The following is a 53,655-nucleotide window of genomic DNA, read 5'->3' as shown; positions in this document are numbered from 1 at the left end:
AATCTTTCAAACGTTTCTGAATTCGAATTCCTTTCTTGTATGGCAATCCCGGCGACAGTAAGTTAGAGGCATCTAACTCACTTCTTGGTCCAGCCTCTGTGATGCAAAATGCAGAATTCATTTGAAGATATGCTCCATCACGCCTTCCACGAAACCTGAGCTTCCACAGGTTTCGATAAATCACCAAACTAGTTCCTTTTCTTATTGCATGGAAAACGTTTCTGAACATTAACAGCTCCCTGGTATTAAGCTGCTGAATTACAAGTGTTGGTTTTACCTCCCTGGTATTTAGATGCTTTACTTTAATCTGGCTGAATCCATTACCACTATTAACAATTCTAAGCGACTCAGAAATTAGTTCTTCACATTTCAAGATGGACACCCACAACTTGAAGTTGTTAATTTCCGTACGAATGTCAAGCTTCAACAATGCTAATTCCAACACAATTGTTAATCTTACCAAGATGGCACTTTCAGCAATATCTATCTCGGGTCTGGCCCGTTTCCTAGCTATGATGGCTTGCTTAAACATCCCAGTAATGTTCCTCACAAAGCCAGTGACTCCTTGACTGACTTTAGCAACTTGTTGGACTGAGATACAACTCGTCTTTAATATCATTCCAGTGACTTCTTTAGCTCCTCTATGCCGAGACAAAGCTATAACATAAATCTCCAATCGGTTGTAGGTACATGAAAACGCAGCTTTTGAAACCATCAACACATTTATATGTATCTCTACAAAAGATTCCTTAATAACCTCATTACTAGTTGCAGCAACAGCAATCACATAAAATCCGCAGTTCAAGATTGTCACATTTTCATGACCATTATTTAAGATATCAACCAACCTTTATGGCCAGCCATGCTGCCTAAAAATTTCTGAACTTTGAAGATCATGAAAAAATGCAGCCAATTCATTCAAACCTGGAACAGTCTCTTCATCACACCCTTCACTTTCATACGATTATAAGATGACCACTCAACCCCGTTAACACAACTCGGAACAGTATCTCCAACACTACCTCCTCTAGTTAGCCATTTCGCCCATTTCCCTTTGAAGACTTTTGTCCTCAAAAGTCCACATATGAAAAAAGTTCCCATAACTTGAATTATGGCACCTGTATCTGACCCTTGTAACTGACCCTTGTAACAAACTATCTCAATATTACACTTTACTCCCTTGCTTTTTATGAATATTATCTTTATGACTAAACTACTAAACGACATGTAACACATACCAATTAAAGTATATTAAAAAAGTACCTCAAGTTCTGTTGTTGAACAACTAGTGGAAAAAAATTAGAGAAGTTGATGTAAAAACCAATAAAGGTGTTACCGAAATGAAAATTATATATGATACTTAGTCCAGAGTTCAAACACTTAGGCTATTACACGAAAAATTGAGACCTTAGATTTTTGGGGGCCTAAAGCGATTGCTTAGCTCCGAATTATAGTAGAGCCGGCTGTGGATGGGAACCCTCGGTTCTCATGTACAACATTAATACCTACATGGCTACATAACATCTATGCTAAGATAATATCAAGGTTAACTACCATTTGATTACCCTTGCATAAAAAGCTAGCAGTTTTAAACAATATAATAATAAGTGATCTGAAATATATATTCAAACATGTGAAACTCTCATTTGCTTCTAAAAACTGTTGTGGAGAAATGAGAGGTATTATAGTCGTTAAGATTTAGTAATCCCAATCCCATTTATGATTTATCACATTTAAGTGTTTCTAAAATACCTATAATATCGGGGTCAAGTGTCGAGCCAGCCCGACCAGTGAACTAAAATTTACCCATTTTTGACTCGAAAGCTTCTCCGACTTGTGACGTCTTACTTCACCCAATCGACACATTTAATGCCACACCATATTGATAACATTTATTTCTCTTGCTCCATGAGAAAAGGTTTTGCCACTAAAACACAATAGCCATTGAATAAACAATTTGCTAAATTGATGTAACTTGAAACTATCAAACGGAAAGAAAAAACAGTATGCTTTAGCATGTGCGTGCTAGCTTTTAAGGATTGTAGTAGTTCTAGCGGCAATAGTTATCACAATATCAAAACTTTGAGTTATGAGTTGAAATTTACGTCTAGCAATTCTTTGATAAGTGTAACACAAGGTAATAGATTATAAAGTCACAAAAGAGGCATGTTCAAGACGTCAAGTGATGAGCTGATCAACAAACATTTTCTAGTCCAAATTTTTTAAGTTAGTTAACGATTTATACATTTAATAGTTGTATGTGATTACTAAAACTATCATATTCAAATATAATCTAAATATAACAAAGTGGTGAAGGCTATGCTATAAACCCAAGTAAAAGCTTTGTGACTGTGAGTTTAAAGTATCAGCTTAGCTACGTCCCTATGCTTTATCTCGTTGAAGGACAGGTATCACACACATACACTCAGAATTTTCCCAAATCTTCTAACATCAGTCTATAATGGAGACTCACCTGACAGTTACTGAAGAATCCAAGATAACTTTCCTTACTATTAATGAGGATTATTAGTACAAGTCCATTAAATAGTAAGGCAGTGAACTATAAACGTATAGTGCCACAGTATAGAAAAGAGTTATTCCTTCTTTCGGCCAAAGAGCAGGTTTATCGAGTATGTATTTCCTTTTTGAGCAGCTACTTCTACTCGTTTTCCCCCAACCTGAAGTCATTTCACATCCATAACAATTGTGTTAGGGGTTCTATGTTTCTACGATGATATCACTAAAGCAATTTACATAAGTAGTCAGTTTGCTTTTTAAAGGAATTTAAATGATGTATTACATATGCGAACAGCCACAACAAAAGTGATTACATGTTTGTTGTTGCTGGTCATCCAGTTCAATAACTGAGTTGCGGAACATGGGATGACTTACATAGTTATAGTGAATAACAAAATATTTCTATAAATTAATTTTTTTTAATGTGCATTTCATTATTAACTAAAAAATTGATGCTACTTTGGTCTAACTTTACGTATTTGAAACATAACAAGTCCTTAGCAAACAAATAAAAAGGTATGAATAGTACCTTGTCCATTAGCCAGAATCCAACAGATGGCATGTATTGCACCAGGTACATAACAGCGAGCACAGGCTGCAAGAATTACCAAACAATCAATCTATATTATTATAATGATGTAAATCAACAATAAAGCTAACATGAAAGGTTTCAAATATGCAACATTTTTTTGCTAATGTGGTTATTTGCAGCTTATGATTTAAGGGGGGTACCTGATATGATATCCAAGCTTCCTTCAAACCATGGCTTGCTGCAACTAGTGTAAGCTCTGCACACCTTTCTGATGATACTCTATTCTGATGAGAAAAACAAACTCAATGGTGTTATCATCATAGGAATGTGGTGCTCCTAAGTTCCCAATTATGGAACATAGAAGCAGGCACTCCAAAGTTTTCTCCTGTATACGAATGTGTTTATTAAGAGGTGAAACTTGTAAATCAGCCTATGGAGGACATACTTGCATACAAAACTAGACCAAAGTAAATGAACATTTTCATTTTGGGACAATAGAGGAAGAAATTCATCAATTTTTTATTTTGGATACCATTACAGATATGAAACTAACCTCCTTTAATCCCTTTTGCCCCGAGGTGCTTGTATCAGGTACATTTGATGTCTCTATTGGCCCAGGACAAACAACTGTTACCATAATTCCCTTTTGGTAAAACTGTGATTACAAGAACTTAAGTAAGAAAAAAACTGTCACAATTCTGAAATACGCCGTGCAATTGGCGGCTTTATACAAATTTTTAGTTTTGTAATAAAAAAGATTACTACTAAAGAACCCGTTAAACCACTACTAATGATATGCATATAATGAATCAGGTATACCTCAGACCGCAAGGAATGAAAGTAGCCATTCAATGCAAATTTTGATGCAGAATAGACCGCTTGCCCAGGTGCAGGAGTCTTACCTGCAGCACTACTCATCTGTAGAGATAATGAACTTGCACATTATACAGTATGAAAAACTGAAAAACTTCATAGACGTATAACTATGATTGGTACTATGATATATTTGCAAATATCATTCAACATTTAAAGTTCAAAAGGAAGTCAACTATGCATATCTCTACAGGCATGTCTACGCCATTTGAGTCTATATGAACAATATGGTGATATAATCTCTATTCTGAAGTACATGAATTTGAAGACACCTTGGACATTAGAGCTTATTTACAAAAGAAAAAATCGTAAAAGAATTTAACCTACCACAACAAAGTGTCCTCTACCTCTCTTCAACATGTGAGGAAGCAGCAGTCGTGTAAGAGATATCGGCCCCATAACATTTACATCAAGTGTAGCCTGGTTGTAAACAAGCAAAAGTAAAAAATAAAACATCTGATGCCGATGCATCTGCGACTAATTTTTTTAAAACACAAAAAGAATAATAGCATTACTACATCTAATGATCTAACATTATCACTACGTGTTACCTTGAGACTTGCTTCGGGTACATCAAGTGCTGTTGATTTCTGCAACAATAACAAGACAGAAAATGAGCGATGTGTTAGCTGTTGAGGTGCCTCTCCTTATAACGAAAACAAGAGGTTACAACATGGATGTGGTTGGTCACGAGTCATTTTCCAGTAGGATTAAATGCGAGTTACATAGGGTAGGGTTGATCATTAGTACAGAAACAATATTATTAGTTTATTATTATAATAATATTAAACCTTTCTTTCTCTGTCTTATTTATCTTTAATTTCAATTGCGTGATGGTGTAAAAAAGAGAGCAGTGATTATTCCTTGATATAAGCAATACTGCAATAGCTTTTACTGTTAACAGTCTGATATATTGCTTTTTTGCTACGTATTTAAATTTCATCAAATAACGGATAACCCAATGTCCAACTGACCCATTCATAAACGGGTAGAAATTGCCAACTCTAGACCAAAACACTGCATGCCCCATAAGTAAAAAGAGAACTAACTTACAGGTCGCTCAAAAGCTGCATTATGGATCATATAATCCACACCAGATGCACCAAATAATGATTCGGCTTTATCAACAACCTCTCTGATTGCATCTTCACCGGAAGTCAAATCGAGAGGTAATATCTCCACCACTTGAGGTCCATGTTTTCCTAATTTCAAATCTGATTTCTTTTAAGACCATAATGAGAAGGACATCAAAATGTTTAAGGATAAAATCCACCAAGGTTGTGATAAAAAGTACCAGAAATTTCTTTCTTAACTCTTTCTAATTCTGCCACGTTTCTTGCAGAAATAATTATCTTGGCCCCTAAAGTTGCAAGTTGTTTGGCAAGATTTTCACCTTCAAGCAAGAAGTGAAAGTTAATCAAATAAAATGATCAACTAAATTTGTACTGCGACAGTTATATGATGATATAGATACATACTAGAAAATGATGAGTTTCATACAATCATGACGACAAAAATGTGACAAAACCAGAACATGTATCAAAAATACCTATAATATAACAACCGATAATTTATAGAAAGCCTCAGGATACCATCATTTATATGTGCATAATTAAAACAAGAACAAGGGAAGTTGACCGTTAATGCATTAATCCATTCACGTGTTAAAAATGCTTTGCAAAAAAGCTGACGAGGTGGAATTTACTAGCATTGTGTCTAGTGTTCCAGCCACATCAACAACTTACTGGAACATTCTAGCTTATAATTGAGTTTAGGTTTTCTTCCCGTCTTTATTTCCTGTAATCTTCAAACTTAATGCTTACAGGTAGGGTTAGTTTGCTTATCGAAGTCAACTCTAATCTCAAACTTATGCATTGCTACTTCAAAAATGATGCACATATATTTCCATATGCTAGAAGGAGATCAAATTCAGGTTATAACTTATGCAGAGAATGAAAACTAAATGGATTAGGCGAGGTTCTCATGCATTTGTTGGTAAATTTCAAAGGCTATTTTTCATTTATGAAACAGAAGAAATACTTGAATAACACATATTTTATACAAGTTACATAATGAACACTATTCCATAACTGTTGGATCCATTCAGCATTATAGTCATTCTATAGTATCCAGCATATTAGTTAGACTCATACATACAGGAAGCCTAATGTTTTACGGCAGCTAGTAAACTAGAAATGGAATAGCTGTAAAAGATAATAAGAAATAAACAAAAACTAACTATATCACATACCAATTCCCCGACTTGCTCCAGTAATCCAAACAACCTATAATTCATCCAATAAACACAAGACAAAAAAATAAAATAAAACTTTAGATAAAAGTATCAAACATACTAGTCCATCTTCTAGATTCTAAGGAAAATGACATCACAACAAAACGAAAGAGATTAAACACTCTACAAAGTGCAAACACAGGTATCTAAAAAATTGATATTAAATCAATCACAATAATACTAAAAAATTGAGCTATATATAATATATAAAAATGGGAAGACCACCTTATCTTGAAAAGTTTGGGGCTTTACTTTTCCTTTTAACAGCAATGTGAAATCACCTATTAAAAATACACACACACAAATTAAACACTAGTAGCAGTAGTAAATAACAAGAGTAAAAAAGTAATTACCATCAGTTGTGATGAATCTATGTGATAAAGTAACAACTAGAGCAACAATCACGGAAGAAATGATGATTGACATCATCTTATTTTTTGAGGGTTTTTTCAGTGAGTGTGGTGGGGTGTGTATGTACAGTATATATGTATCGAATTCGATTCGATGTCTTCAAAGTCCAGCGCCAAATGAGTGATCGATTTAACCGAATCCTCTAGCCAATGATGGCTAGCCTGCAAGCGTTGAGGTTGAGGTTTTTACTCAGAACGGTCAACGCATCATTATCAGTAAGTTTTTTTTTTTTTACAAGTTTCAGCCGGCAAATTGGTAAGCCTATAGCATTTTAATTGGCAAGTTTGGCAAGTGACATCGGTATATTTTGGTCGATGATAACCAAGGATCGGCAAATTTTGGCTAGTACAAATATACTCCATTTTTTTTTTCTTCTTTGTCTTTTTTTTTTGGCAAGTTTGGCTAATTTTTTGCACTACACCATCTACTTTGGCAAGAATTTGGCAAAACCACGTGCCATCATGTGATTGGTTAAAAATTTGTCAATTTTGTGGCACTACACCCTTGCCCTTAACACTACTGCTGCATTCTTGAGATTTTAATTAAAAAAAAATAGATGATAGGATTGAGTAGGGAAGGGGAATAAAAGAAATTGTATGGATATAATGCATTCTTGAGTTTAAAAAAAATATGAAAGAAAAGAAAAGAATCTAAAAAATTATTTATATTCTTGAGTTTAAATGAAAGGAAAAGAAAAAAAATAGTTTTACAAAGATACCCTTATTAAATAAATTATTAGAAATAGATTGAAGGATAAAGTAATATTTTTACATAATTATTCTTTTCTTTCCTTCCAAATCATGCCAACTTGGCAACAAAGTTTTAAGACTAAAAATCTATAAGTTTTCTTATCCTTCCATTTCCTTTATTTTATAAAAAAAACTCAAGAATAAAGATTTAATACTCTTTCCCTATCTCATCTAAAAAAAACCGAATGTAATGGTACATTGCGTTCATTTTATGTCATTCTTGTTTCTATTTCAATTTCCATTCCTATTTCTTATTTTACTAGCTAATTAACCCGGGTTCAACCCAGGTTGTATAATTAAAAAGTTAAAACCAAAAAATATAAAAAATTATGTATGTAATTTAGGAGAGTTCTATGTATATGTGGTTCAACCCTATTTACTTCTTTGGCTTGCAGGGAGGGGATTTATGGAGTTCTTGCACATACCGCTTGTAATTGTTGGATCCGTGCTTGGTTGTATGCACATGGACGTGTTTATTACATTTTTAGGTTGATGTTTAATAGGTTTAAATGCCCTTTTTACTATGTATTGTTCATTTTACGCTAAAGTGTGTTATGTGGTGTCTGCTATTCTTCTTTAATTATAATGTAGTAAGACTTAGGTTGATGTTTAATAGGTTTAAATGCTCTTTTTACTATGTATTGTTTATTTTACGTTAAAGTGTGTTATGTGGTGTCTGTTATTCTTCTTTAATTATAATGTAGTCAGACAACTCGACCAACATGTATGGTTACTACACTTTTTACACTTTCTATCTTTTGTCTCTTTTTGACCGGAGATCCTTTTAGAAGTAACCTCTTTACCTTCGTGTAGAATATACTTAACATACTTAATTTATTCTTAATATACTAATATACACCTTAAATTCATATAATCTAAAATATTTTCATTATTATCTTAAATCAATTACATTACCATCAACTTATATCACTCGATTCCACCAACACACCAATTCCCGTCACCACGTTCATATCGTGTTAGTTATTTGAAAAATGTTTAGAAGCATACATAAAATATCCGAAGTTGAGGGGGTTAATAGTGAACAAAAACAAAACTCAAGGGCAAGTAATCAAATTTTTCACCCCTAAAACGTAAACCCTTAACCAGCCACACCGAGCTAAGAACGTTCCACACACACACACACTCTTAAAAAAAAACACAATCTATTCATCCATCTGAAACCAATTAGCTCAGCTAGCTAGGTTGTTGATCTTATCAATGGCGGCGGCGGCGGCTAAAAATGCACTATTGAGTTACCTGCGTATTAACGTAACACCGTCATCATCATTTCAAAACCCTAGATTAATCGGCGGCGGATTAACTCAGATTTTCCGCCGTCATTTCTCAGAGGAAGTTAGGGGTACTTTCCTTGATAAATCTGAAGTCACTGATCGAGTTGTCACTTGCGTCAAAAACTTCCAGAAAGTCGATCCTTCCAAGGTTTATATATATATACATACATATACATACACACATATATGTGATATGTGATTTTTGATTAATTATATGTATAAATTTTAATTTAGGGCTTATTTATTGATATTGTGAATGAGAAATGAATTACATAGATGTAGATTTACCTGGAAAAAGTTATAAGGTCTAAGTATTTGAGTAGAGAAAATCAGAAAATGTAGTTATGGAAATTTTTTTAAAAAGTTGTCTGGAAAATGGTACGATACGGGTTTGGTTAATTAGACCGGTTTTTGGGAGTGCGTATGGGTTACCGTGGTTTTTTAAAAGCCAAAATGAAGCTTGAATTGTTTAGCTGTTAGTTGTTTTTCCGTTTATTATATGCTCGAGGCACACGTGGATGTCTAGAACTGAGTGAATCTTAATCGGGGTGTGGATATTTGCTCGCCCCACCCTCTAGGTACACAAATTTCACTTACAAACACTTGAAGTTGGCTGCTTTTTCTATGACTTACGGAGTATTTCAGTATCTTGTGCTTTTTGTGATGTTTTATTAGGTTCAATGTATAATCAGGTGAGTTTTTGCATGTCATAACAAAGCGTATGTTGGATAAATTTTGTGAGTAACAGTATTAATATTAATTGGAGTACCGCATCATGATGTAGACATTGCGTCCACATAGACAGTAGCATGAACCGTAGTTACTTAATGGATGTTAGTTTAGCAGAAGGGAGATAGTTTATACATGTGAGTGACCGAGAGTATAATGATATGACTTGTGTATCTTTTTGCTCGGGTATGTAAATAAAAATGTGGTAAATACTGTATATGCTTACATTCACAATCGTAATCCTGTGAATTGATTTGTAGGCTGTAGTTAAGAAATATACTTGTAATTTGAAATATAACTTGACTGTTAGAGCCTAAGTTACGATCTCATGACATCTTGGTTTAAAATAGCGTGCAACAGGCGTTGCGTTGCGTGTTGCGACCCTAGGGCGCAACGCCAAGGTTGTGGCGACCAGGTTACATGTTGCGAGCGCAACATGCCCGTAGCGAGCCGTTGCGAGCGTTGCGTGTTGCGTCGCAACATGTACAAAGTTATGTTTTCACTTTTTTGGGCCCACTGTTTTGATTTCAACTTTTAATTTCAAGTCTATTAGTCTACTTTTATGGTTTGTTTTCTACTTATTATACATTTGGTGTCGTAAAATCGCAACCTATTGTGATTTGGTGATTTGAAATCACAAACTATTGTCTTTCTTATGATATGGAATGTTATCTTTTGGTATTCAATTGTTACATGTAGAGTATTAGCATATTTGTAGAAACTGTCGCCGCAAATACGTGTTGCGCTCGTCGCGCTCGCAACGCGACGCTTGTTGCCTCAGGGACCTTATCGCCACGGGTCGCCACACGCTATTTCAAACCAAGCATGACATCTTACTCTCTTACTTACATGTCAAATAGTTATATTATATTAAGAAATGGGAATTATGTTGTGCAGAATGCATAATAAGAGGATAATGAATTTTTTTACCCCTTTAAATAAAACTATCAAAATTTACAAAATAAAAGGGCATTAACTTTTGGTTTTAAGGTATTTGTCGGACAAATTCGGACCTCGAATTTTTTCCTGCTTTGGTCAATAGGTGTTACCGAAATGATTGCTTACACGATGATATGAAAGTTGGACAACTGTTAAGTGAATTAATTAACATCCACGTCAAATTTGTGCCTACTTGATCATATGAAAGCTGGTTAGCATTTTATGTGCTTTGTCAGTTGCATTTTATCTAAATTTAAGTCTAAATATATTAACCTCATTTATTTTCACTAATTGTATTTTTGGAGTTCAGCTATTGAGTTGGTCAAATTTTCATTATCTTGTTAACTCAAATCTTCCACAATCTTCTCAAACTGAGAGGTCCCTATTGAGGACAAGACTGTTGAAAATGTGACCAATGAACTCAATTAGCTGAACTCGTAGAAGCAATTAATGAGAAGGATGTTATTGTGGGGAGGACTGTCGAGGTTGTTGAACCAATGGCAACTGAATACAAGTTTTTGAGGATGTCTCCATTTGAATGAGATAATCCTTCATGGCCCATAAGCATCGCCTGCTGCCATCGAGGATGTCTCCATTTGAATACAAGTTTTTGAGAGATAAGGTCATTAGATTAGACGAAAGTATACAAGATCCACCCTTGCAATTCTGAGTTGCCTACTTGGCAATTTGCCTTAGTAGCACTTGAGCCATTGATGCCATCTCTCTTTTCATTGGTTTGTTGCGACTCACATTTACCAATTACCACCTAAGGCCAAATCAACATTCTTTATCCAGTCTTAGTAATATATATCGTTAATTGTGGATGTGGGTCAGTGATTGCTCGGTTAAATGAAATGTCTATTAATTATCTAGCTGATTATGTGTAAATATTTATATCTTGATATTACTTATTTAAACTGATTGATTTATATTTGTAAAATATGAACATTCAGAATAATGTGTTTTACCTATCTAGTATATGAATGATACATAATGCAATATAGAAATTTTGGTTTTGCTGAGTAAGTCATATTTGTTATGCATAGTATTATGTTTGTATCCTGACACCACAGGTTGAAAGTTTTCGATTGCCAGTTACGACTGACAAATATGCTTTTGTTCTGTGAAAGACATTTTGCTTTTAGCCACGGAGTACTTTACATTACATTCATCATTAAATAAATACAACCTGAATTGACATGTTTTCTTATAACTGTATTGAATGTACCTTCCTTGCCATGTTAATTGCTTTAGGAATCACTTGAATATGAAGATATGTTCTTATCTTTGCAGGTTACACCAGCTGCCCATTTCCAAAACGATCTTGGTTTAGACAGTTTAGATACAGTTGAGATTGTGATGGCACTTGAAGAAGAGTTTGGGTTTGAGATTCCTGACAACGAGGCAGACAAAATTAACACCGTTAACCTTGCCGTTGACTTCATTGCATCTCATCCCCAGGCTAAATAAGGAGACGATCTACTATTTTGTTTGTTTGAATTCAAACTGCATAGTATGTGCATCAGGAGACTATTTCCTCTGTGGCTTATTGCTGTTATCTTTCTTTATGTCACTCTGCACTCACCCTTTCATCATGTCATGTGCTGCTTCATAGTTTAGATATTGGATCATTTTGTGGCTTTGAGAACGGTTTTGCATAATTCCAGGTAATGGGATATTACTTTACTGTTACTTGGACATTACTTTGCAGATGCATGTTGGTTAAATAAATGTTGTATCTTCATGCTTGAATACACTACTAAGATATCCTGAAGCAGCTATAATTATCTCTGGTAAAGTAGGTAGTATTAATTGACAGATTTTAATCGTTCAGTAACTCATGTGGTAGTCATTGTTGTCAATGATGGAGGACCATACTATTTTTCAACATTTCTAGCTTCGCGATCTCTTTTAAATAAACACGTATTATTACTTCAATTAAACGGCGACGTATGTTTTTCTTCAATTAAATACGGTTTTCATGCTTTCTTTTACAAAATATCTTCCATGAATTTAAAACTACAATCTACAATGCGTTTGGCGAGAGAAATAGAGCCAATATACGAATGGGATTAGAATAAACGAAAATACTAAGTTAAAAGGCCACACATAGGGTTTACGCGGTTTAGTGTTTACCCCGTAAGCCACATCCAAGAATTATGGGAGAGGTAAGTTCAAGTATCGAGAGGACAATAGGTGATGTGATCTACAGCCAAAATATAGAATCAGACTTTATTATTATACATGTTGGGGCTGTTTGGCAAGGGGTTTTGAGGGGTTTTTAGGTGCTTAAACCTCTAGTTTTTGAAATGCGTTGTTTAGGTATAATTTTGAAAAATAAAGTCCTAAAATGCTCCTAAAAGCCTTTAAAGAATTTTGAAATAAAAAGGTAAGAGTTGACGAAATGTCCTAGTTCATAGTCCCAACTCCAATACCTAGCCATAGTCCAACTTAAAGTTTTTTTTTTTTTTTACTTCTATACTCATTATCAACCGGGGATGACGATCATTGAAGTTATTACGTGGTACATGATGTTGTTAGCGTCATAATATAAGTTTGGACACCCGTACAAAGTTCAATATATTTGAAGCCAACATAATCATTTTAGGGGTACATCAATGATATGTGATACAGTATAAGCGGGTGTGTCCATATCCTTTCTCTCTCTCTCTCTCTCTCTCTCTCTCTCTCTGTATATATATATATATATCCTCTCTCTAACGGTAACAAATTTCCAGATCTAAGATCTGAATCTGTGATCCGGAGAGTGGGATCAAGATCCGGTTAAGGCTTCCACTACAGTGGATCTAACCCTATTTTCACTTTTGGGCCGAATGTCTCTTCCACTCCAGTGGAGCTGGAAGCAGAATCTCTACATTTTAATAGGGGTAAGGTCTGTCAACAACATATCTCTCCCGTACCCCGACAAAATATCGTTGTCGTTGTTGTCATCAATGATATGTAACGATTGTTGTAATATCTTTTAAAAAGTATGATTGAATCTAATGTAAAAGTCAATCCTGATATGAGAACTTATCTTGTGAAGCCCTCTAAAATCAAGCTTGTCAACGACGACACTGATAATGCCTCGAGTTTTATTTTCAGCAATATGTTTCGCCATAATATTTTAGCTAATTTGAAAGCTAATGAAGTCTTGCAAGTTTATTGTCCTATATCTATAGGTCCATACTACTTATTGAAAAAATATTCTTTTTTATTGAAATTTACATGAAGGAACATGTTTAGAATGTTCTCTTCGCACCTATTAAAATATCATATGTAAAAAATGATTCGAGTTTCATCGTGATATATTAATACATCAAATAATCCTAAAACTACCCCAATGTCAAAAATTAAACCTTGGTCTCTACCCCAACTCCCAAATAGGCAAAAGCCTCTATTAAATGGGCTAACCCAACATTGGCGACATTTTTCTTTAAATTAATTACTTTTATTACTGTAATTAGTACGTCGACGTGGTAAGGCACCAATCCCACATCTTCAAACGGATCCAATTAAACACCACGCAAAACATTTCACCTGACCCGATTGTTAACATCTTCCTTCAGCAGCAGCAAGTGAATCAAAGAAAAAACCTTTAGAAATCCCAGAATTAACTTTAAAAAATGCATATCAAACCCACAGTTCTATTAATCCTTTCGTTATTATTATTATTAATATGTCACAGTTGTAACTGTAACATACAGAATACAAACACTATAAAAATAAAAAGTGAAAACGAAGTCGTTTGGATCGTTCAACTATCTGATCTTCATTTTAGTGTTCATCATCCTGAACGTGCTTTTGAATTCCAAAAATATGTTACTTCTGCTCTTTCATTCATCAATCCTTCACTTGTTCTCATTACCGGCGATCTCACCGGTATATATATATATATTTTATATATATATTATATTATATACAAATATACTTTCAATTTTTTTCTAAATTTTATTTAATTTACAGCTTATATTATTTCGAACTACTTATTGAAAAAGGTTAAGTGCAAGGAAATGTAGTCAACTTGTCACATTTTGTTATTGTGTGCATATGACTTTCAAACCGTGTTTTGTATGTATCGAACTTTTAATTTATTGCTGACATGACATGTTTAGCGGTTTACAAGTTATAACAGGCAATTAGATACATACACTAGAAATGAATTGAAAGTTTGTTACGTACATTAGGCGGTTTGAAAGATGGATACACACAACAGCAAAACGTAACGAGTTGAATACCTTTTTGTACATTTAACCATAGTTGCCTTTCATTTAGCTGAAGCGACGACCATATAAGCTGTCATTGTTTGACCTCGTCAAAACCTACTTCACGTAAGAAGTTGGATGAATATGATAGCTATAAAAATTGAAATTTTGATACATGGAATAGATGGTTTGATACACATAACAACAAAAAATTACGTCCTGGAAAAGATTCAGGAGAAAGCATCTTTATGATTTAGCACATTGCTTTCATTTGATGCATACATACTAACGCGATATGCAGACCCGCATCTTTACGGGGCTTAGTAAAAATTACAGTCAATTAGTTAAATTTAGGTATAGGTAGTTATTTCTTAATCTTGCATTATCACTGTAAAACATTTGAAGCTAATCATTTGTATAATTCTCCAGATGGTAAAAGTAAGGATCATTTGATAATGAAGCAGAATGAAGATGAGTGGATTGAATATCAAAAAACGATGGAAAATGTTATAACGATGAGTGGTCTTGATAAGAACATTTTTTATGATCTTAGGGGAAACCATGATAATTTTGGTGTACCCACCGTAAGTGGCCCATACGATTATTTTTCAAATTACAGCATCACGGGACAATTGGGAAGAAGTCAATCTGTTAATAGTGTTACTCTGCAGGTTCGTTATTCTGTCATGATCTGATTATACTATGCACTACTTCTACATTCTCCTTTCATAGGAGATATCAAGAAGATAAAATTTGACTGAAAATAGTCCTAATAAGTAATAATTTACCTGTTATCCAGTCTGAATGGCCCATCCATACTGCCTCCTTGTGTCTCAGCTTTTACGAAGTCTTCAGTTGTGTAAACTTTGGTTTTACTGATTAATGGTTACTTTGATCTTCTCATTAGTCATTACAATTCACAAGTAACTATTTTGAATTATCTATAGTTTTTGTGTTTAGCTAGTACCTAAAAAGTCCAGTAGCATTCATATCTGTTGATCGATTAAGAACTCATCGTGCATATGTGTTCATTACTCAGACTAGCAACCGGAATCTTCTATTCGTTTCCTTCGACAGCACGATGTCTACTGGTTTGCGCGGTCCTACAAATCTTTTTGGGCATCCCACTGATCAATTGTTGACTGAAATAAACTCTCATTTCTCACAATGGGACGCCACCTCTGCAAAACCACTAACCAAGATTGCATTTGGCCATTTTCCACTTTCATTTTCCGCACCTTCAAAATCCAAAAAAACTCTAAAAGAGATTTTTTTGAAAAACTCAGTAACTGCCTACCTTTGTGGACACCTTCATGTAAAGTTCGGTAAGAATTTGAAACGGCACCATGAAATGGGCTCTCACGAGCTTTTCCAACTCAATGTACATCAAAAGGGTTCACCAAGTAGTACAAGTTGTCCAAATGGAGGTCAAATAGTCAATGAATTTTGGGAGTTGGAAATGGGTGATTGGAGGAAAAATCGAGCCATGAGGATTATGGCCATCGATAAAGGTCGAGTCTCATTTGTTGACACCGATTTTAAGATGGGAGCTAAAGAAATCTTGATATTGCCAACATATCCTTTGGATTCCCGTTATATGTCAACAACTGTTTTAAACAAATATAAATGTGAATCAATGGAGGATGTGTCCCATATCCGAGCCCTTGTTTTCTCTTCGACAAAAATTGCATCAGTCAAAGTGAAAGTATATGACTCGAGCCATGGAGATCTTCTTATGGTTCTGGAAGCATCCATGAGTAAAAGTGAAGATCTATATACTGTCCCATGGAACTTTAAATCCTTTATGGATCCATCTCCCAATAGATATTGGCTTAAAATTGAGGCAATTGATATCAATGATGAAATGAGTTCGACTGAATTGATGCCTTTTTCCTTAAACGGTCTACGTACTGATCTTTCATGGACATGGAAAGAATTTTTTATCATGGGATGTCAATGGGCAGAATTATACTACCCGATATTCTGGTCATTCTATTTTGTTATGTTCATTCTTCTTATTCTACCAAAAGCAGTCACTTTGTTGTGGAGGAAGCAGTACACTTACAAGTTTTTTAAGGCGAATAAAGGCATCTTAAATGGTTTGACATGGATATTTGCTGAGGTGGACAGCATCGCCCTTTTGTGGAAGATGATGATAGCGTATTTGCTTTACCTTCTATTGTGTCCATGGCTTCTAGGTCAAGTTTTCACTGAAGGTGGTGATAGAGGATACATGACATATAAAGGGTGGGTGGTGAACTTTAATGATTTAAGAAAATTGGAGTTCATTGGAATCCCAGATGTAATGATTGTTGTTATTCCTCATCTTTATTTTGTGGTATTGCCGGCGGTTTTAATAATTGGAGCAGTGGCGGCTGAGAGAGCAGTGTATCAGGAGCATGTTTGCTCACTCTCCGGAAAGAAAAAAGATGATATTGGTGTATATGATGGAAGATTGAACTCAAGTAATTACATAAGTGACCGCATTTTAAAGCAGTTGGGTAAATGGGCTCGGGCTATACTTGTAGTTTTCTCCCTGGCGGTTTGTTGGAAGCATTTTAAGGTAAGCATCATTTGATGGTTTGTGCACAAATAGCTATTTCCGAAATCAAAATATTACAAAGAAGGGCTAGCTGCAATTTTTTTCATGAAACATGTCGAGTCAGGAAGTATATTTGCCCAGTCATTGGGGCAGCACCTTTCGACCCAATTACCTATGAGCGGTTAAGCTGGGTTATGGTTTATTCTAGACTGATCAAATGGCTCATATATAAAAATAGGTAAAAGGGAAACGTTAAAAGAAGTTGAAACTTGAAACTCACTAAATGTGTTACATCATCCTACATATTTTTTTAAATCAGATTATTGTAATAACATGGTAATTTAATCGTTTTCGTCACATAAGATCTTTATGTGGAAAGTGGAAAAAAAAGTGTCTGGGTACTAAAAACAACTTGTTATCTCCTGTTATCCAGCCCGTCATGGATAGTTTCATAGATCTTATCAAGGTAGCTTTTTACAAGTTTAACTGTATGTCCATGAATAAACTAAAGCTGGAACCCTTATATCCAATTACTTGAGATATATGTACGCTTACCTTTCTACAATGTTCATTTCATCATACAGTTGCACTGTTAGAAACTGGCTAAACTTAAAATCCCATCATGCCCTGATGAACCTGTAACAAACAATTTAGAATCTTTCTAAAACTAACTTCCCATCCCCTAACCGACCTGTAACAGTTTCTGTTTCTCGATATTCAAAGTAAGTTGGGTATTTCCTTTCTTCTAGGGTTTCCATGTTAAACTTACCTATTTGCTTATAATCACTTGGTTCTTGATCTTACTCTATGGTGTACTTATCGACAGATATTTTTAGATATCTGACAAACAGCGGAACAATTTAAGCAAATATCAATAAATTTATCTATGTTGATGTCCCATTCTTGTAGATATTGTTTAGTGGATGACTTTTGCTTTCAGTCAACCATGCTACTCTGATCCATTAGCTGGGTCTCCTTTGACATTGTGTAAATTGAAGTTAACAAAACATCAGTTATTATTTGTTCTTCTATGTTTGTAACATGATTTTAGCAGGTAGAACATACATATAATGTCTGTTAATCTAATATGTTAGAGGTGGCAAGATGGGTGGGTTGAATAATGAGTCATAATGGGTTGGGTTGAGTTGACCCAGTAACACTTTGTCCTTTCTATAAAAATTTCCTATAATGCTGAATGCATTAATTAAATGATTACCAAGAAGAAAAATAGTAATCTGAATCTGAGTAGATGATTTAGGAGATTCTATGCCTTTTTTTGATAAAGAGGAAAACTTACGTTGGCAAATATTATATCATATGATAAGCATTACAATTATAAGGTTGTGAAAAACCACATAAAGACATGGCTAACAAAAGTTAAGTGCATCCACATGACAATATACGACATCCCTTTGCCCCCAAGACCAATACAACGTATATATAGACTTTTAGAGTGTTCCAACCCCTTTGACCTGTTTGGCCCGTTCTCCTTTGACCGGAAGTTTTGCTATCTAACATTTATGAGATGGAACGAATTTACTTTCATTTTATTTATGTTTGGTATAAGAATTTGAACTACTGTACAGTTTTACCAAAAGAACGGTCTTCTTGTTTCCATGAATACTCTGAGCTTCCTTTAAGTTACTTATTTTTTACTTTGATGACCATCTTTATGTTGATGTTAAGCTTATGCGTTCTTGCAATTTTTTGTTTTATTAATGCAGAACTGTTGGGCACTCATGAAAGCTTATGAGATGAACCCGTTGGTGCATTTTCCATTTTATAGTTTCTCGGTCCCATTTTTATTGGCCTATGTCTTCTACAAGACAAAAAGGCTATGATACCCTGTGCTTCTTATCCCTCAACCTCGACGGGAGCGAGGGATATCAAACCTCTCTCCTCTACACACGATCGGCTGGATTCAGGACCGTAAGGTATTAATGAGCCAACCGTATCCAGCTTTTTGAAAGATCAAAAGGTTGTGGCATTTAATCATTTATACAGGATCCGTCAGTGAATAGAATTTGTAGATGAAGGTGCGTCTTTGTTGAAGCAGTAGAGACACATATAGTAAGAATTTTGCATTAACACCTTGATCAATGAGTTTCATGTTAATATATGACAATTCTCATCAGAAGTTGTTGTACTGGTAAAAGTTTGCAGAAAACAATGTTCAAATTAGCTATAATTTCTCCAAAAGAATCCCTTTCGTGAAGAACTTGATTAATTTGTTCTCCCAATGTCTTGTAAAGCACATGTAGTTTTTTTCATATCTATCTTGATCTTAGTGTATCCTTGGATTGAGTAAATCAAATAACAGAGACTCTTATCTAAGTCAGTACTAGGAGCATTCATGTACATGTAGGTCCGTCTTGACTTGTATCACTCATAGATTCGTTAAGTTATGTTGACATGAAACAAGCATTCGAATATGCATGTGTATGTTTCTATGTGCATATAAACACTTGATACATTTGGTCTATATTAAGTATGTTTGAATATATTTTGTGACTTCAAGTGATCATTGAAGCCTATTTAGGTATGTGCAAGTCCGTTTAGGTAGCATGGAAGCATTGAAGAACAATTAGGTTCGTTTTAGGTGCACATATTATATATGTGTGTGTGTATTCATAAATGTTTCAGGCATATTTAGGTACATAAAATACACTATTGCAATATAGTACTGCATAAATGAAAGCAATTAAAAGTAACATTAATAAAACAATAGGTTAAAATGACAGGTGATTGTAATATTACCATCACGGGCTCACGGCACCATCAGTGAAAAAATATAATCATATATAATGGTAAGTGTATTGATGTCATCACTAGATAAATTTTTTAGGTGATCATGTAGAAAGTCTATAAAACAATTACAAGGATGCCCCAGATAAGCTGCCGGCTTCTGCATGCATACATCCGAGTTTCTCACCTTTTCGATAACTTAAACAAGAAACTTTCGTACATGTATCATCTAATAGGAACAATCTGTAAACAGATGCTATAGGAAATCTGGACTATGGAACTTTCAACGAGTTTTTGTGTCATTGTGTTAACATTTGGAGCTGGAATGCCACTTAAGTAAACATAAGGGGGTTTGTTAATTATGGTTTCATAGACTTTTTGAATGCTTTAGGAACATCCAAGTGTCCATGAAGTAAGGTTTTCGGGAGGGCCTGCGTAAAGAAATTTTCAAGGTTATTATATTATTTTTTTTGAAACATTCCATTGGTGACATCACCATATAATGGTGAAGTCTTACCCATACCCTAGACATCAAGATGTTGATCATGGAGAAAAAATCTCAAAGACTTGTCACTTTTAAAGATCGAACTTAAGACCTTAGGTAAAACCTGTGATGCCTCTAACCGGTTGTACTAGTCATCATTGACATTATTATAATGTCCTTCGGATTAAATTGAGGTGCATTATTTATGTTACTGTTTGTGTTTTTTTTATTAAGTAATGATATATATATATATATATATAAACTGGTAATCTAAAAGAAATGATATAGCTACACCAAAAAAGTTAGAATTCTACAATAATACATGAATCATTAAGTTGTATTCTATGTATTAAAATTAAAACTTTTGTTGTAGATAGCTAATTTCTGTTGTATGAATATCACTCCCCAACTTTAAAACATAAATCAAAATTTTAGCACAACAATAACATGACTCAATCCCTACGTGTAAGTATGGAGCTGATATAAAAAAATTTAATGTTGATATATAATATCTACTTACGCTTTTATTATTATTATTAAACTTAAATTCTTGATTCACCGTATTTCAACATCAATTATTTTTATGTATGTTTAGAGTCTATCAAATTAATCATATTTATTAGTTACATGTTTTTAAAGTAATAGTCATGGAACTACATTTCATTAAGCAACATGCATAATTGATTCAACTATTGATATTTGATACATAGATTTCGCTTGTTTTATTTATCCAACTTTAACCTTTGGTCTTATCATGTATCTTAATCTTCTTTGATGCTCGCGCAATACAGCGGCGGTAATGGCAACGGTGATAATATGATTATTGACGTCAAAGTAATTTCATTGCGGTCGTAGATGTGATAAATTATTACGTGGGATATGAAGGGGGGGAGGGAGTCGAATTTTGAGTTAGTGTTTTTGCTATGTGGTTCTGCGTGAGGGAGAGATAAAAGTGAATTTTTTTAAAGGCATTTTAGTCACAGTTCATAAAATAAAAATAAGGATGTATTAAGATGGAGAGTAAATGGTCATTTAAGGTTCTTAAAATTAAAGAGAAGGAATGGGAGTTTGTTTTATAAAGGAATATAGATATTTACGCTTATAATATATATATATATATATATATATATCACTTTTGTATTTTTTATATTAAAGAAACATATAATATTTAGATGTTAGTGAATTTTCACATCATGTGCACCAGAAAACCAAAGCTTCAATTAAGTATGTTTTATTCAATTACAGAAAAAAAAATTGATATTATACCAACAAATAATATTTCATAGCATCGGCAAGAAATGAGCGTTTAGTTGTTAAATTTGCCTTGAGTTCTACCGAGTCATGAGGTAGTGGTTAATTTTGCAGATGATGACGACTATTTATGATGAAGGTATTTTTTCTTCACCATCTTTTTATTAGAAAATATAATTTTAATAAGTCGTTCAAATTTACACATCATTTTATATAACTGGTTCCAACAAAAAATATATCATCTTAAAAAATGGTAAAAATTCCTCTTCTTTTATATATCCAAAATTTTAAAAGTTATAAGTAGTAAAAGTATATAACTAGATATTATATTATATTTATTTGAAATTACTATATCAATTAATATATTGATTTTCATGATTTATACCCATATATAACAATAAATGATCTTTTCTTTCTTTATATTACAATCAACACAATTAAAACAGACTAACATTTAACGTTGATGGTTGACAAAGCTAGACGTCATCGCATTAGGCGTATACTCGGTGGAAACTTTGACTCAGATCTTCGAGATCAAACCAAAAGTTTTGTGTGATTACTTTCAAATTGTACCAACTTATTAATAAATAGAGTGGTATACGTCACCAATACACTTTGGGCTCTCATGTAAAGCTGAGAGACACGAATAGGCACTCACCGTCTATTTTCATTGTTTAACTCTTTAACAACAAGAAAACCATTCTTTAACTCATTGACAACATAAAAAACCAAAAGCTCATATCCAATAAATGGAAAGACAAAGTCTTTTTGGTGACCTCATACAAAATTAAAGGTCTTGCATTCAGTATTTCATTTCGTGTCTTACTTCGTTCGTGATTCGATATTTTAGTGTCTAAGGTGTTAAGGAACACCATCAATCCATTTGAAAGTTGGTGGTTAAACTCTATTGCAGTGACAATAATGTAGGGGAGGTTATGCGGAAATATAGTTTGACGATGCAATGATAAAAACTTCACACCTTCCGTTCTTCATACTTTTTTCAATATGAAAAAAATGCAAAGGAAAAAATAGTTTTACTCAAAACTCCAACTATGACATCTCTTAACAGGGGAGGCCTAGGACAAAAAAAAAAAAGGGAGGGGGGGGGGGAGAACTTTGGACAAGTCACATGTTTGAAGTAGGCACAAATTTGTTAATTTTTTTTCCACATATATTGCATATGTATAAGTATAATGTGTTATATATATATATAAGATAAATTGAATCCAGGTATTAATTTGAGTCCAAATGGTCCATTGATTATCTTCTCTCTCCTCGAATCCAAACCACCTCCTCCCACCACCACCATCATCTCCGACCACTACCATGATCTTCCGACGATGGCGACCACCGCCACCACGACCTTTACACATGTGTAAATTATACAGCCACCGTCATCTCTGACCACCACCATAATCTTACGGCGACCACCGCCACCACGACTTACGCGTGTAAGTTACATGGACTATTTGGACTCAAATTAAGACTTGGACTCAATTTATCACACCATATATATATATATATGGTTCCAGTAACTAGTTAATGACTGAATTATAAATATTTTGATTTTGTTATCGTTATGGAATCTTATTTATTAAAAAAAACTGTTTATATATCTGAATTCATTTGTCTTACACTCTGATTGGACATTTGAATTCTCAGAATCTCATTTATTAAAAAAACTGTTTATATATATGAATTCATTTTTCTTACACTTTGACTGGACATTTGAATTCTCAGACCCTTAACTCTTACTTCACACCTTGAAACACACCAATTCTTATACGATTAAAACTTTTTTCATGTGGGTTAAAAAAACCTAAATCATTTAGGTAAAAAGATATGGTCATTTCTCAATATATCACCTTTTTGTAAAAAGATTATAACATTTTGGTTATCTATATATATATACATATATATGTTCTAGTTAAAATAAAACAACTATTAAAGTAAAACAAATAAAACAATAAGTTTCTCTTTACTGAAAATCACTGTGCATTAATATATATTTGTGCTTTATGAATATTCGTGCATCAAATTTATTATGATCTAAAGGTCAAGATCTTGTCTTATTTGTTTTACCTTAATACTTGTTTTACAATAACCAACCTCTCTATATCTATACTATATTTTTATATTACGAGAGATAGTGCCCGTGCGTTGCGACGGTGAGATGGTGGGGTGATAGGTCATAGAGTGTGATAGCCAAATGCTTTAACGGTACGGGCTCTGCCCTCGGATTTAAAAATTCATCGAAAGTATATCGAATGAGATCTTTAATGAAAGAGCGTGAAGTTTTAAGAACACCTATATATTTTTTATAATTTATCGATATATGGTTTTTGAGATAAGTTTTTTTAAATGAATTAGAGGAATAAAATGATTTATGGAAAAGAGAGGGAAAAAATGAGTGGTTGAGATTTGAGGAGAGAAAAAAATGAGTACTTGAGATTCAAGGTTATTATATGTATATTAGGTAGAGGTGTTTAAATTAGTGAATAAGAAATAAAGGTATTTTGGGTAGTTCAAATCACCTTTTTTTAAAAAAAATGCAAAATGCTTTATAAGATAGTATTAGATAAAACAAATAACATTTTCAACTTTTAACTTTCAACATTCAACCACTATCAAAAATTCAAAACCACATTAAATCAATAATATACACAACTCGCTGTCGTCGGCGCCGCCACCACCAATCGCCGCTTTCGTTACCGCCGCCACCACCGTCACCATCGCGCGCCACCACCATCTATCAACGCCATCAACCATCAGCGTCCCCACCACCGCCGCATTGTACGTTACCGTTCTGTTAATTTAGAAAAGAAAAACTCGAGGGGTATACATGAACTCCGTGAAATGTATATTTATGAAGTGTCCACACAATACATTTCTTCCATCATCCACCGAATATATTAAATTTAAAAAATTAAAAGAAAACTAAAAAAACAATATACTGTGCGAAAAAGCATTATATATATATTCTTTTCCCTTTCCCCTGTCTCTGACAATCATCGGAATCTCCGGCTAATTTAACTTTTAAGTTATCACCGTTTGCCCCAAACACACACATACACACACATATACTGTGTGTAATTAATCCAATTAAGTTATCTCACCTATTTTTATATGATTTGAATAATTCTTTTAATTTAATTAGGTTAATTTGTATAATTATTATTAGGTTTAAAATTAGGGTTTGTAGATTGTGTGTGTTGTAATTATAATAATAATAATAAATAAAAATGGATTCAGAAGATGATATGCATGATGCGGAATCGGTTGATGATGATTTCTATAGCGGTGAGACGGTGATGGATTCCGATGACGGTGATGCACCTGATTACGAGTTTATCGATAACGATTCCGATGATTCCGACGATTTCGCATCGCATCGCCATCAGGTGGTTGTTCATTTTGTGGTTTTTTTATTATGATACATATGTGATATGATGATATAATTTGTGTTATTTGAATGAAATGAATTAGGAAATGGGAAATGGGAAATAGGAGTTTGCTAGATGTTATTACATGTATACGTAGGTTATCGTTTAGCGACTTTTTTAGGCATTTTTAATAAGTTATTAGTGATATGATTCGTATATTAGGGGATGGGGGTTTTGGTGTGTGTGGATGTAGTGATGTTATATTCTAGAATCTAGAGTTTCGTAACGACGGTGTACAGTCGTAAACTACTATAGTAAACATTGTTGAAAGTAACAGTTGGTAATTAGACGAATTTAATGATTATAGTTCATATGATCACGCGAAGTTTAGTCTAGTTATGGAGATTGAGTTGAAGAGGAAGTTGATCTATAGTTAAAATTGTTGGGGGGCTGGATGGCTGGGAACCATCTTAGCGGGTGGCTAAATAGGTTTAGATTAGTTTTCACGTGATGGGCTTGAGGTCAAATGCCGTGGTCTGGCGGGGGTTGCTGGAAAATCAATCTTTCTGTATCTATATCTATATCTATATCTATACTCCTATATCTATACTTCTATACTATATTATAAAAAGAATAACCCCCATGCTGAAAGTTACACGGGGAAAAATGTCCAAAATGCCCTTAATTATTATATTACACTATTATTCCTTTATCTTTTCAAAAATATCTACATTAACTCTTTACATCAATTACTTTTGCATCAATTATCTACACCCGTCGACGCCTCCTCTACCACAAACAGTCACCGTCACGAACACCGCAGCATCGGGCGGGTAACATGCTAGTTTACGGTAAATTGTTTTGGGTGGCCAGATATAGAAGTCTTAAATGTACCCTCAATATATTGAGTGATTTGGAAGAGGTGTAATTGGGAGTTCTAGAGAAAATGATATCTGAGAGAACACTTTGGGGTCAATACTGTATGTTCTTAACTGTAGGGGTGCTATATAAACTTTTATGTTCATGTTAACATGTGTTTAAACATGAATTAAAATTTATGTTTTAACAAAAATACATGCTTTATTGTCAGTATTTTTTCTTCCTAGTTAGAAATCTGATTTTTTGTATTTTTAAATCTATATGCTTATTTTTTGGTTTCAAAATCTTAAAGATGTATTTGCTTATGAATTGTCTATACGGGTGCTTCTTACTGAGTGCTGAAGGTGAAATTTAGCGGTGTTACGCTTTTAGTCGCTTACTATTTGTTTGCCTCACATGATTGTCAAATGAACTTACATAGACTACACCAGCTCTGTCACATATGTATTAGTTGTATTTGTATCAGATTAAGACTTCAATTTTTTGCTCCTTTCTTTTTTCAGCAAAACTATATCATCTTGAATGAAGCCGATATCCGTCTGCGCCAAGAGGATGATATCAATAAGATATCATCTATACTTTCTATTTCAAAGAACGCAGCTGCCATATTGCTCCGCCATTATAACTGGTAATTTATTGTTTCTATGTCTCTATTGTATCCATGCACTTCAGGTAATCTAACACAAAACACAAAAATTGTTGCATGCCCAATATTTGTCAACTACTTAAAATTGTAAAATCAAGATGATGTTTAGCTTCAATATATAGGCTTAAACTTCTATGAGTGTTAACTAAAAGCTCCAGATTTTCACTTAGATTGTAGTGATCTTAAAATATACCACATTATCCTGAAATGTAGAACAATAAAACAATTTCGATGTCTTCTAATGTATTTGCATCTATGTTTATGAAAATTAATTAACATTGAAATTTAAAGCTCTTGCTACCATTTGTGTGCTAATCTATCAAAATATTTGATCGGTAAAAACTATCACAAGCTGTTGAAGTTTAGACCTATTCTTTTTCTTTTCCTCTTCTTCTTCTTCTTCTTTCTTTTTTTTTTTTTTTTATAATTTAAGAGCTTTATTTGTTTTGATGGACATGGAGGTGGAAACTCAATTTTATTAGTTTGATTCACAGAATTCAAGTTTTTTTACGAAAAATAACTTTTCGATAATGAACAAATTTCAATCGACATTATTGACTTATTGTCCTAACAAATAGCTTGAATACTAAGGTGGAACCTGTCACTTTAAAAGTCCACTCTTACATCATGTACTAGAAGCCTTGGGGTTTTGCGTTGTAACTTGTTAATACTTATTTCAATGGGTAAGTTAATTCTTCAATCGTGACTAGTGGGCCAGTACCGTATTCATGCTTGATCATTTTTACATTGTTTAAGCCATATCTGATGTTGCCATCTTTTTATGACATGAAACTTATCCTAGCAACAGTTTTGAATGGTTTATATATATCAGTCTAGCAGTATGTATGGTCCATCAAGAGATTAACTGAACAACTATGAAGTGTTCATGTGTAGAAACCATCTTACTGAAAAGATTCTTAATAAGTGGTGAACCACTGGTGGCTCATCAAGCACAAAAACCATAATAAAGTCAGATAGGACTTAGGTCATACAATACACACCTTACGGTAGTGTATTACTACACCTTTTATTTTTGTGGTAAGTTGCCAGATATGGTTCAAGTTTATAGGCAGGGCCCACCAATTGTAGTTGGCTTCAGTGTGGTAATCATTTGCATTTGCTCTGTAATATTAGGTCTTTTGATTATGTTTATATAAGGCCAAATACAAAGTTTAGGTGATTCTAGAGTCACAGAAATATAGCTTTTCTATGTTCGGTATATCAATTATCTAAATATTGTAAAAAAATGCACACATTTCTTTGTGGATGAACCCAAACCGGTCTGACCTGTTTCAGCGTGCACTAGAATTGTCCGTGCTGACCTGTTGTCCATCCTACCCATATTGCCACATGTACATGGAGGTGTGTGTAGGTGCCACGTATTTTATTGGCTTTTCTTTTCTACTCTTGCCAAACCATGAAGCAGACTGTTACGTAGTCATTTTTTTTGTTGAACTCAATCTTCTAGGTGGTAACAGGATGCCGTCTCAATCTCAATCTGCTGAATGAATTTCAATATTTTGAACCTACAGGAGTGTTAGCAAAGTGAATGATGAGTGGTTTGCGGATGAAGAAAAGGTTCGCAGGCTTGTTGGTTTATTGGAGGAGCCACGTGCACTACCCAATGCTAAAGAGGTAACTGTAGTACCTTACATGATTTGATATGTCGGATTTGGTAACTGAAAATAATGAGTTTGGGTCAAATAAGTAACTTATTTGTATGGGTTGAAAAAAATCGAGCTGGGATGACTGGAAAATTTTTCCAAAATATTTTTGAGTGCTTGCCTCTTAAATATGATTGCAAAACTTTTGCATGTGAAAAATAATCGATATGTTAATAATACGATGAGCAAGGTTGAACTATCACATAGTCGTACTTTGGACAACTTTCACCCCATACCGTCTTAATGGCTTCTAATAACTGACACACTTTTGGCAGTTGACATGTGGGATCTGCTTTGAAGTCTATCGTGGTGACATTATGCGTTCTGCTGCTTGTCGCCATCCTTTTTGTGTGACTTGTTGGCAAGGTTTGTGGTGACAAACTAGTTTCTTAGATTACACTCTGTCACTCTGACAAATGATTGTATATGCTCAGAAGTTAACAACTGCAGTTCTGCTTTTTTAAACACTATCTGTACTTGGTTAAGTAAGAATTATGGATTTATTTTTTAATCAACATGTGCAGGATACATAAGTACTGCCATCAATGATGGTCCAGGGTGCTTAATGCTCCGATGTCCTGATCCATCTTGTGGTGCAGCCGTTGGTCAAGACATGATTATTTCCTTGGCCCCACATGATGATCGAGAGAAGTATCGCCGTTACTTTCTTAGATCCTTTGTAGAAGACAATAGAAAGGTAATTATGTGAATTTCGTTAGTTTTTCTTTCTTTTTTTGCTGTCAAAAACTGGTTCTATTATATTTGATTCGCTGATTCTGATTAATCCAATATCACAGAATCACTCTCCAAATACACATTAAAACACCCACTATACATTGTCTAGTGGTCAATGTCAAGCCTAGCACTGTTGTTATATAAGTTCATCACATGTCATATCATTCACCAAATTATGCTTTTACCAGATATCTTTCTGTTTTTTAGACAAAATGGTGTCCTGCTCCTGGTTGCGACTATGCTGTGGACTTCATTGTTGGTGGTGGAACCTTTGATGTTACCTGCCGCTGCTCATACAGCTTTTGCTGGAATGTGCGTCTGACTTCTTATACACTTTATACTGTTCATTGGAGGGCAAAATGGGTGGCATATCCGGTTGGATGAGGGGTCGATATGGGTATTTTTGGATGGGTCGAAACGTTTTTGGCCTGAAGCATGTTTTGTTGATTTTTTCTATAATTAATGTTATGTTAAATATAATTACAAAACTAAATATGTTCAATGTTACTCTTCGGACCATACATTTGACTGTTTTCTTACCTAATTTTATATTTTATTTTAACGTGTTTGAAATAATTATAACCCAAGTCGACCTTTTTTCATAAATGAGTGTGTCGAAGTTGCTGTCTCTATACCCCATTAATATTTTGTATACTGTGCTTACCAAGTTAGATGTTCATTACTATTGACAGTGTACAGAGGAAGCTCACAGGCCAGTTGATTGTGACACAGTCTCAAAATGGATTATGAAGAACAGTGCAGAGTCTGAAAACATGAATTGGTATCTATATAGTTGATTTTACCCTTTACTTATTGATCCATTTGAAAATTTGTGGAAAGCTAATGCAAATTAGTTTTGTGGACCTCCTCCAGGGCTATTTGTTATAATTATACCCTTCAATTGTAAAAATAAATATAAATCAACTCATTAGAAGTTTAATTTTGGTTAGGTAGGTTTTACTGTGTAAAACAGTTTCGAAGATTATATTTATATATCAAATGGTTAGCTAATCTATAGAATATAAAGATCCTTTGGGTAAAACATAAAGCTATATTTAAAACGTCATGGGAAAACGGTTTGCTAATGCAACTTGCATGCAACCTAATATTATGTAAACATAAAGCTTTATTTAATTATCTGTAACCCATATTCATATATCAAGTATTTTAGAACTGATCATATTATGTTTGAAACAAGAAAATTGGAATCTTGGTCATATCCATTAGTAAGAATCAGCTACCCTGCTAGTCTATAGAATATCCAGATTCTTTCTTTAGCTTACAACATTGATGTGGACAAGAACAAATGAGAAGATTTTTACATGTTTCTATTATATATCAAACTCTGCACATGACTTACCTATCAAAATAAGTCCAAGTGGCCCAAAAAAATTGGCGGTCTCAAAATATTGGGCCTGTGCTGTTGATCTACATACAGGTCCATATCCCGGCATGACTTTCCCCTTGGTAACTCAACTTGTAACATGTTTATGGAAAGCTGTATGTTACTTGTGAAAGTAAGGTGAATGCCAGGATAGGATTTTGGTATGCATGTATCATTGTCTTGTATGTTCCACAAACTGAAAAATTTAGTCAGGAATTCAGCTATCCAAATTTGAGATATGAAATAAGTATATTTCAATTTGTTGACCGTTGATTAAATTTTCAGGATATTGGCTAATTCAAAACCATGTCCCAAGTGCAAACGGCCAATTGAGAAGAACCAAGGATGTATGCATATTACATGTACACCACCTTGCAAGTTTGAGTTTTGCTGGTAAGTTTATTATCACTAAATGCAATGGTGGCAAGTTATTCTTACATGATGCAAATCTTCATTTTTGAATTTTCATTATGAATTAGGTTAATCATTATCTTTTCCACCCATCAACTTGGTTATGGTTTCATTAGGCCGAGCTTATCCTTTCTAATGGATCAAATGGGTAAAGTCAAAAGGTTTAGCTAAAAAGGTAGCAGTTTAGGCCTTTAGGGGGTCCAACAGGTTAAACATGTCGAAAGTTACCTTGCATGAATCTTCAGTTATAGCCTGTAATTTGCTTTAGTAAAAATTCTAGTTTATTAATGTTGTAAGTAATGTTTTTAAACACCTTTAACGCGCAATTTGTTACAATGATTGAACAACCCATACCCGGCCCCAGCACGATTGGGATCTATAGTTAAAAAGATTGAACTAGTTTTCTGAGTCAACCTAAATACGTCTGTTCCTACCCATTGGACACCTATTCTACCACCTATTAGTAATTAAGTATTATCTTCTCACCATGAAAACATATTTATAACTAAAGCCATGTGTCAAATGGATTTGTCAGGCTTTGCCTTGGTGCATGGTCTGATCATGGTGAAAGGACAGGAGGATTTTATGCATGCAATCGTTATGAAGCAGCAAAACAAGAGGGAGTGGTATGCTAATATAAAACTATTGTTGCAAGGTGTAATATATGCATATTGTTTGTAAATGCCTATCTTTTTTTATGCCTGCAGTATGATGACACAGAAAAGCGACGGGAGATGGCAAAAAACTCATTAGAAAGATACACTCATTACTATGAAAGATGGGCTACAAACCAATCGGTGAGCTTTAACCTCTTGGTCAAGATTGTATTTGGAATTCTGGATGTTAGCAGTTCCAATTTCAATTAAGAATCGATTATGTGATGAATAATATTAACACTTCCTGTTCACTAACTTTTTGTAACTGTTTGCTGCTTTGCAGTCTAGACAAAAGGCTTTGGCAGATCTTCAGCAGATGCAAAACGTACAAGTAAGTATATTTTATTTGTAAATTAGTTCTCTTCCGTCTTTTATATGCAGAAGTTGTTTTTTTTTTTTTTTTGAAGAACTTTTAAATTAAAGTAAAAGCTTACATACATAATATGTGGTTTTGATCTCTTAATGACAAATTAAAAGTGAAGAAATGTTATAATTATCTGAACTTGTTGATAGCTAGATTCTAAATGCTATCATGGTGGGTTACATCTAATGCATGGCTGGGCTGGTAATAGGTCAAAATGGGTTGCTTCATGTCTTGTTCCATTTTCTAGTGTATAGATAACTAGTGTATCAAATATGAATACCAGAATTATATTATTCCAGTTATAATCTAATCTATGAAAGAATTTTATTTTGGAGTTAAAGCAAGTTTTTGTTCCAGTTATAATATAATAGATGAAAGAACTTTTGCTTTAAAGCAAGTTTTTGTTTTGCTTTTCTGTTTGATCAGTTAGAGGTGAACGATAGTACGATTGACCCATGTTCACAAGTGGGTCAAAATGGCCATTTCTAGTTTTTTTGGATATCGTAATGTGTATCTGGTTTGTTAAAAAATACAGCTTCTTTTTCTTGTAGCTTGAGAAACTGAGTGACAAGCAGTGCCAGCCTGAATCACAGCTTAAGTTCATAACAGAAGCCTGGTTACAGGTAATTGTGTTTCCTTGTCTTTTTTCCTTCTTCTTTTATCTGTAACAACAAAATCTTCTGTTATTATATATTTCTGATTATGCATATCTTTTTCCTGGTTTTTGCAGATAGTTGAATGTAGACGAGTACTAAAGTGGACTTATGCTTATGGATATTATTTGCCAGAGCATGAGCATGCCAAGAGGCAGTTCTTTGAGTACTTGCAAGGTTTTCTTCACATTCCACAACTTATGAGCACCACTTTATAAAAATAGAATTATATTACTAAGAAAAATATGAGGTCTTTTCAGGTGAGGCAGAATCTGGGTTGGAACGACTTCATCAATGTGCGGAGAAGGAACTACAAATTCACCTGAATGCCGACGGTCCATCAAAGGAGTTCAATGAGTTTCGTATGAAACTGGCTGGGCTGACCAGGTCATTTCCCGCATAAACTATATCAAATTGAATATAGATTTGTCGGACTCCAACTTTTGCCATTCATATAAAATCTTTAAACTTATAAGAAAGGGTAATTGGGTATTAGTTTTGTAATGTTTTAGTCATTGCAGCATTTGGTTTTGACAAGTTTTTCTTTTTTCAACTTGTATGATTCTAGTGTGACCCGCAATTACTTTGAGAATCTAGTAAGGGCTCTAGAGAATGGTCTCTCTGATGTCGATGCCCATGGTGGAACCAGCCGAGCAAGTGGTTCACGAGGCTTAGGAGCTGGTAGTAGCAAGAGTCGAAATAGTAGGAGCAAAGGAACTGCAGCAACATCCAGATCAAGTGGTTCAAGAAACATAGATGATTCTGGACATTGGTCATGCGAATACTGTACATTTGCAAATGCCAAATCAGCCACCGTGTGCCAAATGTGTCAGCAACGCCGATAAGTTATATCCCAATCATCAAGGATTTTATGGCTCGTTAGATCTTGCAAATGGAAGAAGCAAAAAAAAAAAAGAGAGAGAGAAAACCCATAGAGATGAAGAAGAAAGAACTACATATCTTCTACTAGTGTTGTATGTATATATGTTGTATTTGTATTGTATTCTTGTTCATGTTTTTTAAAGGTTTCATGTATCTTAATATTAAAATTAGACAATTATACATTTAGTATGAGTCCGTCTACTTGTGCTTAAAATAGAAATTGTAAAACTGGCTTGTCGTTAAGTTGGGAAAGTTGACGATGGTGTATTGTTGGGAGTGTTTTTTAGTACATGGTTGTTGGCGAACACTTTCTTCTGTCAAATTAACCTGTCTTAATATGGGGTAATCCGTTTAGCCACATGTAATTAAGAATGCAAGTGCAAATTGTACTTTGGCATTTGTTGATCAGGAAATTTGGTAGTGGTGCATTTGATCGTTTCCATAGGCGCATTTCATTACCGGACTTGATGTATGGTTTTTTTTCCCCTTATTAATACAATGGTCAATTGCTTGATACATCTCTACGTTTAAGAAATAAAAAGCCAGGGGGCATGAATCTATACATGATCTCAATTATAAACGTTGTTTTCTGGGCATACAACAATTCCTTGTGATCCATGCCTGTTAAATCATCAGGCAAGGAAAACGGGCCAGAAACCATAATAAATGAGCCAAAAGCATTTTACACCGCTGCAGCTTTAAGAGAAAGAAAATCGGAGATCTTGTTCGTATAGAAATCTGGTTGAATCGAGTTGTTCGGGTTTTGAAGCATTGACAGACTTGTTACACCTACATACAATCCACAACAGATGAATCATATATTTCTTTAAAACTGAAAATATATATATATATATATATATATATCAGTGAAGCATTTGCACTTAGAACCTGAGAGAACAAGGAGAGTTTTGCATCCTCCGTTTTGCCCGAAAAGAATATCAGTATCTAATCTGTCACCGACCATGCATATCTGTGACTTGGTGATGCCGAATCTGGACGCCAAGTATTTTGAATCATAGGGTTAAAGATCGGTGAAGAATAGATTTATCAAAGTTGAGATCAAGTATCTAAATACACAACTCAAAAATTGACTTTTATAGGTCAAATAAAAATTGTTTTAAGCGACCAACGTAGGAAAAAAGTTATTAAGGTCCCATGAAATTTGTAATGTTTGATATTAATTATATAGTTGAAATCGAAACATCTTATTATCTAAAATACAAAAACAATCTTGCAGGCCTAGATCAATACCACAGATTTGTTTGTAATGGTGAATAGTGGGCAAACAGGTGATTTTATCTAGGGATCTTTCTGAAAGTTGGAACTATTCAATTTTCATGAAGCATTCAAACTAAAAGGGTGTGGTGATTTTATCCAAAATACAAAACAATCTTGCAGGCCTAGATCGATATCACAGATTTGTTTGTAATGGTGAATAGTGGGCAAACAGGTAATTTTATCTTGGGATCTCTCTGAAAGTTGGAACTATTCAATTTTCATGAAGCATTCAAACTAAAAAGGTGTGGTGATTTTATCCAAACGTGTTCCTTGTTGAATGTTTAGCTAAATTTTGAGTTCAAAAAGATAGTAATCCGCATCAACATCAACAATATATAATATATGAAAACACTTGTTATAAAAGCAAAACCAAAAGAAGCAAAAAAACATCTTACTTATTTGCCAAGTAGTCCATCATGAATGTTGAAGGTTTCCCCACAACAAGTGGTTCACGTTGAGTGGATCCAACAAGAGCACCAACCATAGAACCACCACCTGAAGCGAGTAAAATACATTAGTATATATGTATGATGTGCCTCGAATTGACGAACATATTGCATATCTGCATGTAATATACTAATATGTGGTTCTAGCAGACATTTAAGAAAGCAGTGTGATCTGCATGTGAAAGTGGCAATTCGATCCATATATTTATAAATGGGTCGATTCAGGTTATTTCTAACGGGCCAGACAGGTCCAGATTTTGGATAATCTTGACCCTTGATTTTCATCCCAGGGTCAAAATTTAAAACTTATATTTAAATCTTGACCTTTGATTTTCATTAAGGGTCAAGATCTTCCCAACTTGACTAGTCAAGTTGGGAAAACTTTAGAATCCTAATAACACCTCCTAAATCGTTTTATTCAATAGTGGAGATAATTTGCAATTATATAATATTTATTGGTCATATTTTGAAATTTGAGATCCTTAAAAATCCTATTCCCTGTCAAATGAACCAATCATCAAACATGTACATCTTGTCTTGAATAAATTAGAAGACATTGAGGGGAATGGAGAGGTTGTTAAACCTGCCCACTCTTGTGCATCTGTAAGATGAGTAACAGCATCACGGTTTGTGGCAAGAAAAAGACAGCCTGGATTTTCACGAACACATAGTGTCCCATACCTGCCAATGAGAAAACAGATGTGTTCACAACTACGGAAAGTTTAAAGCGGAATATTGGTTACTTAGATTGCTCATATTCAAAAGAACTTACTGAACTTTGTAGTAGTTGAAGTAACGGTCAAATCCGACCACAACAGCACCAACCTATATACCAGGCAACAATATAAGTAGTTATTTGGCACATTGTTTGATAGTTGAGTTACACAAGAAAACCTATGGTTAATCTTATCAAACATTTTTTGTTATGGAAAAGAGACTAAAGATGTGATGAAGAATTGAAGTAGGAAAAAAAAGGAGCGTGTATCACAAGAATGAGAAATTAAAAGCATACATCATGATCATGCTCCATCAAAAACCCGGGCTTGAGTTCTATCTTTTTTCCACCGTCTTCCTACAAAATAAAGACATAACTTTACTCAATACTACATAACAAGTGCCCAAAGCCGGGTCTGGTCACAAGTTAACATTAATCATTCATAAAGGTCTGACATGTCAATGACCACTTATTGGCGATAAGATGGTTTCTTGTGCAGCATACATATAAATTCATGGTTTCTTTTTAAAACATCCATAAACGATTGTAACCTGTAAGAAACATAAATATTAGAAATACCCTTAATGTTGGCACCAGTTACCCCAAGACATTGTTCAAATGTTTCATGTGAAATCACAAACCAGAATCATAAATTGACTTCAAGTAGAGATTGTTATATGCGCGTCATAGAACAATTAACACTTAATATCGCTACTGCAGTAAAATCATTATTTTAATGCATACATACCGGACCCCCAAGGTATGAAAATCCTGCTAGCCCAAGCTCTATCAATATGCCCTCTTCACCAATCACATAAATCTGCACAGTTTTGATTGTTATATCAGATACATGTAATGTTAGAATACTGTTGCAGCAAAACTTCAGCTACCACCAAACTTTAAAATTTCCAGAAATAGGGGCTGTTAACTCTATGTGTTAGCATCCAATTTAACAGTGAACACATATTGCTTTTACATCTACACGATGTGAAGTCTCTTTCAAGTAAGATTCTTACCAAATGGCTTTTTTACAAAGCTAAATGAAAATATGAGAGAAACGATTTCATTTCTAATGAAAATGGATTGATACATAACAAAGGTTCATGTTTATGTTTCAAATGCAAAAGTTGTAGTCCAAAACCTCCCTTTGCCCTCCCCTGTTTCCCTCGGGATTGCTTTAGTCAAACTAATGAGAATATAAACCGAGTCATCAACTTTCAGATAGAATAATTAACGATCATGCAAGATACTGATCCATCATGTATACACCCTGACAAATCAACTTAGACTAAGCATTACTACGCTTCTTGAGACCCATGGGAAGATCTTAATATGGGCTAACATATGGCAAACAACTGGAGGCTGCTAAACTTATATCAGATAAAAGGACTAATACCACCTTACATCACCAGCAACTACACATAGCCTTAACAGTTATGGCAATCATCGTAAATAATAAAAGTCATTATTTCATGAGATACTTGTGCCACGTACCTTCTTATCCTTTGGGAAATCAATTGACTGCAGGTATGCAGCTGCGGCAAAAGAAGATGCAAAAATTTCCTCCTGAAACCTTCACCTCTAGTTAGAAAATTTTCCAAGATGAGATACAAAAATCTACATCCCTGTAGTACACCTCACCTCATTGACACTGAGACCAAGTGTCTCAAACTTTTTTCCATACTGTTTCCTCGACTTGGTTGAGTTATTGGTTACAAAAACTAGTCTCTTCCCCTGAAAATAAAAATAAAAAAGTTTAAAAACTATCACAAAACAATCCGACTTAAAAGAAAAATAAAATAAAATAAAAACGCGGTAGATAAGGACCACAAGCACAAAATATTGGTGATTGCAGAATCACAAGTGTCAAACTATATCAGCGACAATAATTACCAAACAAAACATAATTTACACAAACCTTTGACCGGAGCAACTCTAAGGTTTCTGGAACACCCTCAATTAATGAATCACCCTTCCAAATGACTCCTGCATCACACAAGAAAGTAATCACCTAAACGTCATCCTCAAGAAACCATTAGTAAGTGAACACCACCTAAGACACTGATTTACTCCTCTCCTCTCCAATCCTCTTACTTATTTTCTGTTACGATCCTACATCGGCCAAGTATGGATTGATTGGTGGTTTATAAACCTAGGTGTCCCCTCTTACTTTGAGCTAGCTTTTGGGAGTGAGTTCTACACCTGTTTTCAGATCGAGAATTATTTGCTTGCCCACATCCTTGAGAGAACCTTTCATGTGAAAATCGTGTTTCAAGTTCTATTAGACCGTATATGTATTAGTTTAGATTTCGAGGTAGTCGAATGTAATAATTTGATTATATGGATTTGATCGGAATTAGGCAAGGATGAAGATGGTGGCGGCGGTGACACTGTACGCGCCGGAAAAAGGGGTGAAATTGCCGGATTTGTAAAATTTCCGGCGAGTCTGTTGGCGGCGCGTGGAGGCTCCGGCGGGGACAAAATTTGAAAGGGTTTTTCGGTTTTAAATTACGAAGCTAATGGTATATATGGTGTTGTGTGATTCGAAGAATAAAGGGCTGTAGATCGGTCGAACAACGGCTGATCGGAGAAGAGATCGCCGGTTGGAAAAAATAAGAAAGAAATTAGGGTTTTGAGCGGAAAAGAGGGCCGAGCTCTCATACCATGTAAGATAATGAATCCCTTAGGGTTTTCCCTTCACATTCATCTCAATTTATAGATTTACAAATTACAATTAACTACCTTCAAATTATTACATTCGACTACCTCGAAATCTAAACTACCTCGAAGCAAAACTGGTCATTCCAAACCAAAACAACCATTTAGTTTACATACCTCTACCACTTTCACTCCTTTGCCTAAAAACCTAATCGAGGCTCTTAATACACCCGTTTGGAACCATGCTATGACTGATGAGTTTAAAGCTTTTATTGATAATAAGACGTGGGAGTTAGTTCCTTGTTCTACAGGTATGAATATTATTCGTTGCATGTGGATTTACATGCAGAAACTGAAATCTGACGGGACTCTTGAGCGGTACAAAGCTCGTTTAGTGGCAGATGGTCGAACACAACAGGTGGGCATTGACTGTTTAGATACTTTTAGTCCGGTTGTCAAACCGGCTACTATCCAGACAGTTCTTTCTTTGGCGCTTAATCGCGGCCGGGATATTACTCAACTTGATGTTAAGAACGCATTTCTCCATGGGCACTTATCAGAAGCTGTTTTTATGCATCAACCCCCCGGTTTTCGGGATGCTCGCTTTCCGAATCATGTTTGTCGGCTGCGTAAATCGTTGTACAGCCTAAAACAGGCACCACGGGCTTGGTACCAGCAGTTCACCGACTATGTCAAACGGTTGGGTTTTCATCACAGTTACAGGCGTGGTACCGATACTGCTTACATTCTGTTATATGTTGATGACATTATTATGGTTATTTCGTCAGGACAGCTAAAACAACACTCTTTGTCTCATTTATCCGCTGAGTTTGCCATGAAGGATCTGGGTCCTCTCAATTATTTTTTGGTATCTCTGTCACCCGCTCTTCTAATGGGTTATTCTTGTCTCAAAGCCGTTATGCCTCTGACATTCTCCAACGGGCTATGATACAAGATTGTAATCCTGTTTCTACTCCTGTTGACACTGCAGGAAAACTTGGTGCTCAAGCCGGTGTTCCTTTTGATGATCCTACATTGTATCGTAGTTTGGTCGGTGCTCTTTAGTATCTGACATTTACTCGCCCAGATATCCCGTATGCCGTTCAGCAGGTGTGCATGCACATGCATGCTCCTTATACTGATCACTTTCTTGCATTAAAACGCATCTTGTGTTATGTCAAAGGGACTCTTGATATGGGTATATGGATGCGGCCATCTTCTTTGTCTACCCTTGTTGCTTATACTGATGTTGACTGGGCTGGTTGCCTTGACACTAGGCGTTCTACATCCGGGTATTGTGTTTTTCTGGGGGACAACCTTCTTTCTTGGTCCTCTAAACGCCAGTCAGTTGTTTCTCGATCTAGTGCTGAGGCGGAATATAGGGGTATCGCGACTGTTGTTTCTGAGTTATGTTGGATTCGCAATTTATTACTCGAGCTGGGATGTCCTCTTCGTCGAGCCTCCTTGGTGTATACCGATAATGTTAGTGCTATTTATCTTTCTGAGAATTTGATCCAGCATCAACGCACTAAGCATATCGAGATTGATATTCACTTTGTTCGAGAGAAAGTTCAACGTGGTCAGGTTCGTGTTCTCCATGTTCCATCCCGGCATAATTTTTCAGACATTTTTACCAAAGGGCTACTGCGTGTTTTATTCATTGATTTTCGGTCCAGTCTTACCAGAATCCTCCGCCTTAGACTGCGGGGGTACATTAGACCGTACATGTATTAGTTTAGATTTCGAGGTAGTCGAATGTAATAATTTGAAGGTAGTTAATTGTAATTTGTAAATCTATAAATTGAGATGAATGTGAAGGGAAAAGAAAACCCTAAGGGATTCATTATCTTACAAGTTCCATTTTCTAATTAACCGGAGGAATAGCTTATGGTTTGATGCGAGCCTATTATGGGATGGGTTCGCATCGATTGATATCAGAACCAGCCCTACCTTTTGATGTTCCAACACCCGGAGTGATGGCCTATGGAGTGGTGACTTGGACCCGAAAAGAGAGGTACCAACCGTGACCGACATAGCCGAGACCAATGAACTCGCCTGCATGTCCATGGAGTTTTGAAAAATCCAAACATCTCAGAGATAGATGAGTGGTGGCCTATGGAGTAGTGGGTTGGACCCAAAAAGAAGGATCGCAACCGTGACCAATGAGCTCGGAGTGGTGGCTTATGGAGCGGTGGCTTGGAGCCAAAAGAAGAAGGGTGCCAACCGTGACCATAAAGGACGTTGGCTCTTCAAAGGGTGGGGTATTGTTATGATCCCACATTGCCAAGTATGGGATTGGTTGGTTGTTTATAAGTCTAGGTGTCCCCTCCTCCTTTGAGCTAGCTTTTGGGAGTGAGTTCTACACCTAGCTTATGGTTTGATGAGAGCCTATTATGTGATAATAAACCAAATGACAATGGGAGTGATAGTAATGATCTAACATTCAGATATATAATCAATTAAATGCAAGAGAATATGGCTAATTATCACATATATATATATATACGTATCAAAATACTTCATCATGTGATAGGCTGTTAGGGGTGCGTTCATTTGAGACGCGCTGGTCCCTAGATTAACAAATGAATGGTCCAAATTGATTCAAATCACATGTGATAGGAAAGTCACATATTACCATTAAATATGTTTCAAAACATAATCATATATGACTAAAGTGGTCTCAAATGAACCGAAGCCCAGTATGTTAGTAGGCTTCCATTAGTAGTGAAATGCTATCTATATTTCTATAAAATCAAAGCACAATCTACCTCTATGTAACGCACAGAGGAATATTGCAATCTTATTTATCTATAGTTTATAGAAATGAAAGCACGACGCAGGAAGTTGGAAGCATCACGGATCCTTCCAAAATAACCCGAAGTAGGTATCAAATCTATCCTTGTCCGAAATGAATCAACAGCCTTATTGATATCCAATGGAAGATAGTAAGGATATCCTTAGAAATCCTTAGATTTTCTTACCATTGAAGTATACCCTTAGCCAAGGATTTGTAGGTAATTATCTTTGGCCAAAGATATGTTTTTAAGAATATCCATAGTACTTTTTGTTGTTTGTTTGCATATAAAATATGTAAGGATATGTAAGGATGTTTGTATGGTTTGAGGTAAACTTAAGGATTTTAAGGATTTGTAAGAATATGATGTGGTAGCTGACATGGCAGCTAAGGACCTCTAAGGCCGATGCTTATAAGGACGAGCTTCTTGGAACTTCTTGCCTGCCAACTCAACGTCACATCACTCCGGACTCTCTTAAGGACTCCCCCTCCCTATAAGAAAAAGCTTCTTAGAACTTCTTCTCCACATTGTTAATTAATTTATTATTTCTTTATTATTAATAAAAACGCATTCCTTCTAATTGTGCTTCCTCCAGTCCACTTTACACGTCCTCCATCTTCTTCTTGGAGAAGTTCAAGCCAGACACTGACTAACGATGGCGTCTAGCATCTTGGAGCAATAGGACGCTAAGGAAGAAGCTCTATAGTGACCGGCCTAGGAATCCTTTACCATTGGAGATAGTCTTATTAACTAATCGAGGGAGATAAAGCTAAGTCTGTAATAACCTCATGTATACAATCCACAGACACTACATTTGAATCCTAACTCTTGAGGGGAGGACTTTACTACTAGTATCATGTTTCCCATTTCAGGCCAACACTTACCTTAGCAGGCCGTTAAGTCCGACTAAACATTGTCTAAATCATGTTCTCCTAGTGGATGATGTTTGTGGTTGTCAATGTTTCTTCTTAATTTTTGGCGAATTCTGATAAAGAGTTAAAAGTTACAAAACGCAAATGAAGTTTAAATCCTAATATGTAGAAGAAGCTACTTAACTAACTTCTAACTAACTATATTAGCCTAATACAAATAATCTGATCAAGTTAAATGATATTACGTTATATAATATAATAATTATATATAAATATATAGCATAATCTACAGCTACTTAATTAATACATGAATAAAATCATGAACACCAAAAGGTGAAGTGAAGATATACCATCACAATCGAAGATGAAAGTCTCGACGGAATCAATTAGTGCATCAGCATCTTGCAGCGGTTGTGCTGCGGCGGAGGAAACGGTGGCGCGTGTAACAACAACATCATCCTTCTTTTTCATCTGATTTTGTTCCATTCTATTACTATTCCATCCGATTCTAGTAGTTTTATATGATGAAGGAAATGAAATGCGGCTGATGAGAGTGTTGGTGATTTTGGCGGGAGTAAATTTGTTAGGTACGGCCGCGGTTACGGCGGTTGCTCGGCTGCTGGTGCTGCTGTTAACAAACAGCATTTCTATTAATTGTGATTTTCGTGTATTGTGGAGTTTTAATGGATTGAGAAAAAGGGAGTTTGTATTTGAAAGATTTTGGGTGAAGTGACGTGGCGTATTGAGTGGTTGTCAGGTGCGTGTTTGGCTTATTTATCCAGATCATCTTAGGTTAGTTTTGCGCCAATCGTTTCAAGTTTTGTTTGTATATTTCTTTTCCCCCTAAAATACAAATGCTCTAAGTGGTAATTATTTTTAAGAGCAATGATTAACGCTCGAGCAAACAACAACCGACGAGATGGAGCATCGGCTAGCATTACTTTGGCGGATCACAATGGGGTCGACAATACAAAAGACTTCCCCGACAACCGAATCAAGGGTCTTATGTGAATTATGTTCCAGCTAGGCCTGAACCGATCTAAAAAAATATGGTAATTTAAGAAGTTCTCATGCCACTTTGAGTTGTTTAATTTAGTAAGAGAACTTCAAACTTAACTAAGACGATGGACTACGTCAGGCGAAAGCTCAATAAAAAGTTAACTCTCACGGGAAAGAACGGACGACTGCAAACTATTCCAACTGCTCGAGTCGTGCAGAGTCATCCATTGTGAGGCCAGATGTTGCTCACATGAATGAACATGTGGTGGTTCAAGCTCAGAATGTAAATGTCGTTTTAAATGTAAATCAAGCTTTGAATGTTGTTTGTATTACCGAGTTTAAATATGAAAGTTTCACTAAATGTGTGTTGATGACACAGTTGATGTTGTGTGCTGTATAGAGATAGTATTTGCTTTTTGTAATTGTCTTGAATTAAAGATGTTATGTGCAACTAGAATATTGAAAAAAAGTGTACATGATTGATGGAAGGTCATTACCATTTCTTTGGCCCCTAATATAATGATTGTTATGATTGTAAAGAGGAGTTTTTGAAATAATATGTTAGTACTCGAAAAAAGAGATCGCTGGAAAAGGAATTTAGGGCATTCAAAGTGGGTACTAGTGACATGAATAATTACACCCGCTCTGAAAAACTGAAATTTGTGGGTCACTTGGTTCCTAATGGGTGGATAAGATCGAGACATATGTTGACAATTTGCTAGTTACCGTACTATCTGTAGCACACATCACTAACTATTGCAATTACGGAGTTTAAGAGGCTCGATGATGATTTTAAAGCTGATAAGGTTTTTAAGGAGTCTGACATAAAATATGGTTCAAGAAAAAAGAATGATGATCGTACGGGGTCTTCAAAGAAATGGAAGATCAAAAGGAAAACGGTAAGGACTTAATAACGGGAAATGGTGCAACAAATGTCAAGCTAAGCACCATGGCAATTGTTCAACTCCTCATAAAACCATATGGATGTGACAAATGTATTTCACTTAATTTTTTTCTTAATCTTACTTCTAGGTTTTTCACATGTCATCATTATCAAAATCATATTACATCAATATAACTTATGCTACTTACGGCGGCCGCCACCACCACCATGAATCACCGCATGGGCGACTTTGATGGTAGGGCAAAGTAGTCGATCGGCCGAGACCTTTTATTTAGAGGGTCCAATTTTTATTAATGTAATATGTATAAAAGAATTATATATGTAATTAACAAAGTTTATTACAAATTGTAACAATGAACCAAAGTATAATTTAGTTAACATAAAAAAACTCACATACCTTTTGTAGATTAATTATTCATTGTTATGCATGTTATAGTTTGATTTACTAGATTTTAGACCCGTGTCCAATATTGGACATTGGACACGGGATATTGGAGACGGGGTTTACGATATTATCAATATTATCTTTTCATATATTTAATTAATAAAAGCTTATAATTTTGAATATATACGGTTTCAAGTGTTATATTTTGCAAGTTGTAGTACGATATTCACAGGTTCGTCACTGTCATTATTAGCTGAGACATATTGATGGAATTGTTTGTTGTACTCATTTCACAAGGCACATGCTACAATGATTTCTCTATTATAAAATTTTTTGAAACCAGTTGTACTCATAATGTGATACTATTATAAAAGATTATTAATAATTAAAATATAAACATACTTGTGATCTTGTATTTGACATTCATGTATATGTACTTGATCATAATTCGGGTACATAACATGAATAGGTTTATTTTTCAATCACTTGTCCTATGGTAAGTAGATAACAATTAGGATTGTTTTCATATGCTTTGATAACAATTAGGACTCTTGATTTGGGTGATAATTGTAACTTTAAACGATTAAATATAAATACTTTTTGTAATTTCTTTTTTAAAATTGAGAAAAATCCTCTCAAGTTGATGACTAAAAATAAATATAAATTAAGTATTCATAGCTAAAAAGTGTAAATTATTGATGGAAAACAAAAAAGTGTAAATTAATAAGACTTTTTCTACAAATTAATATAAATACTATGAGTAATATAATAATATATCTGGATAATGATTATTAGGATTTTTAATTTATAGTTAATCTAAATGATGACATAAGCGATAGTCAATTTGATAAAAATGAGCAATTTGATTGGTTAATAAGTCGTTAGTTCAACTGTTTTATAGTATATATTAAGATTAAGATAAAATTAAGATATCTATAAATATAATTTTTTTTGGATTTCAAAGTTTCTGTTTTCCACTAATTTAGTTTTATTTGCAATGTTTTGCCATTTATTTTTCGACCAATCAGTTGTGTTATGTTTATTATTAAAACATTTAACATTGTTTTAGAAACGGATGATATAAAATAATATGTTGTGCTTAGCTTAGGAGTCATTATTCTTTTGGCTCGGCCTAGGTCAAAAAATCCTTAAAGACGACACTAAATCACTGTCATCCGTCATTACATCGCCACCACTGCCACTACCGTCACCACCAATGTCACCATTACACCGTCATATTGTGCGGACACCCTTTAATTCTTTCTAATTTATAACTCAAGAACTTCGCCATTAGGGTCTTGGGGTAATGGGTTCAAATCATGCCAAAGACATTTGAAGAAAGAGTTTATAATGTTATCAAAGACCCGAGAGAGCAATCATTTTAAGGAATTAACAGGATTCGAACCTGAGATGAGTATACCGTTTTCAAAAGATGTTGTTGGTTGCCAATGAGTTGTTGACTCATTGTTAAGGTCTTTAACCTTAGGAAATACATTTATAGAAGTAGATTATTATGGAGAGTTTTCGAGAGCCCTGAGTTTCATCTCAGACATATGTTGTTCGAACTTCTTATACTATCCAATTAGATGTTATTATGATACTAGCTAATCAATCCGGTTTCAACCCCGGTTAACTGATAGACGTTTTGCAAATAAACCGAATGATACCCGGTAGCTTTACAATATGTTGTCGAAAAACAAAAATAAATGGAAACAAAAGTTGTATAGTTGTGGACACACGTTAAAACACATTCGGTTCGCAAAAAAAAAAAGTTATCGGGAAAAAAAAATACCATAGTTTCGGCCTATTGTACGGAAAAATAAGGTGATTAAAATCTTAAATAATAATTTAGACATTTAATAAAAATCTATATTAATGATGCATATTTGAAAAAAAAATATGTTAAAAAAATAAATTTTAAATTTTAAATAGAAAAATATGATGATGTCATAATTAAATTAAGAGGATTTGTGATAATACAAATTTTAAAAAATTTTATGTCATCACAATCTTCCTTATTAATATAATAGAATAGATTTCTAATGTTAACTGTTAATTGTTACTGGTAGTTCATCTTTTCGGGAAAAAAAAAATCAAAATTTCCAAAATCTCTTTTCACCTTCAGCGCCGTCGCTTCAAAATTTTCACTTTTCACACATAAAAACATTCAAAATAGAAAAACTCATATATTGCCAAAAAAGCTTTCAAATCTGTCAAAAAGAAAGAAAAAAGAAACACCAAACCCAATATCTCACATGCTCAAACACCTTCAACTATTAAAAGAAAAAAAAAACACCATTAAAAACCATGTCGGAAACACCCACCAGCACCACCGCCACCGCCATGGAAACACCACCGAATGAGTTCATATACCTCGAAGAAGAAGACGAAGACAATATACTTTTATCACAATCTGAACTATTATCACATGAAGAAGTTATAAAAAGAAGAGCAAAAAGATTAAAACAATTAGCAAAAGTTTATAAACATAGTTATTGGTGTATGATGGAAGATTTAAGATTGAAGTATAGAAAGTATTATTGGGAGTTTGGAAAAAGCCCTTATGATGAAACTGATAAAAATTGTACTAAAAATAATAATAATAATAATAATCAAAATAATAATAATAATAATGGTGAGGGTGAGTTAGGGTTTGGGGGTGATTCGGGGCGGTGTGCGGTCCACGGGTGTAAATCGAAGGCCATGGCATTGACAAAGTTTTGCCATGGTCATATTTTGTCTGATTCTAAGCAAAAACTATATATGGGTTGTAATTATGTTATCAAAAGGTATATGCTTTTTTAGATTTTTCGGTTTCTTGATTATTGTTATTTTGATGATTGCGTATTTAGCGTGCTTAGTGAATAGACGAATAACTGTTTTTCGGAAAGTTTGTTATTGTTTTTTGCTGTAAAAAAGTTCAAGTAATGAGGAGTAGGTAGTTAGTTACTTAAATAAGCAATCCTGAATACCCCATTAGTTTTTCGTATTTAGAATGACTCGATATTTGGAATCGTTTTGGCGTTAGGAAGAATATTTTGATGTTGAGTTTGCCCGCCGATTCAACAAAGTTGCGTGACATGGGAAATCCGATGTGCATATATTTGTTGACTTGGGGGGCAAACTAACAACTTTCCGTGATTTGTATATCTAAGATTGGGCGAGTGGCCCTAAGCCCCTAACGGGTTAATTTTGGTGTGATTTGAACTCAGAATCTTCCTGGAGAATCTTAAGTGTTCATCACTCAGCCACCATTATAGGGTTGCAGGGTTAATGATTTGTAAGTCTAAACTGGCTAGATAGACATTAAGATTGTTTTTGACAGTAAGTTATTTAGCATATGCTATAATAACTTTTTAGGGAGCATGTTTGTTGGCAGAAAGGTCTAAACTTGATTGGTACCTATGAGAAACCACCGGAAATGGGTAGTTAAGAAGCGTTAAGTAGTGACCTTAATGGCTTTTTATATTGGAAGGGATTTAGTTATATTTTATCGATCTACCTGTTGCTTTCTTAAGACTTGAGATAGGGATGCTGTCTTGGAGTTATTCGGTTTGACTAATTTTAGCTGTCTTAAAGCACTTGATTGTATTCTGAGTGCTAAGTAGAAATGGATCTAGTCTAGAAAGGACTTAGCTGGAAATGCTTAAACAAGAAGATATTAGATTCATTATTCGTATACACTACTTTTGGAAAACTTTACCTTTTTACTTGGTATGTCTTGGATGCTTGCCATTTGTGGTATTCTTTTAAGCAATTTGGTCCCCAATGATAGCTCGTATATAAGGAAATTGAATTCCACGTTTTCTTTTTCTTCTACTACTTGTGATATTTTGACCTCAAAACAGAGTTCTAGTTTTTGAAAAAATGTGAATAAATTTTTTGATGAAAAAAGAGTGACTACCTTACTATACACAGGAAGGCCCCATGGATGAAACTGATTTAATTTTTTATGTTAAAGAGTATATGATAGCCGAAAACATAACAGAACAACTTTGACAATTGAAGGCGCAGAATGATGACTGTTAATGAATGCCCAAAATAGAGTCATTGATAGATTAGGAATATACATGCATGATATGATTTCGTTTTGCTTTTATGAGTTTATCGGATACTCGTATCATATCGTTGCCCACTGAAGGCTACTTATTGCTGAAATTTGTAACTGTTCACTTATTGATGAAATTTCTAACTGTTTCTGGTAAAACATTTGAATAGCTTATAGCCTTATATTTCGACTTTATAATAATCGAACACTTTTCTGTCCTTGTTTCATCAGCTCACAAGCAGGACCCATACTTTGTGGAAAACCGATTCTAAAATGCACAGTTCCAACTCTCTGTGCACCTCATTTCCAAAAGGCGGAAAAACATGTTGCAAGAGCATTAAAGAAAGCAGGTCTAATTGGATCCTCTACAAATAAGCTTGCTCCAAAATTCCATGTCCTAATTGCAGAATACGTTCGCCAAATTCAAAGTAATAGAAGAGCTATTGACAAGGAAATCAGAGAGAATTCTGAAATTAAAGAGGAAGAAATCAGCATCTAGGATTATCTTTATGTTGAATATTAGTCTATTTTTCCCTTCGTGTTCAACTTCAATTCTTTTTCTCTGTTGTATGTTTATCCTTTCCGCCCAACCAAGTTATGGCTGACAGATATTGGCTGATTTTATGGAGCCCTGATTTGCATCTTTGCCTTGCTAGACCAAAATTTGTGCATTAAAGGTATCTAATTCTTGTCTCATCCTTTCTCTCTCTCTTTCTCACACACACACACACACGGGAACATATTCTTTGTTGTCTTTATATATAGTTTGATGACTTTGATCAATAAGCATTAGGAAGCCAAATAATATATTCTCCTGTGTCTCATTGATGGAGGTGGCAAAACAAGAGGGCTCGGTGGGTTTGTTCACAGGTTTGGGTCAAAATGAGTAATTATTTTAGTACAGATGAAGATATGCCGGGCAGGATTGATCCACAAACTTTTGTTTGTAGTTTTAAAAGTAAATAAGTACTATAAAGCGTTCAAAATGGTTACAAAACTATAATAACTATTGAAATTCCTTACAAAGTGCTTTTTGAATTTTACTGCATCAAATTTACTCTAGAACCCATTCCATTTGACCTGTTTCTGCTGTAGCGAAAAAGTTATTGACCCGTTTGAGATGGAGACAAAAATTTACCCAAATCAACCCTATTCATCAGTTAGTGAGTTAAAAGTGTCACCTCTACTCATCGGAGTGTTGCCTTTTCGAATTGTTATTATATGCATCTGATCTATCATAAGTAATATGTACTTTAGCCTTTAGGTTTCATTATTATACTTGTAAAGCTCCCTCATGTGCCAGAATATATACACTAGTTAGAATTGTCAACCTATTAGTTGCAAGACATAACTGTTAAAGTGTTCATCTTTATGTGGGATTTTAAAACTAATTACTTAGAATTGGCTCACAAATTATGCCTTTCAAACGGTGTCCAATTCTTACATGCATGCCTAGTTTAGTATGAGCGGTGCAAGCCTACTTCATAATGACCCAAAGACCAGAAAGGAGTCGGAAGAACTTTCGAGGGATAAAGAAAAGACACAATAAAACATTCTCACTTTCTTCTCCTCTAGCCCTTGCTACTGATTTACCATATGGCTGCAGTAAGACAAGTTTATGAGGCTAATGGAAGAAGAGCAGGTGGGTGAGTGAGGTACTAATATAATATAACTTCTTTTATAAAATAAACCAAAACATTGTAATGGAAATATGTTTAGTCTCGGCCTCTTTACTGTTTGCAGATTCTTTGTATTCTTTGGTCAAAATTAGAGAAAAATGTTACTGTACAAGTCTAACACTTTTATTTCCATATTCGAACAAAAATATTCATCGATCATATGTCTGTACTTTCGTGATCATATGTTGCACAAGTCATCAATAATTGTTGAGATGTTAACGTTCTATCTGTCCATATTCTATAGCGCCTATATATCTGTGTTATATAAGTGTGAAACTTTATCCAAATTTGAATATTTAACTGCATATTGCATAAGCAGGAGAATAAAATGTCACATCTTTATCTATCTTGAATTGTCTATTTTATGCTTGCTTTCTTTTGTTGCATAGCAATCTAAGCTCACAAGGATGTTGGAAAATGTAGACCCCTCAGTTCAAATGTATTCATTTGTTCTTTTTTTAACATGTAGTTGCAAAATATTGTCATATTCAAAGTTCTACAAGCCTGCCAATTTGAATTATAGGTCATGGTAATGTTTACTTTATTATCCTTTCTTTCTTTTGTTCTTTAAAAGAGAAATAATGTTAGTATGTTACCATTCCAAAAAGAAAGAATAAGAGACTATTTGGTAGTGAACAAAATATATCATTAATCGAATATTTAAAATGTGTTTTACAAGATAAACTGTAGAAACTTGTTTGATCACAAAATCTAAATCTTAAATTTTGTTGATCAACAAGTTTCTTCACTTTTATCTTGTTAAAACACATTATAATATCCGATTAATGATCAATCATGCTCACTTATAACAGAGAAAGTAATGGTGCTCTTGCTAGAGCTCATGGAGTGTTTTGGTTAAAAATTACCTAAGATAATTAATCTTAAAGACTTATATTAATTATGTAACCAAACTTTCATTCGTGAGGTTAGGGCTTGTAAAATATGTTGAGTTTCAAATATTTATGTTGACTAAACAAAGATTTAAAGGACAAATATAATCGTAAATAAAGGATTAAGATGTATCGAAACAATGTAAAGAACAAAAAATAATGTTGATTATAATAAAGATCTAATAATTAACAAGATAAAAGTAAAGATAAGGGAACAAGAACACCGATATTTGTTATCGAGGAAAAACCCTTAATCCTTATGGATCACCGACATAAAAACCTCGGGAGGAAGCAATCGTCCTTGCCTTTGTTCTCTTATTAATGATTGTTAAATGATTACAATGGTCGAATTCGGTTGATCGATTATTGTTAAGTATGAGAATAAAGATTAAAGATTAGAGAGTAGAAAGTAGTGTGTGAACACAAGTGATCAGAGATATTGCTAGTGAAAGTTGTATATCCTATATCGATCAACCTCCTTCGTTTATATAGACCTAGATGTTAACTAACTATGCGAAATAGTAGGGATCTTCCAGGCCTTTGATATTGTAAAGTTGGAGAGTATCTTGACTGATTATGTGAACATTAAAGTCTTTTCCCCTCATGTTGAATTCAACCAAAAGTCCGATTATCTTGCAAGACTTAGTCTTCTTTGCGTGTTAATGATTAATCCCATGTGTGAATTCCTTTTTGTACCGTTAGAGATATTTTCCATAGTCTGATATCGAATATTCTGGAATCCACACACATAGCTCATGTGGAAATAATAATAAGAACTATTTTGTAATCTTAGTAACATATTAATAAGTCATTAGAATATCCATCATTGTCAAGATCTTAACATGTCGATATCTTAGGTTATCAAGATATCGGTACTTGAAATTTCACCCATAACATGGAGTCATGGTCAACCAACCACCCCAGCCACCAATGTGGTCCATTACATGATACCAACGTGGTGGTGTGGATTGTTGTTGCGTCATGGTTATAGCCACATTGGGAGGGAGAGCGCGGTTGATTTTTTTTTTTTCTCCCTGTTGCGATGCTGAGTTTTTGAGATCATTACCTTCGATTTACCATCACTAATGCTCCAAGACTACCTCACGAACTAGTGTGCTTAGATGAGGCCGCCTAATTAGGCCATTAAGGGGATATATAACTATATAAGTCTACAACTTATAGATGTTTTACACTTTTACTTGCAAGTCTGGCCCAATTTTGATTTGGGCTTCCTCCTACCTCTAAAAGTTTGGATCGTTCTACTGAAAAGTGAATACAGTTGGGGGTAATTTTTTTAAGATAATGCTAAATCAATCTAAAAATCATATTCATCGAATGATACATGTGAAAGTATAACGAGATAGAGTAATGGAGGGAACCCTAGTCCCGATATCGCAATTGGATACCCATCAACTCACCTCGTATGAGTCATATGATGTCGGTATAATACCTCCATCCTAATCCCCACATGATTTAAGCACCCCCAAGGATCAAACCCACGTATTTAAACTCCACATGTGGGTCTATGCTTCATTGGTAACGGGTACTGTTTTGGTCAAAAATTACCTAAGATAATCTACGTCAAAGACTCAGATTAAATATGTAACCAAACTTTCGTTCGTGAGGTTGTGTGCTTAAAGATCTTGAAGGGTCAGTATACTGAGGTGTCAAAATAATTGCGAAAATGTAACGTATTTGCTAAATATTGAACAATCACGTAAAATAATGCTTAAAAGAATGTTTTTATCAGATAGAACTGTAAAAGTAAAGATCTACTTGTAAAATCTAATAAATGAACATTTAAAGTGCCAAGATCTTGAATAAAAAACATTAAAATGTGATAATACTTAAGAATTCATTAAGAAATAGTATAAAAACATAAAATATGAGTAATTAATGTACATGAACGTAAATAAAAAGGTTACTTTGTAAAAGTTGATCAAAACTAAGCAATATGCAAGATATGAGCGATAATCGTAAGAAAAACGTTATGTAAAATATAAATAAAGTAAAATGCATAAAAGGAGTAAGAACACTGTGATTTATTGACGAGAAAAAGCCCTTAATCCTTTTGGATTGCCGGCATAAAAACCCCGGGAGGAAGCAATCGTCACTGCCTTTGTTCTTTTATTATTATAAATCGAAGTTAATTACCATTCGAGAGCGCAAGTGATTGATCTAAGTGTTACAATGATGAAAAGTGTTTAGTGTAATGTGTTTACAGAAGAAACTAGAGAGAAATATGTGTTTTTTCTGGTTTAAGACGAAGTGTGTAAGCCTGCAATCACTTGCCCATTTTTATAGAGAAAATAACCAACTAACTATACTAAAAATCTGGGATCTAGGATCTTGAAGCTAGAAATCAGGGATCTTAAGCAGATTTTTCTCTTTGACTTGATACTTGGTAAATGGACGTTGTGGAGCCATTTTCACAAGGTCTCAACTATAGATATATGATTTAAAGTTGATTTATTATCATTAATTTTATTTCCTTGGGCAGGCTTTTGCTCTTTGCTTCTGAGTAACATTCCTCTATTTTTAAGAAAATTTACCAACTTACAGAAAAGCAAACGAGTATGTGTGTTTAATATGTTTGTTTAAACTGAATATTTTTGACACATTAATTAATATTAATATTACTTTTAGTACATTACAAAAAGCATCCATGTGGTCTGTACTTTCCGTATGTTTCATCCTTCCCAATAGTTGATTACACCAGTCATTCTCACGGTGGGTATTTACATGCCCAAATAGTCCCTCCGGGCAA

At 34.5% G+C, this 53,655-nt stretch overlaps 6 protein-coding genes across 7 annotated transcripts; 4 read left to right on the top strand and 2 right to left on the bottom strand.

Annotated features, from left to right (window-relative positions):
* Positions 1–2,300: 2,300 nt before the first annotated feature.
* LOC122587420 (dehydrogenase/reductase SDR family member 7) lies at positions 2,301–6,760 on the bottom strand. 2 transcript variants are annotated; one of them, XM_043759583.1, is made up of 12 exons: positions 6,569–6,760; positions 6,441–6,496; positions 6,174–6,207; positions 5,217–5,315; positions 4,976–5,136; positions 4,474–4,512; positions 4,250–4,342; positions 3,869–3,967; positions 3,603–3,704; positions 3,250–3,333; positions 3,047–3,112; positions 2,301–2,678 (listed from the first exon to the last, which is right to left on the bottom strand). In XM_043759583.1, exons 1-12 carry the CDS (start codon positions 6,642–6,644, stop codon positions 2,595–2,597), a joined length of 993 nt encoding a protein of 330 aa, XP_043615518.1. In that variant the 5' UTR covers positions 6,645–6,760; the 3' UTR covers positions 2,301–2,594. The 2 variants fall into 2 exon arrangements, with proteins under 2 accessions (XP_043615518.1, XP_043615519.1); XM_043759584.1 differs by having other exon boundaries at positions 4,976–5,124.
* A 1,717-nt stretch (positions 6,761–8,477) lies between these two features.
* LOC122587393 (acyl carrier protein 2, mitochondrial) lies at positions 8,478–12,091 on the top strand. Its single transcript, XM_043759548.1, has 2 exons — positions 8,478–8,815; positions 11,629–12,091. Exons 1-2 carry the CDS (start codon positions 8,594–8,596, stop codon positions 11,803–11,805), a joined length of 399 nt encoding a protein of 132 aa, XP_043615483.1. The 5' UTR covers positions 8,478–8,593; the 3' UTR covers positions 11,806–12,091.
* Positions 12,092–13,327: 1,236 nt separating this feature from the next.
* On the top strand, positions 13,328–19,564 carry LOC122588073 (putative metallophosphoesterase At3g03305). The gene is made up of 5 exons (XM_043760216.1): positions 13,328–13,491; positions 14,024–14,217; positions 14,970–15,211; positions 15,580–17,103; positions 18,807–19,564. Exons 1-5 carry the CDS (start codon positions 13,328–13,330, stop codon positions 18,921–18,923), a joined length of 2,241 nt encoding a protein of 746 aa, XP_043616151.1. The 3' UTR covers positions 18,924–19,564.
* A 5,155-nt stretch (positions 19,565–24,719) lies between these two features.
* Positions 24,720–33,541, top strand: LOC122587188 (probable E3 ubiquitin-protein ligase ARI8). Its single transcript, XM_043759289.1, has 15 exons — positions 24,720–24,963; positions 26,328–26,452; positions 28,003–28,105; positions 28,410–28,500; positions 28,659–28,831; positions 29,077–29,181; positions 29,562–29,650; positions 30,539–30,646; positions 31,200–31,290; positions 31,372–31,461; positions 31,604–31,651; positions 32,236–32,307; positions 32,415–32,514; positions 32,598–32,724; positions 32,906–33,541. The coding sequence occupies exons 1-15, from the start codon at positions 24,805–24,807 to the stop codon at positions 33,180–33,182; spliced, it is 1,758 nt and encodes a 585-aa protein (XP_043615224.1). The 5' UTR covers positions 24,720–24,804; the 3' UTR covers positions 33,183–33,541.
* A 204-nt stretch (positions 33,542–33,745) lies between these two features.
* On the bottom strand, positions 33,746–42,673 carry LOC122587189 (phosphoglycolate phosphatase 1A, chloroplastic-like). Its single transcript, XM_043759290.1, has 11 exons — positions 42,334–42,673; positions 37,577–37,644; positions 37,300–37,392; positions 37,153–37,224; positions 36,407–36,478; positions 35,956–36,015; positions 35,716–35,768; positions 35,527–35,624; positions 34,893–34,992; positions 34,108–34,211; positions 33,746–34,008 (listed from the first exon to the last, which is right to left on the bottom strand). The coding sequence occupies exons 1-11, from the start codon at positions 42,626–42,628 to the stop codon at positions 33,902–33,904; spliced, it is 1,122 nt and encodes a 373-aa protein (XP_043615225.1). The 5' UTR covers positions 42,629–42,673; the 3' UTR covers positions 33,746–33,901.
* Positions 42,674–46,484: 3,811 nt separating this feature from the next.
* LOC122589296 (INO80 complex subunit D-like) lies at positions 46,485–49,015 on the top strand. Its single transcript, XM_043761572.1, has 2 exons — positions 46,485–47,060; positions 48,551–49,015. Exons 1-2 carry the CDS (start codon positions 46,579–46,581, stop codon positions 48,816–48,818), a joined length of 750 nt encoding a protein of 249 aa, XP_043617507.1. The 5' UTR covers positions 46,485–46,578; the 3' UTR covers positions 48,819–49,015.
* The last annotated feature ends 4,640 nt before the right edge of the window (positions 49,016–53,655 follow it).

The sequence above is a fragment of the Erigeron canadensis genome, chromosome 2 (genome assembly GCF_010389155.1).
Source record: "Erigeron canadensis isolate Cc75 chromosome 2, C_canadensis_v1, whole genome shotgun sequence".
Taxonomy (NCBI): domain Eukaryota; kingdom Viridiplantae; phylum Streptophyta; class Magnoliopsida; order Asterales; family Asteraceae; genus Erigeron; species Erigeron canadensis.
The sequence above is the reverse complement of the archived record's forward strand: the minus strand, read 5'-3'. Positions and strand labels throughout refer to the sequence as shown.

Excerpts from the sequence above, each read along its gene's own strand:
- LOC122587189 (XM_043759290.1), bottom strand. The coding sequence starts at position 42,628 with ATGCTGTTTGTTAACAGCAGCACCAGCAGCCGAGCAACCGCCGTAACC. Across the intron at positions 35,625-35,715 it reads TTCAACTACTACAAAGTTCA|GTATGGGACACTATGTGTTC; the intron begins GTAAGTTCTTTT and ends TCTCATTGGCAG. Across the intron at positions 34,212-34,892 it reads ATGGACTACTTGGCAAATAA|ATTCGGCATCACCAAGTCAC; the intron begins GTAAGATGTTTT and ends CTTGGCGTCCAG.
- LOC122587420 (XM_043759583.1), bottom strand. The coding sequence starts at position 6,644 with ATGATGTCAATCATCATTTCTTCCGTGATTGTTGCTCTAGTTGTTACT. Across the intron at positions 5,137-5,216 it reads AGTTAAGAAAGAAATTTCTG|ATTTGAAATTAGGAAAACAT; the intron begins GTACTTTTTATC and ends AAAAGAAATCAG. Across the intron at positions 2,679-3,046 it reads GATTCTGGCTAATGGACAAG|GTTGGGGGAAAACGAGTAGA; the intron begins GTACTATTCATA and ends AAATGACTTCAG.
- LOC122587393 (XM_043759548.1), top strand. The coding sequence starts at position 8,594 with ATGGCGGCGGCGGCGGCTAAAAATGCACTATTGAGTTACCTGCGTATT. Across the intron at positions 8,816-11,628 it reads AGAAAGTCGATCCTTCCAAG|GTTACACCAGCTGCCCATTT; the intron begins GTTTATATATAT and ends TTATCTTTGCAG.
- LOC122587188 (XM_043759289.1), top strand. The coding sequence starts at position 24,805 with ATGGATTCAGAAGATGATATGCATGATGCGGAATCGGTTGATGATGAT. Across the intron at positions 26,453-28,002 it reads TTGCTCCGCCATTATAACTG|GAGTGTTAGCAAAGTGAATG; the intron begins GTAATTTATTGT and ends TTGAACCTACAG. Across the intron at positions 28,501-28,658 it reads TTGTGTGACTTGTTGGCAAG|GATACATAAGTACTGCCATC; the intron begins GTTTGTGGTGAC and ends CAACATGTGCAG.
- LOC122589296 (XM_043761572.1), top strand. The coding sequence starts at position 46,579 with ATGTCGGAAACACCCACCAGCACCACCGCCACCGCCATGGAAACACCA. Across the intron at positions 47,061-48,550 it reads TGTAATTATGTTATCAAAAG|CTCACAAGCAGGACCCATAC; the intron begins GTATATGCTTTT and ends TTGTTTCATCAG.
- LOC122588073 (XM_043760216.1), top strand. The coding sequence starts at position 13,328 with ATGATTGAATCTAATGTAAAAGTCAATCCTGATATGAGAACTTATCTT. Across the intron at positions 14,218-14,969 it reads CATTACCGGCGATCTCACCG|ATGGTAAAAGTAAGGATCAT; the intron begins GTATATATATAT and ends ATAATTCTCCAG. Across the intron at positions 15,212-15,579 it reads TTAATAGTGTTACTCTGCAG|ACTAGCAACCGGAATCTTCT; the intron begins GTTCGTTATTCT and ends TTCATTACTCAG.